The sequence below is a fragment of the Labrus mixtus genome, chromosome 9, assembly GCF_963584025.1.
Source record: "Labrus mixtus chromosome 9, fLabMix1.1, whole genome shotgun sequence".
Classification (NCBI taxonomy): domain Eukaryota; kingdom Metazoa; phylum Chordata; class Actinopteri; order Labriformes; family Labridae; genus Labrus; species Labrus mixtus.
This window is the reverse complement of record NC_083620.1, coordinates 28,125,592-28,197,680: the sequence shown is the minus strand read 5'-3', so window position 1 is coordinate 28,197,680 and position 72,089 is coordinate 28,125,592.

Here is a 72,089-nt window from a genome sequence, read left to right as displayed (position 1 = left end):
TTGTGATGTTTCTGATACGTTGGGGATACTAAGCAGGTCAGGTGTGCAGGATTTTTTCTTAACCAGCATTATTAAAATGGTATTGTTGTTGTTATAATTTTGAAAGATGTCACTGATGCTGAAAGCAAGAAGAGAGAAAGAGCGAGGAACTAAAAGAGCAAAAATTAGACCAGAGAAAATGACAGGATTGAGAGATTAGACCTGGGGGAGAGAGGAGGAGAAATGGGCACAGTGAACAGGTGTTGGATGGACAGATCGAGAGACAGAGAGAGAGAAGGAGTCGGGGGAGCGGAGAGGGAGGGGTGAGAGATAAACACAGGGAACCTAGAGAGAGAGAGAGATTGAGAATATGAATGAGCCGGATGATGGACAGCAGCTCTGACACAAACGGAGCAGAAAAAGAGGGAATACGACGAGAGGACTGAGGGAGATCTGCTGCATTAGTCATGTAACATTTTATATAATATGTAGAATAGGAAGGCCATCAACTGCTCCTCGGTGCATCATGAATTTGCATGCATTAGTCTAATTAGCTAAACTTATTTCATAACCCATAATCATGGTTCGTTTCAAGGGGAGAGAGCAGTGAGCCTCTGTGATCCGAGTCCTTCTGGTATGATCTTAGTTTTGGGCTGCACTTAAAAGATTGATTTGGTTTGTTAAATGTCAAAACATCACATTCACTTCCTGTTCTGGTTTATCCCCTGTGCCCCTTTAGCACTAAATAGCTAATTAGCTTTGTAAGAAGCTGAGGTGTTGCTCTTTTTGTGCAGCTGAGGTCAAGTTCAGTTTATACCTCAGGAGCACAAGTCTTTGGATTTACTAAATTGGTTTCAGTGCGTCTTTTTTCTTCTTCCAGGCAGCCTTGTTGAAAAGTGTGTATTAGTAGTTTTTAATGAACTCTGAAGGCCTAGAGTTCAGTTTGAATCTCCTTCGGGGTGACTTCTGCTGTTTTCTGACATGAATAATCGGGGCTCAGAAGCACAGAGAGGATGTGGATGAACGTAATGTTTACAGATGAGATTCTGCAATGACAGCAGAAGTTTCTACTACAGGAATGCAACTTTCTTATCGTTGATTTAGCTAACACTCAGCCTTACAAAGAGTCTCTGATACGTCCTTAAACACTGGAAACATCATCTTCATGTTTGAGTTTGAGGTTCACAGGAGAGTCTTTGGGGATCATGGTGCCTTTCATTTGATCTCAGATCTGAAAGTCTAACATGCCATAACTAGGTAATCCGGAAATGCTGGAAATTTCTGTTTTCAATGCAAACGAAAGGATCTTGAGTCTTTGTTGGTTTTTATTCTTCTTGCAAGTTGAAGGAACAAAGCTAGTGTCAAGACAGTCTGCAGGAAAGTTTAACGTAATCAAGGAAATATATTCTTGTTGGGCAGAAAGAAAAGCTGGAAACATCATGATTAAAAATGAGAATAAAAAATAAAAAAGATGGAGGAGCGATACAGCAGCTGGTGAGACACCGAGACGAGTGGGGAACTGGAGCCGGAGCGTGCGGTCATTAGTCAACGTCTGCAGCTAATGACGTGCGTATCTTGTCGCAGCGCTCGGAGATTAATTAAATAAATCAAATTAAGATCCCCACAATAGGTTTGGATGTAAAGGTCAGAGTCAGAGTTTGAACCTGTTCAATCAAATTACCGTCTGAGCTAATTTATTAACCTGCGTGTTGATGGCGTGTTGAGGACGGAGCAGGGGAAAACGCTGCCTCCTAAAACCGGATCTGTTTGATTATTGAGCGCCTCTCTGTTTCCATTCTGGGACGCCACTGGAGCAGATTTACATGGTTAAAAAAAAAATAATTAAAAAAAAAAAAAATGAGACAACAAGACTACCGCTCACCCAACAAGATATTTTGTCTAATAAATTAAACGGAGGGGCAGATTTTTTAACCATCATCTGGGGAAAAAATCATGAACTCAAGAACAGGGCCGTATCCGAATTGTCAAGTACATACTCAATCTGTCAGTATGCAGTACGTACTATCCGTGCTGCATACTGTTAGTATCTACTATTCAGTAGGCAGATATTTGTCCCTACTTCATCTGATTCATTCAGTATGGAAGTGACGTCATTTACGTTACCTGAACCGGCCGCATTCACCCGTTTTTTTGTTTAGTTTGTTTTTGTTTATCTTTATTCAAGAACAGTAATGCGCATATACAGTCAGGTAAACAAAAAACAATATCACAATGTAAATCAAGTAAAAAGCAGATTAAATAACTAAATAACATACAGTACATACATACAGTTATTTTCTCTTTATCTTTTACCACTTGGCTCTATTCTGAGGAAACATGGCATTTCTTTTCATTGCTATGCGGATGACAGCCAGATCTATGTCCCCCTCAAAAAGGCTGATTCGTACTCCACTAACCCACTGCAAAAATGTTTACATGACATTAAAGCTTGGATGTCGTTAAATTTTCTGAATTTTAATGAAAACAAGACAGAAGCCATGGTCTTTGGTGGCACTTCTGTGACCCTCCCCCAAGTTGATCTGGTTTCTCTGGCACAGTATCACAAGCCAGTTGTGAACAATCTGGGTGTAAAAGTGGACTCAGACCTTAAATTTGACAGCCAGATTAAAGCTGTGGTGAAGTCTAGTTTTTTCCAGTTAAGGCAGCTGGCAAAAATTAAACCAGTCCTTCAGAGACAGCAATTTGAGACAGTAATCCACGCCTTTGTGACCACTAGGCTGGACTACTGCAATGCACTGTATATGGGGGTTAGTGGGTCCTCCATTGCGCGTCTTCAACTGGTTCAAAATGCTGCTGCACGTCTTTTAACTGGCACAAGCAAGTATGAGCACATCTCACCTATTTTAGCTTCACTTCACTGGCTGCCCGTCCATTTTAGGATTCATTTTAAAATTATTTTATTTTCTTTTAAAGCCTTAAATGGACTTGCCCCTCCTTACCTTTCTGAATTGCTGCACCCCTACATGCCTAGCCGATCTCTCAGGTCAGCTGACCAGCTGCTCCTGACAGTCCCTAAAGCTAGGCTTAAGCTCAGAGGGGACCGAGCTTTTGCTATTGCTGCTCCAAGGCTTTGGAATGGGCTGCCGCTGCACATTAGGCAGGCCTCTTCTCTATCTCGTTTTAAAACTCTTCTTAAAACCTACTTCTTTTCTTTGGCTTTTACCCCCACGTAGAGTGTTGATTTTATGTGTTTTATGTGACTGTATTTGTTTTATGTGTACACATGCATATTTTTATATATTTTTATTTATTTGTTATCTCTATTTTACTCTCTTGTGCAGCACTTTGGAAACCTTGTGTTTGTTTAAACTTGTGCTATATAAATAAAGTGGATTGGATTGGATTGAAAGAACAAATGAAAGACAGTAATATAAAGACACATTTAAATAGTGTTTATTATTTAAATAGAGGGGGAAAGGTTTTATAATAATGCAGATATTTGTTTTATTTTCTGTTGTTAATTAAAAGTGATTTCAGTCGGGACTTTAACTCTTGATTAAAAATTGATTCAATTAATCCACGCTCGTTTGTTTTGATTTGAAGGCGGACGTGACGTGACGATTTACGTTTAATTACGCACTGCATTGTGGGTAAAATACAATTCATTTCCTGAAAGCATGCATCCGATCCATACTGCATGAAACCCGGAAGTTAGTATCCATACTGAAATGTTCAGTATACTGAGGTGGACCCAAAAAATGACCTCTGAATGACCACGATAGTTCAGTATACTGAAACTCCTACTGAATATTACGTACTGCATACTGAACTGTGACAATTCGGAAAGAGGGCCCAGAAGTGAGGGTGACAAGAAAACAAAGATGGCCGCCTACCAGCTAGCTTATTATACGCATCCATTTTCATATGTGAATGTGCGTTTCAAGATGTGTAATATTAGAGAGAACATCTGCTAAATGACTTTCCTGTCTTTTTTTCATTGTTGGACTCGATGGCCGAAGAGGACAATAAACATGAGAGGTAACACATTAAGCTTTTTATCAATTCTGATTTCAGGGATGGAAACTTCAGTAGACACATCACAAAGGGGGAGTGCAAAAAAAAAGACACAAGGGGAAATAAAGACAAGCTTGCAAATGCAACACAATGCTTTAGGAATAAAAACAGTTCAATCATAATCATAATCTTCATCATAATCTGAGATCCAGTTTTGAAATGTTGGATTATTAAGATGTTGTGTGTCATTTCATCATAATTAGATTTTGTATCCCGATGTTTTCCATGTGGTGCAAGCCAAGAGAGGAAAATGTGTATCAATCACAGGGTTTGTGTGATGAGTAGTTACATTTTTAAGAAGGTGCACGTCAGGCTATGTATGCTAAGACATAGCTGAGACGCTGAAGTAGAAATCTGGCTGATAGCTTCATTCACACTGCAGGCAGCAGTGACCCCAAATCAGATTTGTTTTCCTCATATCGGACTCTGATCTGATCTTTTTCACGAGAGTTTGAACGGCACCAGTCACAGGACAGCTGCTGACCTTTTTAAATGAGATTTGAAGTATCCACATGTGTTTTCTAAATCAGATACAGGTTGGATATTTTATTCTGAAAAAAACAGGTTTGAATGCTACGACTTTGACTTCCCTCTGAGTGACTAGTGACCGGTCTGCGCTGGCGGGAATCGGATGCGCTTGAAAAAAAACAAACTAACAGGGAAAACTACTTCCATTGAGGTCGTCAATTCTGTTGTACCACCCTCTAACAAATTAACCAATTGCTGATATATCTGACCAATAATATCAGAGACATATGATTTCATTATGTAATTGTTGATTTTACCTTTTTGCATTGTAGGTTGTTTCTGTCAGTGATGCATTACAATTAAAATGCTGAGCAACAACCTCTACAGGACAGCCGATCTACAAGGTGGCATTTCCCAAAGCCAAAAAGGGCGAAGCCGTCACCAAGCCCGTCAAAACAGATCCAACATACAGTAAGTTACAAATTATTTTATTTTTCAAAACACAAAAGAAACATTTTAAATACCTTTTATAAATACTTTCAGAAACAGTAAAAACTGATCATAGAAAAATGAGCAATAAACAAATTATACATGTATATATTTTTTTCAGAATATGCTGGGGACTTGATTGCACTGGTGTTTGAAGAGGTGTTCCCGGACCCCGCACCATTTCCTGAGGCGCTTCAGAGAATACCAGTCCCCAAGGATCTTGCCTCAGACTTTGACCGTCCCTCAAAAGACGAAGTAGTGGCTCGACACAAGTCCAGGTTCAGCCAAGGGGCGGGCGGAAGCCAAGATACTGTCCGGTCTGGAAACTCAAGCCGGATCCTCAGGACAACACACGACGGGATGATACTCTGCAGTTGCGTCCCAAATATCCCCAGCACCAGCTCACAAAGCTACGATAGGCCAAGTGTCTGTAAAGCCTGTATGGAGACATACAAATGTTCTCATTGTATATCACATTGTATAGTTCTCTCTCATTTCCTTTTGTTTAACCTTAGCTGCAAATAAAGAATTTACAAAAAAGGTTTTGTAACTTGTTTACTTTTATTCATATTGAAAAATAGAAATGAACTGTTTGTTTAGAATTAATTTCATTGAAGTTGTAAATTATTTTTTATATTTTACATACTCTTCTGCGGTTCTCCTTCTCAAAGGCCCGTAGTCCACTTGAAGAAAGTTGGGTATATTTTGGAGTGTATATGGGTTAAGACTGTTTGCTTCTAGCCCCGGATGTTGAGTCATGCAGGTGGAACGAACAGGCAGCTCATTCATTCTCCTGATGACCTAATGAAAAGAACAAGATACTGATTAAAATGAAATAATAATAGTCCATCAGTACAGTAATAATAGGGCAATTAATGACAGAGTAGGAATAATGATTGCATGGTACACATATTGATCTAATTTACACATGATTATCACCTGGGCTTTTGTAGAACAGGTAACTAACAGTTATATGATGAACTTGATACACTTTAATCACAGCAAGGAGGTGATTTACAATGCAGTACAAGGTGAGTGGCTTCACCATTATTCATTTCAGAATGTACAGTACTAATGTAAATTTATAGCCAACCTTTGTTAAGCCACAAGTAAAACAGATATTTTTTCATGAGGGAAACGTGTTGGTAGTTCTAGTCATTGAAATTAGAAGAGGCTAACACATTTTTCAACACAATAACATTGAATGTTTTTATGATGAAAAGACATGATGCAAACATAACATGCTTTGTGTGTGTCTGTTGCGATGTCCTGGTTGTCCGTTATAGTATTTAACTTGTAAAAATGACCTGTGGTATTTCTCTGCAGCACACGTTTTCTGCTTCTGTAGGCATTTTGCTGCAGTTTTCACACATACACCTGAAGAAAGTAAAACAATGCAAACCCAATGAGCACATATTACTAACATATTACATCTGAAAAAAGCTGAAAAATAAATACCTACCACACTGAAACTTCCTGCTCCAGCCGTCGTGGCAAAGGTTGTGATGGTTGTTCATCCTCTCCTTCGGGTTTCAGACTCGGGGTCTGACTGGTAAGGATCATTAACCGCCATTGTTGTTTGTATTTACCAGTGTTTTTGCTGCCCTCGAAGCCTGAGCTGCAGACTTCCCAATATGGTAAAAGGGGCGTGAAATTTAGCGTGCTGAGGAACTGACCAATAACGACAGAGGGGATCGGCAGACCAATCAGAGCAGACTTGGCCCACGTGGGGTCTAACAGTGTGGGCTCAACAGAGTGCAGCTGACGGACTCAGAGCGTAGAGGGAGCAAGGAGGAGCAGTACATGAAAACAGACACTTTTTTCAGACTTTAGTTATTGTGAACGTACAAAAGTAGGAACATAGATTAAATATAAGAACCCCAAAAAGGGCAGAATATGGACTCTTTAAGACGGATCGGGGCTGACAGTTGAGGAGTCGTATCATCACTGACCTGTGTTTGAAATCAAGTTAGTGACTGTGACATTCAGGATATACAAATTAAACAGAAACCGGCCAACCAATCAGAAACCAGCATGACCCCTTACAGCTCTCATCGTCTCTTATTCTCTTTACTTTCTCCTCTTTTGTCTGAGACAGTTATCTCTCACTTCTGGCCTTCTGTGTTTCCCAAAATCCCTGATCTCTCTGCGTCATTTTCAACTCAATTTAATTCCACCTCTCTCTCTCTCTCTCTCTCTCTCTCTAATAGAGTGTGAATGAGTGAGGCAGTGTAATAAAGTTTGAGAGAAGCCGGCCGGCCACGTCTCCCACCTCAACAGTCACGCTCACCTCCATAACCTGGTTACAGTGTGTGTGTGTGTGTGTGTGTGTGTGGGCACAAGCTGCCTGTTTGTGGCTCAATTACCAACACTTTAGTGTGTGTTAGAAAGTGTGAAGTGTCTATCTGCCTCAGCTCAATAATCAAACTACACACACACACACACACACACACACACACACACTGCAGCAGGCTGTACTTCATAACTGGGTTAGTGTGTGTGTGTGTGTGTGTGTGTGTGTGTTTTGTCTGGCTCCTGCCTCAACAGTCACACACACACACTCAGCTGCATAACCTGATTAGTGTCCCTGTGTTTATGTCTGTGTGTGTTTGCTCTCTCTCCACACACACACACACACACACACACACACCCTGTACATAACATGATTAATGTCTGTCTGATCTCTAATGAAACACACACACACACACACACACACACACACACACACACATAATAAACCGGAGTAGGAATCTTTTCTTCATTCATCTACGATGACTTTATTTGACAGATACGGCCGGTGTGCAGGAATTCATCACACTGACTTTGGAGCGCACACACACACACACACACACACACACACACACACACACACACACACACTTAATTTGTTCCTGTAGGAACGTCACTTCCTGGTTGATTTGTTGCCTGCTGTGTTTCATGATGTATTGGATGTGTTGTCATTCAACACAGACTCTTTTCTTTTTTTCCCCAGACTAAATTAAACAGCACCTTAAAGGGATACTTCACCTGTTGAAACATGAATCTGTGTTGACATTGGGTCATATATGTAGAAATGTGAAATACATTTTGAAGTTGGAGCCTTTTGGCCGAGAAAAGGCAGAAAGTGTCTTTTTGGCTCATGTGGATGAAAGACACCAAATCCCAGAATGCACAGCACCGCAGGCCAGTTTGCCAGAGCTCTTTTATTCTGAAAGATTCAGTATATGGACTTTACAGTTTATGTGAAAGATTCCATATATAACATGATGCTGCATCACGGAGGCTGGGGGGTCGCTGTCAACGTTTTAAAAGTGATGATAAATAAGAAAAAGTGATCACCAAGTTTCCTCCCACGCTATAACTTCTCCCTCCCCATGCACGGTGAGTTATGGAGCGTTTGGACAGAAATATCGCTCAGCTCCTCCCCTCAGAGAGCTCCGGGCGCTCGCAGACGCCGTGAATCCTCAGTCGAGAATAAATCAGCACTTATCCAACTTCATCAGCGAATCAGGCAAACACACAACAGTAACTTGGCGCTGTCGCTTGTTTGTCTTTGCCTTCAGCTCATTTCCATGGCAGCAGCAGCAGCAGCAGCAGCAGCAGCAGCAGCGATGGTGAGGCCCGTTTGTACGCTGAAAATAAAAGAAAGGCTTAGCAAATTATAGATCTGCACGCTTGTTATCATAGATGGGAGGCAGACAGCCACCATGGATACTTCAAAAAGTTACTTGGCAGATTATAGATCCTGCCACTGATGGTGATTTAAAGGAAACGCTGGGAGTTTCATGATCTGCTAATGAGGAGGATTTGATAACGTGATTGTTGATTTGCTTCAGAAAAAGTGAGATGCATGGATTGAGACGTTTAGTATCTGCTTAGTATTTAGTCATTTTTAAAGACATGCAGAATCAAACCCCACAGTCTCTCCAGCAACTGAAAAAACATCCCTAACCTGAAACGCTAAATGCACCATCACAGATCTTTTTTTAACCATGTTCCAAATAAAACCATGATCTGAACTACATGCTTCTTTCAACCCGTCACATCCTGGCTGACACTCTGAGCAGATGATTCTTATGCTGCTGATTAATTGCCAGAGCGACGCCAGCCCTGCCGCCATCTTTTACAGTGTAATGGGATTATTAGAGGGGTACAGTGATCAGTATTCAAGTCTGGCTCTTTCTTATTAACACAGAGAAGAAGAAGAAGAAAAAAAAAGGTCTAAAATACGGCTGCACTTTCTTTCATGTTTCTGTTTTTTCATGTGAAGAGGAGGCACATGGATCCATGTGGACTGATGGGAAGAGGGATGAACAAAGCCATGACACCCAGTCGTATATATAGACTTCCCTCACCTGTTCTCAATCAGGGAGAATTAGACACACACACACACACACACACACACACACACACCTGACCCTGCACTGAGATGATTGTCTCTCCTCCATGTGCAGCAGGAGAGAGTTCCCCTCATAACACTAAATCCTTCTGAACCAGAATCATGGACCTTTTCCTCAAACATACTCTCTCTGCTGTTCTTGAAGATGTAAAGAACATGAGTTTAGTTCGGCCTGCACTTCTTCTGAATTCAGACAAAATAAACAAATATTACGTCTTCAAGAACAGCAAAAAGAGGACAGTCTGAGAAAATAAGACAAAACAAAACAAGGCGTGTTTCTCCTTTTATGTAATAAAGGAAATTATGAGAGTCCATCTTTTTTACCTGTCCTGGGTTATGTTGATGTATTGGTATTGTCTGCTCAAAGTTTTCATATGATGGACAGTGTGTCTCAAGGTGCACTGAGATTTGAGGCGTTCTTATTTAAAGGGGACATATCATGATAAATCCTCTTCCACAGTGTTTGTGAACATATATCTGTGTAACCTGAGAGTCTACTGACCCACATGTGAAATAAACCCATCCAGTCCTTTGTTTGTGGTCTGCATAAGTCTTACAACACAGAGATAAATGCTCCGTTTCTAATGTGCTCTCCTTGTGATGTCACAGTGGGATTCTGGTAAAAAAAAAAATCCCCTCCCCTCCCCTGGTATCTCCACCCATGGACTCCACCCCCAGCATAGAACAAAACTTTTGAGCAGGTCCGCCATTTTTATTCTCTCTACAGAGGAGTGATGTCTACTGGGAAAACTCAGGGGGGGGGCTCGTTGCATTTAAAGAGACACACACACCAAAACGGAGCGTTCTGAGAGAGCTGGTTTATACAGGGTCACAAACCTCCTCTGGTGCTTGATTCATGTTATATTTTGAACAAAGCACAGCACAGATGTTTCATTTAGACCACAGGGGGACTGTTTGAAAAGGTGGAGGAGGGGACTGTTTGAAAAGGTGGAGGAGGGGGCTGTTTGAAAAAGTGGAGGGGGGGAGAATATGTCCTCTTTGAAGTCAATTGGGCCCGTAATGAATTGGAGGTAATAGTAGCTTTAAACTGCAGTTAACCTCAGCCATATATAAACTCTGCCACTCTGACATGTTGCAGCTCAAACCGGTTGAAGCTGATCTTCATCTTTAAAGAATCAAACAGAAATGGTGACAGCAGTGAAACACAGGATATCTGAATATCATCAAACGGGCCCTCAGCCTTTGCTCTCCGTCAGCTCGATGAGGATTACGCACCTTAAGCTTGATTTGTTGAACACCTTTGGGTGCTGATGCTATGGATGCTGAGGGGGGGTGGGGTTTGGGGATGGGGGGGCAGGTGTTGGCTTGCAGTTCAGTCGGGGCAACAAACCCCGAAGAGAACAGAGACAAGTGAAGGATTCCGACAGGTGAATAATAATGTCTGATTTGCATTCTTCACTTTGAAGCCGGCTGTCTGTCTGACGCTGCGTCCCATGTGTTCACAAGTAACACAATAAGAAAATCTGCAAGTTTTATGAAAAAATAAAATCTGATACCCCCTTGATAATGTTTGATGATAGTTATTCTAAGAGCTGTTTTCTCCTCCTGTGTGAGTAAACAGCATCGGTTTGTGTCGACAGGTTGTAAAGCTGAAGTGATTTCATGGCAGATAACTATTATTACGCCACGATGGCAGCGGTGTTGCATTAATCTTAACTCGTCGTATTTCCCTTCAAGCCAACCAGAGTGTCTTTCCTCATCTTTGATTTGTAAGGGTTGTGATGTGATGTTGCTTTGATGTTTTTACACCTGTCTGCAGAATAGAACTAAAATTGGTAGAGCAGAAATGATGATCTGTTCTGGTTTTGCATCATCAGCATTGTGAACAGAAAACAGGCTGGGGGAATAGTCAAACATTGCCAAATGATTGTTGTCATCCACTTGAATGAAAAATAAGAAGACCCTCTCCACCATCTTCATGCAGAGTTTAGACTTCTGTATGTAGGGGGGGGGGGGGGGGGGGGGGGGGGGGGGGGGTCACTAGGGACAAATCAAACAGATGTCTCAGCTCATTTATGAGTTGACACGGTTGCAGCCACATCATTGAGCTCTGTTATTTTTTATATTTGGTTAGTACACGTTGTGATATCTAAATGTTATTCACTACTAATGCTGGTGGATAGAACTGCTGCAGGTTTGCTGCATCCATGTGCTATTTTTAGCCCTGCGAGTGTGTCCATCAAGCTAGCAGAAAAAAAACATGACAGCAGCCAAGTCTGTAAAGTTTCCCAAAGTCTGACACGTTGGGATGTTTGAGGGAGGTTTGACATATTTGAATCTACCTTTCTGCTGTGAGGGAAGTCAAGGTTGTTGAACCCTTTGTTACCAGAAAATAATAATTTGTTGCTTGATTAGCATATAGAAGCTAATCAAGCGTCCCCGCATTAATCACAGTTTTCTGTAAACACACATTAGCATTAAGAGTTTCTTCTCAAAGGTCCTCGTTTTCAGCTTTCATGTGGTCAGTCTTTGAAACCTTCAGAGCAGCTTTGCATGATCTGCAACTCAAAAACCTCCTTATTAATCTGAAACTGGAGTCACTAAAAACCCTAATTTCAGCCTCTGCCTGTTTCAGCTGCTGTCTCTTTAAGATCCCCCTCCCAATGTGCCCACTTTCTTCTGATTGGCCAGCGCTTTGGAAGTCTCCAGTGGGGCCGACACTGCAGGGCTGCCAGGGGAGGGCTGCTCTCCAGAGCTGGGAGAAGAGAGTCTATATAAGAGGATTCACCATCTTAGATAGAGACTTGAAGCTGCCGTCTCATGGAATTCATGGTTTCACATCGGGGAACTATGACATGATTTGCAGAACAAGCTGTTTAGCGCCCTCTGCAGACGTATCCTGGGATTACTCCAACAACGTCATGATCAGAAACTTTGTCCACGTTTAGTCTGGGCATCCAGCATTGTTACATTTTATGTGAGTTTTAAAATGGGGATCAGCGCAATAGGTTAACTATTAGATGCTTCAATTGTGAACAAACACAAAGTGTTAAACTTTAAAATGACAGAATGTATAAATAACTTTGTGTAAAGTGAAAAGGATTATTCTGCAGTGTAGTAAAGATGGCTGAGCTGTTCATCACAGTGACAGAGGAACAAAATGATTGGGCCCATTAGAGACTTTCTGCCGGGATAATTTATACCACTGACCTTTTCTCCAGACAGACGAGATAATAATTCACACATCCAGGTTCCCTTCAGGTTAGCTTAAAGGGAAAATACCTCTGTGTTTAAACAGCAGATGTCTTCAGTCTGGGTTAGCTGCACAGGCTGTAATGGCTTCAAGGTAATCAAATTACATCCACTGAAAGTTGTTGTTTTTGTCATTGACAGACTTTTGCTGTTTTCACACTAGCAGAAATCTCCTGAAGAATTTCCCTGAGGAGCTGTATGTGTGAACACAAACAGACACATTTTTCACTCCGACTTCACCTGGAGTTTCTCCTGACAGACCCCTAGTTTTTTTTCTGCAGCAAGTCCGAGTGAGCTGATGTGAGAACGCAGCAGGATATTCTCAGGAGAATTTACCTCGAGCCAATAGGAGGGAGAGTGATGTTTATATACTGTGACTGCTGCATGGTGCATAAAGTGTCTGCATGCGTCCACTACGATCTCCGAGCATTAAACGGCTACATTGTGTTTTCTGTTCTTTCTGTTCTGGACAATGTGAGTTGTTTTAAATGTGCTTGACTTTAACGTCTGTTGCTTTTTGTGTGTGTGTGGGTACCTTTTAAAAACCTAAAGTGACCTCAGTATTCTGCCCCTGAAGGAAGTGCTAATGGTGACTCTGTTCATCACAATCCCAGAGGGACAAACTGGTCGTTCCCATTAGAGACTCTCTGCAGTGATCAGTGAGACACTGACCTTTCCTCCAGACAGACGTTCATACTTCATTAAGCTGCCTTCAGGTCCTCTTCAGGTTACTCGAAAGGTGAATTCTACCGCTTCTAACTCTGAGATATATTTTAAACGGAGAGTTTTGGAACTTCCTGGTAGATATAGCTTCAGCATGTAGCTGTGAAACCATGTTCTGAGGTTGTTATTAAAAATGTCCTACAGCATTATGGATCCAATCCCTACAAACAAATATCATTCATGTTGGGGTCAGGTGCTTTGAATAAATGTCAGAAACAGCAAACTTAAGACTTTTTCCAAGGCTAAATTACTGAAAAAAAACATTTTACAGTTTGTGATTTGTTGATCTTATGGTTAATTTTTGGGCTTTTTGTGCCTTTATTTAGAGATAGGACAGGATAGTCAGAAATCATGGAGAGAGAGAGAGAGTGGGGCATGACATGCTGGAAAGGAGCCACAGGTCGGATTCAAACCTGGGACGCCCACTCGGAGGACTTCAGCCTCTGTACATGGGGCACGCAGGCTAGCGGAGCTCCAATTTGTTTTAAACACTGTTTAATTGTCTGTTTATTCAATTCAAATTCAAAACTTCAGTCGTGTAAAAAAAAGCATCAGTGTGTGCACAGCTCACATGAACGACTGCACAGCAGAAAACACTAAACCATGCATGATAAATAGGTTTAAAGGGTAAGTTTGGGCAGGGTTTGACCTTTTAGTCCCCATGAAGCTAAAGATCCTGAAGTCTGGTAGTTTTGAAAAACAAACAGATGAAGCTACAGATGTGTTTGGCTGAACAAAAGGGTCTCTCTCTGCAGTTATACTTTCATGTAAGCTGTCAGACAGTTTGAATAAAAATGTAAGCCCATCAAATGACAGCAAACATATTCAGAAAATGAAGCATAAAGGTTTAAAATAACACAGGTTGTTTGAGGAAAAGCACAAACAGAAACTGTTGTTTTTAAAAAACCTGAGTGGAGGCAAAATAAAATGTGCATATCAAGTCTGCAGCCCCAAACTTGACTGGCAGGTTGTCATCTATTCCAGAGTCTCTCCTTTGAGGCTGCTGCTCCACCCATGTGGGCCGCCCCGTGCTGAGAATGAAGCGGCTCCATTTTTCAGCCCAAGAGTAGGAGGGGGGTTGAGATGTAGAGGAGGGTTCCCTGGGAGGAGAGTTGCGCATATATTAGAGCGTAATTAATCTGCAGGAGACAGAGGGATGAGGGAGGACAAGAGAGGGGGGGAAGAGAAACAAAGACAAACAGAGGGATAAAAGCAAACAGTGGATGGATCAGAGAGAGGAACAGAACAAAAAGGAGAGAGGAGGGGAAGCGTAACAGAGAGCAAAAGGAAGCACAAGTGTGTCTGTGTGACAGGAAAGGCTGACAGAGAGTGATAGGGGCGAGCTCAAGAAACACGGAGAGAGAGAGAGAGAGAGAGAGAGTATAATTACAGAGGTTGAGCCACAGGGCTCCTCTATGGATCATTAGCCAGCTTAAAGAGCCAGGGCTTCGGCTCTGTGCGGAGACACTCTGCAGAAAAGGTCACAACTTCTCTGGATGAATACTCTGCCGTCTGCTCGGGCTAGTTTGCTTTATTTATCTTGGCAGTTAGGAGACACTGGCCTGGAGATAAGGAGCTACTAAACTGCAATGAACAAGAACAGAATATGCAGACCAAACAGGCAGTTAAGGAGCATGTTTGGCCGCATACATTTTGCTTTCCCCACTAGGCCACAGAGGCAATAATGGGGCGCACGTACAGTAATTGGCGGTTTTACATATGACAGGACGGCAGCACGGTGAAAGGTTAACTTTAAGTGTTTTGGACTTTCACTTGCAGTGCACAAACAGCTCGGAGCACCTGTTGCCTGCAGCTCTTCTTCTTCTGCAGGAAATGCTGTGTCTGCAGTTTCAGGGTGTTTACTAAGCTCGGACGGAGCTGTGAGGGAAAGGAGTGAGGCCGCTGGTGAGCAGGAAGAAGACACACACTGAGACGTTTGAAGACTTCACATCACTTTCAAACCATTGATATTTGATTATTATGCTTTTTTTTATGCAAATACACACGCTAGTTAACGGCATCTTTAAAGGCTTTATATGTGATTTTTTTGATCCAGCAGATGTCGCCCTTGAGCACCAGCTTGAAACCAAAACAACTCGTGCTGCATTGTTGTGTTAGCATGCTAATGCTAGCGATCTTTATTATGCTCGTATCTTCACACTGCATGTAAATTTACCTGAAATGAGCGTGATCTAGAAACACAGTTAAGCAGTGAGTACAGTATGTTATTCTTCTTTTCTCTAGTCCCTCAATTAAACAACTTTTATACACGAGGGGAGGAGTCAGCCGGCCGTCCCGGCGATGTAAACAAACTGAAGATAGGACTCTGAAAACTCTGAAAACATCACAGACAGTGGGACTTAAAGGCATATAAAGCCTTTAAGGCTGGTTTCACATTAGAGACCCGGACCTAGATCCGAGTATGCGTGACCCCAAAGTCCGCTTAATTTGATAAGTGAAAACATAAACGTACTGTACTCGTACTGTACTCAGGTACTGTGCCCGAGTCCTCTTGAAGAGGTGGTCTTGGGAACCATTCATGTGTACTCCATTATGGTCCGCGGGAGATGCTCAAATAAGGAAGTGGACCGCTACATGACGTAGTAAAAACAGCTCCTGACGCTTCAAAAGAATGAAAAAATCAACTCCTGTCAATGTGACATCTGAGATTTCTGTGAACCAACTTGATTTTTACTTTTTCCTTTCATCACAAGATATTTAAAATAATTAGAAAATGGGACTAAAACTCCACCTTTGACGCACGCTTCATGATGAAGTTCTTGTGTGTTTGGGCATGGATCAGACAAAATCACATCACCTCCAGAAACTTTACACACACCACATGCTGTCGGAGCGCCTCCCATACTGTAACTCATGCTTACTTGCAGAAAACTTCAAAGCAGTGAGCACTTGGCATCGCCGTGTCAGAACTGAAATGAAGATGAGGATTTACGTCCTACGTGTGCAACACATGCTCTTTATGTATGCAACAGGGGGGCTTGGAAGGCGTCCATTAAAACAGCTTATGTTGCGATTTTTTTTCTTATGTGCAGGAAGCAACAGAGTCCATGTGAGATGAAAGAGGGGCTGTGTGTGACGGCTACATCAGCATGTCTCAGAGCAGCTGTAATGATATGGTAGCTGGCACGGGGGTTTTGCCTCTTTAAGCGGAGGATTACAGCTTTAAAGAGGCTTGTCAGGGCTCCGTATTACCCCGGCTAAAAAAAATCAGGTTTGAAGTCACAGCGGCTGCGGCTCTCGTTAGGCTAAAACAAGCTGCTCCAGAACCGTCATTACCAGCTAACGGCCAAGACAGATCTCACTACACACACTCATGTATCATTTAAGTTACTTACCATATATCGTCCTGGGCGCCCCTGAAGTCCCATGTGTTTTAGGTTTCTCTGGATTGTCGGTGTGGACGTGTCATGTCCAGCTCTGTGTCTTAGGTTATGTTTTCATTTCTACTTGTATTATTTCCTGTTTTTCGGTCACTAACCTCTCCTCTCATTTCAGATCCTTCACTTCCTGCCCGCATGTGTTTCCCCCCTCACCTTAGTATTTAGTCTGTGGCTTTCCCTTCCTTTCTGTGACAGTTCGTCTTTGACCTCTGTGTGAAGCGTACAAGTCTTTTGTTTCTCTTTGTTTTTGACGTCGACTTTGCCTGTTCCCTTTTTTGGGATTTTCTGTCTGCTTGTCAAAAGTAAAGACTGTTTTTTTTCCCTTACCGAAGACTGTGTTTTGAGTCGTACTTTTGAGTTAAATTACCAATTACCTCTCGCCCAATGACATCTGGGATCTCCTGCAGCCCCCCCCGCAACCCCAACAGGAAAAGCGGTATAGATAATGGATGGATAGATGGACTTTAGAGCTTCTCGACTCTATTATCACACTAGCTGTTACTACTATTACTACACATACCTTAGCAAAATTGTAGCTTTAAATCTATGTTAATCATTGTTGTTGTTTGTTTGTCTCTATCCTTCTCCTTTGTAGGCAGAACCCACTACAGGTCCGAGACTTTTGGGTGTGGGATGAGAACTCATTACCATCGCTGTGTGTTTGTTGAAAGTGGTCCATGGAGTAAAGTTTTGGGGGTATTTTTTACGGACGATCTCTTGCATCAACTTGACAACAAAAACCCAAGGTCACTCTCTTGATGTGGAGGCAACAACAACTTTGCCCACTGTCACAAACTTGAGACACTTTCTGTGACTGTGTGTGTTTGTCTCTGTGAACAGTGGCTCTGTAGCCCCGGTGAAGCTGAAGGCAGCGGCGGCCTCTGCAGCGCTGCTGATTGACAGCAAAGGGGATGAGAGCTGAGTGTCGGAGCAGCAGTGGGGGGCGAAAGGAGAGAGAGAGAGAGAGAGAGAGAGAGAGAGAGAGAGCATTGCTGGGAATGTGTGATCTTTCCAGTTTCACTTTCAAAGGCTTGTTATTGGCAGTGCTCAAGGTCAGGGACCCTGTTACGCGGAGACTTTGAAGTCAGAGGGAGAGCGCCGAGAGGGAAAAGGTAAAGAAAGTGAAATGTGTAAAAATAAATTAACAGCCTCGGTGTAAAATGAGTCACAAATCCATGACGACCAACACAGTGATTTGCTGGATAAAAGAGAGCCTTTTAAAAGAGCAGGTGTTGAGTAATTGGTTGACTTAATGCTGTCAATGCTCATTTAAAACGCTTTCATTAAATGTGTCTGAATGGATTAAAGTAGCCTACTGGTTTCCGGCTCCTGTTCCCGGTCAGCTAAAATCAGTGGCTACAAATTAAGCGATGAAATGATCAGACATGAAGTGTAAACACAGTTGTCACATTTTAACAATTAAATATATGAGCAGGATTATTTTTCAAGGCTTCACCAGAACATTGAAAAGTGAAGCTTTGTTCAGAAATAGTCAAACTCTGCCTGGTTACAGGTTGGAGGTCAGAATGACCGTTTGTAAAGTTTTAAAGGTCACATATCCTCCTCCTCTTCTTCAGTGTGAATAAGTCTCAGAGCTCCTCAAAACATGTGTGTGAAGTTTCTTGTTCTAAATCCACTCTGATCCTGTATTTGATCATGTCTATAAACCCCTCTATTTCAGCCCTGCTCAGAACAAGCTGTTTCTGCATCTGTACCTTTAAATATGTAAATGAGCTGTGTCTGATCACGCCCCCCTCTCTGGAAGGACTTGGGTGTACTCTGGTCTTTCTCGCTCCATGTCCTATTGTTTATGGTGAGAAGGCAGACTCAGAGGGCAGAACAAACACCTAGCTGTGGGAGTGTCACCCACCTGTGGGAGGGGCTACTGCCCTTTGTGATGTCATGAAGGGAAAATCTCTAAACGGCCTGTTTGAGCACACATTTTCTGAAAAGTGGAGCAGGCAGAAGACGGAGAGGATGGACTTTTCTCATCATTGGGGGGTTTGTAGACAGACTAGAGACACATATTAGAGTTAGAGGAACATGGTGAAGTGGATTTCACAGAATATGTGACCTTTAAAAAGTTCATGTTTGAGCATTTATAATGAAGGTTTTCGTCTAACCAGAAAATAACAAACGTTTTGTGTATGAGTGAAGAGGAAAATGAGGATTGCCTCTTCTGGAATAAACTCCTTTTAGCTCTAAACTCTTGAACTTTCCGTCTCACATTTGTCCTCAGACGACTTCTTCTTTGTCTCTCGCTGGCATAAACAGTGTGCGAGCTTTCCAGAGAATGAAGTTGACACAAGCAGCTGAGTGTGTCTGCCTCCAAGATTAAACTTGAATTGTGTTTTTTTTACTGATTCACCTCCTTCCCCTGGGAGGTGTCTATAAAAAAAAAACTTGTTCACGTCGTCTTTTGATAAACTGTGTTTTTATTGATTCTGCTGCTCTGGGGGAGATAAGAGATTACATTCCCCGGCCTTGGCTACAGGGACGCAGTAATGATGCACAGCTATTAAGGTGTGATCGTATCTCCACGCTCCATGCAATCGTTTGCAATTCATCTGATTGTAGGAAAGAAAATCTAACTTTGTGAAAGCTTTAAAGGCAACAGCTGCCATACGTCATTTTAGGCAGGAAGTGATTCCACTAAAGAGGCCGGAAAGACAGAGTTTGTGAAAATATTTAACATGTTTCCTTCACATTATTGGCTCCATTTCTCCCTCTGAGCCAATAGGAACCCATGCTGAGTGATTAAAGGGATACTTCACCCGTTGAAACATGAATCTGTATTGACATTGGGTCATATATGTAGTAGAAATGTGAAATGCGTCTCGCCGCTATATTTATATTTTTTCGCCATTATCAGCTTTCTCCATAGAGCCTGTTAGCATAGCTTCCAAGCAATATGGCGGACGTTAAGTTTCGATTCTGTGACTAAGGGCCCACCCACTGATCTGTGATTGGTCTGTAGCTTCAGTGGTCGAAAATATGAGGAACTAGCTTTGTAGTTTCAAACAGCTTTCAGTGACACAAAATGACGATTTTTGCTCCTCAGACTCAGAAATACAAAGATTTCCCATCTCAGGGGAAAATGAGGGCGGGATGCACGACCATTCAAAAATACTACCAGGTTTCTAATGATACAAAGATTAATGCAAATGGGTGAAGTATCCCTTTAAACAAAAACCTTTCAATGAAAGTCTTTAGTTAATTATAATGAATACAAAAGCTTTGGGGTTCACACCTCAGTAACATCTCAGATCAGCGCTACAACTTCCTGGTTTTTTAAACTTTGGACACCCCCCCTCCCCCACTGGAGAGAGAGAGAGAGAGAGAGAGAGAGAGAGAGAGAGAGAGACAGAGAGAGAGAGACAGAGAGAGAGAGAGAGAGAGAGAGAAAGAGAGAGAGAGAACGCGGGACATCTCATGAATCTTTGCTGATATTTCCCTTCAGGCCTGCTGTTCCCCCGCCTGGTTCCTCTCTCTGTTTACATTTGGTGGTCTGTGCGTCCTTTCAGGGGGAAATATCTGTGCGGCGGTGCTTTTTGAATCCCATCCACAAAATGTCACACGCAACGCATAATAGCAACACATCTGAGGCAAAAACAAAAACCCCACGACTGACCTTTCAGGGAGAATAATACTGCTGAAAGTCATAGAAGTATTATAAACTTATTTAACATTGCCAATAGAGACACATTAATCTGAATAAATCTGGACGCCGTGCACGGCTGGAAGGTCATCCTGTGTGCGTGTTTGTGATTTAAGGATTATCATTTGGAGGGCGTAGTAGAAGTAGTAGTAGTCGACATTTCCTCAAAAACAAACCAAACCTTCAATCACCACGTGCCCAACTCTCACCACCATAATCCCTCTCTAGAATACCAGCTGCCATTTCACAGACTTTCTTTTTTTTAAATTAGGGTGCAACAATAACAGACCTGTTTATGTGTTTGAATAAGGGCTGCAGCAGAGAGGAGAAACACCTGACCCTACCACTGCTAACACAGACACACCTCCCTTATGACCCAATTCTGAGTTTGGCCCCCCGGCCCTCACCATACACATGGTCACATGAACAGATCGACACTAATCACACGGTCAGTCACACCCTTTGGTATTTTTTTTAGAATTGATTTCAAACATCGTCTGAAAAAAGTACAGAATAACAACTTCCTGTTGAGTTTGTTGTTGGACAATAGAGCGCCACAGGAATGAGTCCTAAAACCAGGAAGTAAGTTAGCATTTGAGCGCCATGGGGTCTAACGTCTAAAAGTCAATGGGGGTTTGTGGTTAGACGCCTGAAATAAGGTCTGTGGTTAACACAAGCTGAAGAGATGTTGGTGTTTAGTTAGACCACATAAACTACGTTAGGTAATACCTCCACTTGTGAAGTTTGAAGTTTTTACTCGTCTTTAAAAAGGCGGTTGCTAACAAGTGGCTAAATGTGACTACAGCGGTCGTTGGGGACATTAAACGTCATCACGCCGGACACAGAGGGCGGGAACTCTCTCACTAGTCGGAGATGTCTCCTGTAGGTTTAATCTTTAGGTTAAGGTGAATATTATGTTAGTAAACTATTTATTAAGCTACGTGGATTAATTTATCGGAGATCGTCTGAAGCTAGTGACGTCACAATCATCCGACTGTGGTGTAGTTAGCTTGTAGCATAACGTTAGCTTTTTACTTCTGTCGGCCGCATTAACGCTTCAAACATCATAAAAATGGCGTTCATCTGTGAAGATTATCCTGCTGAACAAAACGCCTACACTTCAGAAACGTGCGTTTGCCACAGAGATTATTTTCTGCAATGATCCAAAATCCAATGAAAACATCCCATAGGAGGATTCTGGTTAGACCCCATGGTGATGCTACTTCTGGGTTGGCCTACAAAAATACGTCATATGGTTTGTTTTGTATATGCAGTTTAATGTGTGTACACTTTCATTGGACGCCTTGTTAGATAGTTACTCCTCCGCCATTATTGTTGACAAAGCTGATATCCGAAGTTCCGCACCTTCTTGATTTTAACCCCGCCCCCCTATGCCCTACTCTTTGCAGTGAAAGTGCCCTCTTGGATGCCCCTGTGGTAGATCTATCATGATGAAGTGTCTTCCAGGGTGCCCTCTGGCTCTAACTATTTCACTATAAATGTGTGGCAACTTTTTCTGCGCTGGTGCCCCACCCCACAGAGCAGGGGCCCTTTTTAATATTTACGCCCCTGGCCCTAAAACATCCTGAGTCCGCCAGTGTCCTCTGTCTGTTTGTTAAGACTGAAGACTGGAAAAAACTTTGTTCCTTTAGAGAAAAGTTATGAGTGACAGAAAGGCAAACTAGTCTAAATAAATCCACCTTATATGCCCTTTGAAGAAGTAAGTACCCAACAAAATATCTTCACAATCCCCCCAAAAAATGTCTTTTACTCTGAAGGTTTAAAACACATTGTCCTCACAAAGATAGATACACGTGAGCTCACACACACACACACACACACACACACACACACACACACACACACACACACACACACACACACACACACACACACACACACACACACACACACACAACACAGTCAAGGAGTTCACTTTCAATGCCTCAAGTGAATAGAAGTTGACTGGAGGCTGATTCTTGTACAAACGCTCCACCAGGCCTGCCTCACTGACTTATAGGAAGGATAATGAATGGAGCACAATCAGTCGGCCCTGAAACCTCCAAACACTGAATCCTTCCCCGAGTGAGAGCGGATGAAAGTGTGAAGCTTTTGATTTGGGGAACGGAAACATTTGTACATTAACTTTTTAACAGCTTATGGATCCCTTTCTGCAGCTTGACAGCCCAGAGAAAGAAAAATCAGTAAAAGTTGGTGAACTTTGAAGAAGAAGTTCTCGTACTGTGAGGTGAGGGTTGAAAATGTAAGGAATTTGGGGTGCTGGTGGCTTAGTGGTTGATGCATGCACCCCATGTGCAGAGGCCATATTCCTCCATAAGGGGGGGGGCCTGGGTTCAAATCCAACCTGTGGCTCCTTTCAAACACGTCGTTCCCCTCTCTCTCTCTCACCCTGATATCTATAGCGACTGTCCTATCTCATACCATAAACCATCCATCCATTATCTTTACCACTTTTCCTGTTCGGGGTCAGGGTCGGGGGGGCACAACTGACTGAATGCAGTCAGTGAGTCTGTGATTATCTCTCTTTTGTTTTGTATCAATATTTTTGCAAATTTCAATACATAAGAAAACTACATTGAAGAAAGGCACCAGGTTCTTAAAGGCAGGGTGGGTATTTAAAAAAAAAAAACTAGCATGATTTTGAAAGTAGCATTCCCTCTGTGCTTTGTCTGCACCCACCCCCTCCCCTCTGTGCTCTCTCTAAAGCCACGCCCCCTCACTTACATGCATGAGCGCCGTCTCATGTCTCATTCAGCGGTAAGTCAACACTAAACTTTATCATGTAAAAAAAACCAAACCTGTACCTGATGAATTTCCTTTCAGGGCCTCTTAGGACTGTGCTCATAAATGAAATTCAAACAGAGTCAGAATTACTCAGCAGTGATGTGACCCAGGCATTAAGGAATTGAACCCAATTGCAGACAAGCAGGAAGGCGTGATGATTTCAGTGATTTATTTCGAGAGAAACACTCACAGTTAAAGGCAGGTATGAGTACAGGTAGAGAAGCAGGAAGCTGATTCAGGTTGGCTCAGGTGACAGAAGTTCTAATGCAAAACTCAAGGCGAGATTGAAGCAGGACAAACTAACAGGGTGTGAGTTAAAAGTGCTGCTGAAATGTCTGCAGGACTGATGAGAAAAGTTTGAACAGGTAGGTTGAAGGGAAGGTCAGGTGACTGGAGTGAAGGGAGGGGGGGTTACTGCAGGACAAGGCGCCTCCTGAGTGGTTTGACTTACCAATTTCAGAGATGCCAATGGAAAATATGTGGAAAGACTTCTTGTGTTGTTCAGGGATAAGAAAGAAAAAAAAAAGTCAAACGGGGGTATATTCACGAGTGATGTGTGCTGAGTGGCTGTCAGTCATTGAGACGAAAATGCAATTTGTCAAGTTCCTGTTGGGTTTGAGAGTGACTGATGTGGAGAGGCATTCCTTTAGCAAAACATGTCAGAAACAAAGAAACATGAGCGCTGAGTTCAGGCATATTCCACCTGTCCCCAAAGCACCATCAACAACAGACAGGGAGCTGAGACTCAAATGTCAGAAGTGATTTAATCTATCCCGACATATTCACATCTGTTTTTTATCTTTTCCCTCAAAACTTTCAATTTTAGACTTTAAAGTTGAGACAAAACTCCATCATCATGCAGTTTTATGTCCTGGTTTGAAAACAAGAACATAAAACTGACAAAAGTCAAAGCAAAGTTTACTTGATTACTGTTTTAAGTAAGGTTTCAGGTTACTGTATATTTGTATCTAAGAGTAATGTTTAACTGTTTGTTATTGCATGGCCTTGAGGAATAGGCTTTACATTTCTACATTTCACTGAACATCTGTACGAGTGTGTGACAAATACAAATCTTGAAACTACTTAATCAAGATTTGAAGTTGAGATTCTATGGAAAAGAAACTTAAAGGAGCAGTATGTAACTCTGACACCTAGTGTTTAAAATGGGTACTGCAGTCTAAATTCTAATCATCATAGAGAGCTGTCTCTCCCCCCCTCCTCTCTAGAGTCGATGCTCACACAGGTCACCATGTGGTGGACTCTGAAGCTTCAGTGTTTATCCAGCTCTGCATGGGTCTGTAAACCTTTCTGTGTTCTAACCTCTCTCCATTTTTCAAAAAGCATCTCCAATATTGATCCTAGTTTGAGCACGTTTCTGCTCGTGGAGCTTATTAGAAACATGCAGAGGCTTTTTAGGTCGGGTACAATCACTTCTATCTGAACCACTTCTCTTGCTCGCTTCCATCGCTGCAACACCTGTTGGTTTGATAACTGCTCTCATATCTGGCAAACCAAGGGGTGTCCAAAACGGCCGTGTGGGGGGTGTCTTAAAACCGCCTACCTTCTCTGGTCCAAACAAATCCAGAGCATTCAGGAGCAGAATCTAAAGTTAGAAGGAGGACATGGTGGCTGCTGCATTGTTGTCAGAGAAGCCAGCACTTCAACATGTTTCCTTAATGTCTGATCAGATAGTAAGATCACTTTATCATTTACCTCACTACATACATCAATAATCTATACAGGCAAACCATCATATGCTCATAATGTATAAACAAAGTATGGCTTTTGAGGACAAACACATGCAGCTGGTTCAAACAAACATTTTAGTCAAAGAGACCAGCGCTGTGTACAAAAACTTTTCCAGATATCTTTATTTTCGTCCACTTCTCTAGTCGACTCTAATAAACACTCAAATGTTTTAAGAGAGTTTTATCTGTGATTCTGACAGCACATTAATTCTCATTTAGAGGGGGAAAAATTGGGAAATGAGAAGTAACAAAGGGCTTGAAAAAGGAAAGATGGTAAAAACATCAACCGGGGAGAAGAGATCAGATAAATGTCATTCATTGACTCATTTAGCTGTTGGGCTCTAATTAGACTATAAAGCAATTTTTGAAGGAGAATTCAAACAAAGCCTGACTTATGTTGTTGCCTTTTTTATTTCCACCCCTCTTATTATAGTTTGCTTTAACTTTGAGAAGTGTGATGGAGAAAGTGTTGCATAGTTTCTCCGATACCTCCCACCTGTGCTCTCCAAAGAGTACAGTCTGTTTTCTGCTTGATTGAAGAGGTAATGAAGGATGAAGAAGCTCAGCACACCAGAGAACGGTTGAGAGTAAGGAAACCTGATGCACAGCTGTGGGTACAGACCTATGAACTGCTGGAAAGGGCTCAAAGTTTATGTTCTATATGTGTTATTCAGTTCAGGACGGGGCGGAGATAAGTAGAGAATATCATTTTTTCAGGGAGGATAAAAGAGGGCAACACCTTACAACACTTAGCCATACAGATAAGATGATCCTGATCATTGCATCAACCCATCATCTCTATTTCTAACAGTAATATAAGTAATGAAGCAGTGAGGGAGCCATCATCAGACATGCTTGGTTAAATTCAGGAACTCAATAAACCAGTTCTGAAAAGTATGGTTCAGTACGGATGGACATTTATAGGCTGCGTTCAAACCACAGATTGTGTAAAAAAAAAACTTGGACACAGTCTCAGTGACAGCATTGGTTTCTGAAGAGGTGTGATGAAGCCCAGAAATGGTGGTTGCCATGTTGTTGGAAATGCTGTCTCAGTCAACCAAGCAACAAAGAGGTTGAGCTGGGGTGGGCCTTAAGCCTCCTAGCTAACAGCTACGACTTCCTGTCTCTCAGTAAAATCTGCTACACTCCTAATTATGCAAGAGTACTGTATTAGCCTTGATAAAATAAAAATGGACAATTTATTCAAAAACTCATCCCTGTAAAGCATGAACCAATAAAAACATTAGCTATTCAGACCAAATCTGATTTTTTTAAACAGGCTGTAAAATGTCTCTTTCTGGTGTAAAGACTGACATTTTAAAATGGGACCTAATGGAGATTCTCTTGCTTTTAGAGCCAGCCTCAAGTGGACACTTGAGGAACTGCAGTTATTAGTAATTCCTTATTATCTTAATTTTTCAACACAGTAGTTTACAACCTGAGTCTATCATTGAAACATGTGGCGTTGTAGCATGCTAACATGTCCAGAATGACAAAGGAAGTGAAATATTTTGCATGTTCACTTTCTATTCAGGATCTGAAGATGCGAACATTGTTACCCGAAAACAAAAAGTAAAGGCAAGGCTGTTGGGATGAGCCATAGTTTAGCAGATAGTCAAGAATCTGGACCATATTGAGATATTTCTGTGTGGACCAAAAGTGGCAAACTGGCAGCTATCCTTGCCATCATTACATTCATTCCTCTATGGAGAATAAAACTGGTCCCAGTAACGAGCCCTGAGGCACTCCAGGAAACTGTTCCATTGAAGCAAACATCTTGTGTTGACAAATATACGTAAACCTGCTTCAAAGCTTGTGTCAGCAGAACAATATTTCTCATATGCTTTTAATTAGCAGATGTAAGAGCACCAGCGTGGAAACAACAGGCAGTCTTGGGTGTTGCAGAGGTTGTTCTGACACGGTGTATCCAGTGCTGACTAAATGTTACAGCAGCAGTCAGACGTCTTCTCTGTGGTCAGACTTCATCAGAAGTGGCTGGTGGTAATTTCACACCCTGTAAACAGGAAAAGCCTGCAGCAGGGAGAACACTGGGAGGCTATTCCCTCAAACCCAGCAACAGCAAGAACATGCCTCACTACAGTTGTTTATACACATTTATATATATTTTGGAATGGTTTAAAAAGTGTGAATAAGCAGTCCTGTTTGTAAAGTCACTGGAGGAGAGGTGAGCTGACGAATCACCCCACACAAATTATTTTTCTGAGAATACATGTAAATCAAGCCATGTGCACAATCTGTAAACAAAACCTGTGCAGGTAGTTTAACAAGTTACCCAATCAAACTTTCAGGATGAATATTTTTATCTCCTTGTGAGGTTGCAGAGGGAGCATCTGCCTTTCTACACCAGCTCAACACTTGAATTCTCTTACAGCCACTTTATCCCGTTGAACCTTTTAGTGTCATGGGTGAATGATGATGAAACAGGACTTCACTGTGCCTTTCACGACTTTTACTTTTTGACATGTTTATCATCGAATGAGAAGAGTCGGGGGAGCGGGCTGTGACTGACTCCAAGGTTATCAGATTCAGATTTAGATTCAAGTCTCTATCGTCATTGCCCAAAGCAACAAAACAGTGAGGCGTCTCCCTAAGCAGCAGAAGATAAAAAACAGTATCAGAAACGAGATAAATGCGACTAAAATGAACAGAAAATATGATAAAATAGGCATCAAATGTAAAATAATCAAGTTGGAGTCATTGGGAATTCATAATTTATCATTTATTCTCATGAAAGTTGCCAGACAAGCATGCTGAGACGAGAGACAACGGTTTCATTCCAAGTCACATTTACCAAATCTCATGAGACTTACGTTGAGTACGGCAACAATTTAGGGTCACAGCAGGGTAACAGTGCAGCTGTCTTCAAAGGAATTTCAAATACTAAATACGAACAAAAAAGAAGAGAAGACGAATTTAAAGGTTTAAAAATAGCAGCAACTATATAGGGGGAAATGTACCTTCCATCCATAGGCTTCTTGATTTTAAGCAGCCCAGCTTTAAGACTGATGCGGTGGTAATGAATCTATAGGCTCTCCCAGTTTATCAAGTGTCAGATCACATCATGTCAGAGGCCAAGCAGGAAATGTTAAAATGAAATCCAAACCCAAAGATCAGAGTTGTATGTAAAAAAAACAAATGAAATGGAGGGTAAAGTTCAGTAAAATGAAAAGGTGGAGCAGAGAAGGTAAGAGTAGGGGGAAGATAGATCTGCTGGAGAACAGATTTACTGTGACCCCTTTTGTGATAAAAAAACACAGATATAGAGGGAGTCATCGCTCTGGACCATAAAGAGAGAGTGGATGGAGGCAGCGGTGAGTAAAAAAACCAGAGCGGGCAGAGGACAGGGCTCGGAGGAGGTGGGCAGCACGTCTACATAAACTCGTGATTAATAGCTTAATTATCTTCTGTTATCCAATTAATGAGCGCTAATGAAATCCTGTAGACAGAGCAGCGTCTGCACTGACATGACACTGTTAAAGAGAAAATCACTGTGGCCTTGTTTGCTCATTTTTCATCTGGACATTTGGATGCAAACAGATACACACACACACACTAACACACACACAGTACGTGTGATCTGTCTCTGCGTCTCATGGACACATTAACACTCTCTGGCATACACTTATAACATACTGCCTGTTCATTAGTGCTCGGTAAGGTGACAATTAGCCGACATTAAAGAGAGACAGAGAGGCTCATGGATATAAAATCACCTGCAATCCAAGTGAACTGACCTCCTTTATGGAATAATGAGGGCTGCTCTCTCCACAAAGAAACACATGTCTATTAGCGCATCACAAAAAGGAGAGTTATTAGGATGATTAGAGCACATTAGTGACTAATCTCTAATGTCCAGATGAGTAGTTTTGAACATTCACACATCTGACTATTAGCACAGAGGTGAGAGAGAAGGACAAAGAGAGTCAGATCTGTGTGGTTAAGAGTCACAGGAGGATCTTATTCAGCAGTGTTGACATGAATAACAAGGAGGTCTTTATGCAGGTAAATGACAATAATGGATAAGATATAGGGGGAAAACCACTTTGCATCCATCATGTCAATTCAGGGACAATTCCAAATCTCTGACTGCAAACTTAGTGAAAAAACTGCTTTTTATGTGTATTTCTTTTCACATCCAAACAAGAAATGGAATGAGAAAAAAATCATTAATTCATGACTTATTGATGTAAATAAAACATTTTCTATTTTTGTGATCACATACATAAAATGTGTATTTGATTCAGTATGTTCATACGCTCTTGGCAAGCTGCCCACGGCCAGTAGAATATTTAAAGGAGAATTATGTGAAGCCTGAAGACGGTCTCCACTAATACCTTTGTAAGTAAAAGAAAAGTTCTGTCAGACGGCAGCTGCTTCAGGAAAGTAATGAAGTTTACTCAAGTGTTTGTATGGTGGATGACAAACGCATCTATAAAATCCATACTGCTTTTTATTACAGGCACAAAATGTGTAGAGGGAGCAGATTGAGAAATATTTAACCCAACTGGAAAAAACAATTCAAATATATAAATAAGGATCAGACAGTCCAGCCAAACTTAACGTCCCAACCATGCCAGCAACCTCCGGTGTTGGATTTGGACAAAGCAAAAGTGTATACTTCAGTCCAGCTCCAAATCCCAAAGATTCTCCATTTACCCCCTTTTAAAATTATAAATATTTGCTGCAGAAATAAATATGTGTACAGTCTTTGTCAATATAAGCATTTGTATCGTTTCTTGGTACAGTCTGTATCTATTAAGATTTTATGAAGCTAGGAGTTATTAGTTTTAATATATTTGTATAATTATGGAGTGGCTGAATTGGCTGACAGGATGGTAGCATTGTAACTGGTTGACAGGTAACTTAAGGCCACTGCTTCAACTCTTGCTAACCGAAAGTTAGGTAGAGTCAGCACTTTCAATATGGGGACCACCATTGTTCTTCTTCAAAAAACCTCCACAGAAACCAACAGGCGACGCCACTGAGACTTCATATGTTTTATACCGTCTTTGGTCCACACCCAAAATGAGAAGCCATTGCCGATTTGCCTCTTATGACTCAGGCATGTAGCCCAAGTTAACGTCAATGAGATGTAACAGACTGTTACATTACAACTTGACAGTAAAAGCAGCCCATGCAGCTGTGTGCCCAGTTACGTCAGAAGGATGTAAAAATCTCCCTAACATGTTCTGGGTATCTTTTTGGTTGGATACACCCAGTGTCGTTATGTGAGGCCATCCAGGAGCGATCAAAATCAGACGACTGAACTACCTCGATTGATTCCCTTTTAAATCAGAAGGGGAACAGCTCTATACTTTGTGTTTCTGAAAAGTGGGGATGAGGGTCTTCACATAACTCATCTTTGAATCCAGGTATGTCTTCAGGCCTTCTTTAACACAACACTCAGGTTCAGTGTCCACACTCTTTGCTTTCCCTGGATTGCACGCTTCATCTCCCTTCAACCAGAAATACAATTTAAACATACCAGAACCCTTTTTAGTCACGGCAACGACTTACAACCAGCTGATGATGGGAGCAATCTGTTTTACTGTAAGAACCATGGCCTCAGACGTGGAGGTATATGCCCTCATCCTGGCCGTGTCACACTTGACTGCATGCAAATCACCAAAGTGTGCACCAGAGATCAAGTAGCACATTGTCAGCAAAATGCAGGAATGCAACCCTGAGGCCAACATACTACAGTACCCAGTTTAGGGCAGCAAACAAACAGGATACAGGAGAAAGTGTACATCCTGAAAGAAAGCAAATATGCCACAAAACAACCTATAGTGAATTTATTTTTGAACGTGTAAGTACCGACATTGAACTGGAATATTCTGCTGCTGTGCAAGTAACAATCTCCATTGTTATAAATTATTTGTATAATTGTTTTTTGAGGACAGTTTCCCCGCTGGTCATTGTTGGGCCTGTCCATGTTAACATCCATTGTGAATGGTATCCATTTTTAAAACTCTAAAAGCCGATCAACCTTTCAGGAGAGCGGGATCCACATATGTGATGTGATGATGTCCCATTGGGAAGGTCAGGGTCAGGTCCTTCCGTCTCTGTCTCTCTCATCATTGGCTGCCCTCCACATGCTCTTTACTACGTACATTTAATCTCTCTCTGACTCATATTACAGCCTTCAGCTGAAGCATTTTCAAAGAGTACGGTCCTATGAAACCACTTTCAGTATCGCTCATTGTCCCTCAGCATCTCTTTGTCCTCTTTTATAGTTTTCAAAAGATTGTTTGTAGACTACAGTTAAGGCATGGTGAGTATATATCCAGAAGGATCTCATTTTGTTTTGTTCTCCCTGCTCTCCTTCCAAAGCCTCTTCACCAGAGAGTCTCAACAATTTGAAAATTCGAGCCCATGTGGAATTTGGTGATCGTTATTTTTATGATGCCTATTTATATCCATTTAAAGCAACATTAAAAAAGAGACTGCTGTTCCTCTTATCTCATGGAGCATTTTAGCATTCTTCAGCTCAATGTTTTCTTTTATGGCCTGATCCTTTATTGTTTCGGTTCAGTCCCAGTGCTCTCCCGAGCATCGTTTTTTCCAGCAGCAGCGGGTGCATTTTCAGCTAAAAAAGGCTCTGTCATGACGAACTCACTGAAAACCTGCACAACACAACAATGCAGAGAGGGGAAATAAGCTACAAGCTGAATAAGTAAATACAAAAAAAAGAGAAGCATTTAGAGCCCCAAAAAGTAAGACATTTCTCCCAGGAGCTGATGGAGACCAAAGTGGAGTTAATCCATGAGTCAAATCCTGATTAAAACTCATTATTTCCCAATGACCCTGAGCAAAGCTGGGCCAACTGGTCAACATCAACTAGCTGCAACTTTAATCCAAAACTTCCATCGTGTTCCTGCCACCATATGATGGAGAATGTTTGAGAATAATCAAAGATTTTGTTTAATTCACAGGAATAAACTAAATAATCTCAGGAACTAACATGTGCGAGCAATTTAGACCTTATATTCAAAGCTTTCAGTCACATGACTTAAAGAACTCAGGGAAGTGGCGGCCAACGCCGATCACTCTGTGGAGTTGCAGACTTGATCATTTACCATCTCTTCAAAACGACATATTTGAATTCATCTGGCAACTGATGGAAAATTGAGATATTAAGATAAACTTCAAGTTCTGGGCATTTGCAAACCTTAAACAGCACCCGGGGAACGCATTCCAATCACTAAAAACAGCAAAGTCCTCGCCAGCACGATGTTTACATGTGTCTACTCCACAGCCAGGATGAAAGTCTACAAAAGTACGGTCAGCTTTATCTCTTTTAGAATATTTGACTCTGACCAGTTATACATGGCGATAGTCTGCTATCCCTCTTAAACCGTTGTTAAGAAGAACAAACCAGACGGTTGCTATGGGATACGGGTCTAATGAGAGACTCTGGAGGAGTGACAGTAATCTTATCAATACCTGGAAATTCAAAAGATGCAGTGCGTCGAAACATTAGTCCTTTGCACCTTCATACAAATGTTCCTTTAGTGATCCGTGTGCTCCGGTACTTTCTTTGGATTCTGCCTGAGAGAAGATGATTATTTTTGATGTCTAATGTCCTTCTCTGAGCGCGCCGACCTCCATCTGTGGAGAGGTTGAAGTGCAAGAGGTTCCTTCTACCAGGAAAGAAATGTTTTTAATTTGATGCCGGCCTGTTTACTGAGGGGAAAAGATAAATGGAGAGGATAACAGCGGAGGGAAGGAGGTTAAAAAATGCAAAAAAAAACTGTTCGCTGTGACAGAGAAATCTGGCACATTAAAGGGATACTTCACCGGTTGAACATGCGTCATATATATGTAGTAGAAATGGGAAATGCATTTTGAAGCTGGTGCCTTCTTGACCGAGAAAAGGCAGAAAGTTTATTTTTGGCTTGTGTGGATGAAAGACAACAACTCCCAGAATGCACTGCACCACACTTATCTTATCCCACTGATCTAGAGAACACCGCCTACCAAGCTAGCTACTACCAGACTGAGGCGAAATTCATTTCACACACCAATTCTGGTGACGAGTTATGGGCGGGTTGAAAACATGAGGAACTATCGATGTAGTTTCACCCCCGCTATCCAGAGCAGCCTCCGATGATGCAAAATGACGATTACGGAGGATCCTTTTCAGACAAGAAATACGAAGCTTTCCCCTCTCAGGATTGCACGACCATTCAAAAATACTACCAGGTTTCTAATGATACAAAGATTAATGCAAATGGGTGAAGTAACCCTTTAAGTCAGGGTTGGGCAACTGGCGGCCCCGGGGCCACATGCGGCCCCCATCAAACCTCAACGTGGCCTTCAGGTCAATTTTTTTAAATCAATTCATTGGAAACATGAAGAAAACATGAAAAAATCTGCCATGAAATCATGAAAACCAGAAATATGTCCATAATAATATCTGATAACTGGTATATGTTGAGTTAAATTTGAGACATAATTGACTGTAATCGTTTTTGTATTCTACAATTTGGCCCCCTGGCAGTGAGAGTTAAATGAATGTGGCCCTTGCTGTGACCAAAGTTGCCCCTCCCTGCTTTAAGTAAACACATTGGGTAAGTATTCTACGGGTTACGGCGGTGTTTAAAGACTGCTGAATGGATTCTGACGATGACACGGCAGAAAAAAGTCAATGGGGGTGCCGCGCTGATTCAGTTCACCTTGTTCAGTTTTAATGTGAGTAATGAAAGCTCGTTCAGCTCGTCCCAGTCGAGTCGTCCAGAGTCCTGCTCACCCTGTTTTGGTTTCCTTCTGCGTTCTTCAACAACCTGCTCACTATACATCATCCCTCACCATCCGACCTAATGGGAAGATACAACATATCTATCTATGGTGGATGTTATATGGTCTGTGTCCGCTGTCAAATCTCATCTATGTAATTAGTGCCTGCTGGCGATATTTCTGCTCTTCTTCACTCATTCATCCTCTCTCACTCTCCCTTCATTATCTGAGCCGCTCTCTCCTTTCTCCCTCCTTATACACTACCAAGCAAAAATAAAAAAATAAATAAAAACAGGGCTGTGAGCGTGGGCGTCGATCGCTGCTTCATGCTGCTGCTCAGCTGACAGGCAGGAGAGGAGGAAGAGAGGAGGAAGAGGAGGAGGAAGAAAGGAGGGGAGAGTGTGACAGAAGGACAGAGAGAGAGAAGAGAGAGAGTAGGAGGGAAAGAGAGTGTTTTGTGTCTGCAGCTGCTCAGCTGACAGAGAGGACGGTGAACAGAACAGAATGTGCTCTCTCTCTCTCTCTCTCTCTCTCTCTCTCTCTCTGTGTGTGTGAGTTAATACGGCATGTGTGCTGCAGCTTGTGTGTTCTTTGCATGCTGCTTAACGTGTGCACAAGCTCCTTAATGCATTTGCATGGCTGTGTGAGAAACAAAGAATCCACACAGAGAAATGAGATGGAGGTAGCACTGACCTAAATACTAAAATCTGGTTTCACACAGAAGAAATGAGACTCCTTAGCCCAATGAGATGCAGCAGCAGCAGCAGCACAGCTACTTAGCTAACTAGGAGAGGGTTAATGACTCAAGAGAATACAGCCAGATACAGAATAATGAATTATGTACAACGATGTCAGATAGTTTAAAAACAATGGCATGTTCTATCACTTGGAAACCGTTTGTCTCTGAGAGGAGATCTAACATGAGTTTGCAGGGAGGGAGGTCGGCCAAGGACACTGCAGTAACATCTGATGAACATTAACTCAGCAGTACAGTTTAGGAGTGCAGGCCTGGCAGCAGATTATTGGAAAAGAGGGGGGAGGGGGGGGGGGGGCTTTCAATTTGGATGCAGGTGCAATAAATTGGTGCTTTGATTTGGTCTACCAGTCTAATCTAGGCCTATCACTTCTCTTACCTCTGTTCTTAAGCCTTACTAATCAGCACAGACATGCGGCTGCACAAACCAGTTTACAAAAAACTAAATATGCTCAAACTTTAAGCTAACTTTAAAAGGACTTAAAGGTTTTATATGTGATTTTTTGATCCAGCAGATGTCGCCCTTGAGCACCAGCATGAAACCAAAACAACTCGCGCTGCATTGTTGTGTTAGCATGCAAACGCTAGCGATCTTTATTATGCTCGTATCTTCACACTGCATGTAAATTTACCTGAAATGAGCGTGATCTAGAAACACAGTTAAGCAGTGAGTACAGTATGTTATTCTTCTTTTCTCTAGTCCCTCAATTAAACAACTTTTATACACGAGGGGAGGAGTCAGCCGGCCGTCCTGGCGATGTAAACAAAGTGAAGATAGGACTCTGAAAACTCTGAAAACATCACAGACAGTGGGACTCGGGTGTTACACCCATTGTAGACAGTCATGACTCACAGAGTTATTTTCAGAGGATATACTTGATTTATATTATATTTAAGTGTGAAAAATCACAGATAAAGACTTTAAGCTAACTTTAAAAGGACTTAACAGGTGGGGCGCTGATAGACTATAGAGGTTAGGTTGCATCCCATGTACGGAGGCTGTGGTCTTCCTGGAGGTTGGCCCGGGGTCCCACATGTCATTCCCCCCTCTGTCTCCCAATTTCCTACTTTATCCATTGTCCTATCTAAATAAAAAAGCCCCAAAAAAATAAAAAAAATAAAAAAAGACTTAACATTTACACAATGAGCCGAAGAGTACGTCTGACAGGGCAGAAATTCAGTGCAATAGTAACCTCAATAAAGCACAATTTTCCTTTTCTTCAATATCAGGACAAGATGCATCATGGGAAACAGAGGACCTTCAGGTGTGGCACTGACAGTGTTTGTAACGTATTGAAACAGTCAAACATATTTGAAATGCTGCTGCTGGCATGTAAGACAGATATGCAGATTTTCAGCTGCAGAAACATTTGTTTGTGGACTAAAACAAAATCCTTCTTTCAGTGAGAATGTACAAACTGGTTAAATCTACATGAAAACGTTTTGTCCCAAACGAGACTGGATGATGAAATAGACTAAGGGAGCAAGTTTCCCCAGGGCTCGATACCCTCCGAGAGAGCCAGCTTCACAGTATGTCACATGTTTTTGTGTTTTCATCGTTTATAAATCTGTGTGGAAACTGGAAACCACAGGAGATTTGCTCTCACTGCGGCGGGTGTCGTATTATTAGCTGAACAAATTTGTAAGTCTCACAGGGACTCGCAAATGAACATGCATATAGCTGGATAATACAGTGTTGATTAGTGAAATGTGTCAAAACTAACAGGACACGTATTCATCTAACTCTAACAGCTTTCATGGTGGAAAATCTGGAACAAAGTGCTCGTCTCGTCGTGCCAGCTGGTGTGATAATATTTCATACTTTATTGATCCTGCTAGGGGAAACTCAGGTTTACACTCTGTTATATTATAAACATGCTTCACACACACATGCACAAACAGGATCGTATGGACATGCACTAATGGAGAGATGTCAGAGTGAGGCGGGCTTTCCGCTTGACAAATGGGAAAAAGACCTCAACATCCACACTGACAATCAATCCTGGAACAAAATCTGCAATAACGTTTTCATCATGTCCAACAACACTAACATACAGCTAATACAATACAAAATCATCCACAGAACACATCACACGCAACACAAGATGCACATCATGGGACTAGCTGAATCAGACATTTGCACTCACTGCACATCCAACACATCCGATGACCACCTCCACGCATTTTGGCTCTGTCCACCAATACTTAACTTCTGGAAAGAAATCATCATCACACTATCCCGACTCATGGCCACAACATTCCACTATCCCCCTCTGATTGCATTCTTGGCAATCTGGATGAACTTAACACAAACTCAAAAGAAATCATAATACCCCTACTTGTAGCCCTAGCCCTATAGAAAACAATACTGCTAAACTGGAAAAGTAGGAAAAAGATCAGCACATCACAATGGTTAGACCTCCTTACACAACAGATATCAATGGAACAACAATCAAACAAGAACAACAGAACGGGTCGGTTCACTTTGTTGTGTCCTTTGTGTTTCATGTAAAACACACACAGCAAGAGAACAACCGTTTATTCTGGATGTGCGTCAACAGCATCTTTGTGTTTGACTCAACTGTGGCTGTGGCTCGCTAAACTGGAAGGTCGAGGGTTTGATCCCCAGCTCCTGCAGCCACATGTCCGATGTGACCTTTAACCCCAAGTTGCTCCTGCTGCTTCCGGGGCGTGTGCATATGTGTATGAATGGGATTAGTTTTACTGATGGACTCTTTACATAGCAACCTCTACCATGAGGGTGTGAATGTGATTCAAGATTTGTATTTGTCACATGCTCATACAGATGTGCAGTGAAATGTAACGACTGTTCCGCAAGGCCATGCAATAAACACTCAAATTACTAATACACATAAATACAGTAATATAGAAATGTAATGTAAATTAAACCACAGGATATTTGAATATACAAAATATAGAATAATGTAAACAGTGTAAAGTGTCAGGGTGTCAATGTGCAGATGGGAATGTGTGGTGTGTGTGCATCATGTAGTCACAGTTCTGTTTTTTATATGTAGGTGTGACCTGCGGTGTAAAAGAGCTTTGAGAAGTCAGAAGACTAGAAAAGTGCTTTACAAGCTCAAGTCCATTTACCAGTACTTAGTTTTGTAAAACCTTAATCTATTTACAAAGGTGCAAAATGTTTCTGGTAAGAGAAAGAACAGCCCGAACATGTCACTGGTTCATATTCCAGTATTGTAATTACCATTCAGACCTCCTTACTACTATTATAGTTTAAACAGGGCACTTCATCTTCATCCTGCCTCCTCCTCCTCTCACCCTCTGTTGTCACCTTGCTGTGCAGCAGGTGTGAATGTGAAGCAGAGCGGGCGCTGAACGAGAGCAGCCTGCTCAGCAAAAAATCTTCCAGAGATAAATGAAGTACAGAAAAATGGGACAAACAAAGAGGTGAGCAGGAACTGTTCCAATCACAGCGTCTCACATACTATTCATGAGCTCGTATCCTCGCTAGGAAAGTAACAGAGAGCCTGACTCCTCAGCACATTCTTCTTCATTTCAGCGACCGCTTCAGAACGCTGTGCCGCGTACAAAAGAACAGGGAATGACCTGATGGTGATTTCCTTCACATTTATTAACAGATATCTGAAATATTAATGACTCAACTGCCATTACAAAAAAGAAATTAGGAAAAACAAATGTTGAAGTCGCAAACAAAAGGCACAAATACAGCAAAGAGAAAATGTTATGCAAGGCATTCGCACAAACTCTGTAACCTCAGGACTCAGAAAAACGATTTCTATAATAAATAACAACAATAAATTATACGGTTTTATTTGATGCACTTTCAATGCAAAGTAAATAAATGCTGCAGGGTGCAAACATAATGAATCCAAACAAATGGAAATAGGCAAACCTTATGGTGAGTGTGTGTGTGTGTGTGTGTGTGTGTGTGTGTGTGTGTGTGTGTGTGTATGAGCAAGTGTGTGCTTGTGGATTATATCAATATGAGCTGATTTTCTGTGCATGTGCAAAAAATCTATGTTTGAGTACAGGTTAATGGGTCCCTAGGTGTGTGTGTGTGTGTGTGTGTGTGTGTGTGTGTGTGTGTGTGTGTGTGTGTGTGTGTGTGTGTGTGTGTGTGTGTGTGTGTGTGTGTCTGCAGTGCCATGCTGGGGTCTGCCTATTTACAAAACCCACTTTATGTGCAGATTTATAGGAGCCCATGATTTTCTTATTTATGAGGAGCATCATTTCCTTAAGAGCGTGTGATGGTGTGCGTGTGTGTGTGTGTGTGTGTGTGTGTGTGTGTGTGTGTGTGTGTGTGTGTGTGTGTTCTACATGTATATAGAATTCATCTTTTACATTTCAGCAGTCCTCCCTGTATTTAATGCTGGTCTGTACAGTCATTTGGCTTTTGTTTTCAATACAAGGTTTTTCAACCTGGGTTTCTTTTTTGAGAGAGAAGCAGGGACTACTCTTGAGCCTCTTAGGGGCCCCTGGGCCAAAATTCTCAGGGGTCCCCTCAAAGGGCGACTCTGACTCCGGGTTGCATAAACTCCACTCAGTCATGGCTTGCAGAGCTGGACACACTGGGCTTCATGTCTAGCATCATTCATTATCATATTTAATGCTCATTATCTGCTTCACCTACCACTGATATACTTTCTTATTTCACTCACACACAGATAAGTGTAATGCAGCTGATTCTTAGCAGCGCAATGAGGGTGAGGTCTGTCATATGGGGCCCCCTTTGGGAGGTTTCCTACTGTCAAACTTTGCACATTTTCAGCCACTGCTGTTCTTCAAGTTTGCCATCTCTAATGCAGAAAAACATCTCATTCTCTAATAGTCTGCTTTTTGTCACTTCATAAGTTTTTGATGTGTGAAATCTCCGCTGAGCCCTCTAGAGGTGAGACACCTACTGCACTTTAAATCAGAAATCTTAGATACTGTTTGTTTTGTTTTCAGCCTCTAGAGTTTAACACCAAAGTACAAACAAAGATTTTGACTTTTTTTCACCTGCAGTTGGAGTCGACAATCACACCTTTCAAGAAACAATTGGCGCGTTGCCAAATGTGTGAAAGTCTGCAAGATCTCTTTTTTTAGTCTTCAGATAACTGCTTTGTCACTTTTGATTGAGTTACCTCCGAGTGTTTCACAGTGAGTCATGAGCTCCCAACAGACCACAGAGCTTTCCATATAAGCTCCTGTAAACCAACACTCAAGCTTTCCCTCCGATGAAAATTAACATTTTACCACGGTTGCTGTTTTTCCAAATGTCAGCAGCACAGCAGATAACACATCAAAGGTTTCCTCCCACAAATCCATTTCCATTTGTTCAGCCAAAAACACGACTGCTCCGTCAATGTTCCAGTCACCGTGGATGCCAAATGCCACTTGTTAAACAATGCACCCACCGGCCATGCAACCCACAAATCATTACTACAAATAGCCTGGATCAAAGGGTGCTGCTGGAGCTCCATGGTAAATGATCCCCACTAAAAGACCTAATTAATTCTAGACCTGATAAATAACCAACACTTATTTTTCCTGGTCAATATGTGTCATGGAGGCCCGGGAGAACACTTGTGTTACAACTTATTATTGCAGAAATGACTCCACTAAGTTGATCCAAAATGGCGTAAACTGCAGTGGTTACCGAGTATATTTGGCTTCTTTGAAGGTTGATCGGTTTGAAGTTTTAAGGTCTCCTTTTGTGCAGTACTCACATGCCATTAAGCTGGGTTTTAAGTGGTTATCTATGGCAGGGGTTCTCAAACTTTTTCAGACCATGGACCCCTTTCAGTTGAGAATTTTTTCCAAGGACCCCCTTATTATCATGTTGTTGATAAGCTATTAATACGATGTAATAATGTACTATATTGTACTTTGCAATGATAGAATTAGGCTACATTTATACTTTCCAAGTAATTCATTTGATAAACTTTGAGAAAATGTTGGCTCCGAGGTGTTTGTTGTTGTTGTTGTTGTTGTTGTTTTTTAACGTGCACTATGAAGTGACAGACATGTCACGATTATATCAGAATTGATTTAATGGCACAAAACTAAAGTGGGCGGGAGTATTGGACAAAATAGCGGATTATATTGGTGCAAGAGGTCCCAGTTTGTAGATATGCTTTTTCAATGATATAGCACACTTTTACAATTGTTTGTAAATTATTCCGCGGACCCCCAAGCTATGGTTCGCGGACCCCACTTTGAGAATCACTCATCTATGGTACGGATTTACATCTGACTTTCCTTCCATGGCAGAGCGATATGATTACCAGCAGCTGGTTGAACGGCTGGAAATTTTAGGCAAAACCAGGACGAAGACACCTGATACTTCAACTGATTAAATCAGGCTGCTAAGCTTGTTATTAGGTAGGACATCATTTTTCCAACATCCACACTAAAATGGTGTTTCTAAAGGAAAATGATGCACTGAACATGCATGTGCTGGTGTTATCAGACACACACAAACCATGGACTGGTTCTCTAACAAAGACACGGCAATCAATAAATCAATCCGTATTTGTACAGCGCCGAGACGCTTTACAAAGAGCAGGTAAAGACCTTACGCATTGTTAGGTTACAAAATGTGATGGGGCAGATGGGACAAGATGCAGGAAGGATTTCTCCTTTGTATTCCTCACATTCCTGTTGTCCACACTTCCTTGCCGCTGAGGTGGAGGTCGGAGCAGGCCGCGCATGAATGAGTGTGGTGGAATTTCTGTAGTTATTTAGATTATAATGTACAGACATCATTAGGTTTATTCAGTGTTCTCTAATGTCAGTCAGACTCAGAGACTTGTTGTCTGCTCCAGTGTAATTGAGGTCACAGTTTAGTCTAGGTGGGTCAATGTGACATGAGCCTGATAATGATAATGTCTTTTAGGATATAGGCGATGCCTTTCGAAGAGTTCTGCAGATGTGATTGAGCAAGACACGAGTACAGAAGTGTGATGTTGATCCATGCCTCCTCGAGTATTCATCTGATGTATAAACTTTCATCAACGTAAGCCATCTGAGTCAACTGAGTCTTATTGTGTGAAGTCAAGTCTTAGTAATTTCTTCAACAATGAGGACGGCGGTAGTTGTGGGGAGGACACAGTCCGATGGTGGTTGCTGTGCATCGGGGACGTCGGGGTGGTAGCCCTTCTTTGAAGGCTCATAACACCGCAGGACATGGCAGTTGTTTTGAAATAGCATGCCACCTGCACAGGACGGCAGTAACAGTAAAAGTGTGGATGAAACCTAAACTTCAAAACTAAACATTTTACTTTGTAGAATTTTTCCCCCTCAGGAATCCTCACATGAGTACATCTCCCCATGAGGTCTAATTCTATTTCAAGAGGGTCCTGAATTCAGATCAAGGGTACAGCTGAGACTGGAGAGTCTGATTAGTCCTCCAACAGGACGATCGAAACATTCAGCTCCAGCCCGTGGTTATACTTAATGAAGTGAGCAGACTGGAACAGACCAGAGCTTTGCGACTTTATTAGTTCGGGTGACAACTCACCTACGCATGACGGGCACATGTATCTTTATTTCGCTCCTACACATTCAAAGAATAAATTAAAGCTCTAATGGGAAGAGGCGTTCCCTGACCTTCCTCTGCAGGCTGATTTGTCTTTGACGGCGTCCTTCAGGAAAAGTTTCTGGATTGTTTTGATTCAAGCTTTTCTTCAAGCTCTGCATTTCATCTGCTCTACGTCTCGTTCTCTGCTTTCCAACAGCAGAGAGAAACCAGGGCAGCATTGCATAATAAGTAGTATGGGACTGCTGTCCTGGTTTCGTTATATTGCGGGAATGTTTATTTTGGCGGAATCAGCACCCAGGTGGAATTTCTAATGGGGAAGCTGAGCTCAGTGTTTCCCAAATTATCAACCCTAGTGGTTCCCAAAATACAGCTCTGTGGCCCCTCCTGGGACCTGCAGAGTCCATGGGAGTTCCCAAACAATGGAAATTTTCACATCTTCATAGCTTGTGAATGCATCAAGTCAGCACAAACATTCTGCATTTCTAGGTCGTCCTCATGTGTCCCGAGCTCTTCCTTCCATGTGGGGAGGAGGATATTATACTGCCCTGATTTTAATCTCACTAAATACAAACATTGGAGAGATCTTTGTGTGTCTCCTGAGATATTTAAAAAGAAGGGGACGTGATTCACATTGATGCTTCTCCTTTGCCAAAGAGTGTCTCTTGATTGGTTTTAAAGCTCCAAAAAATAGTGAAAAAAACTCTGGCAATTAAGAATGAGATACAGAGAAAATATGTTTTTTTGGCCAGCATGTTAATGAGTTTCTGACCATCTTATGCCATGGGGTGTTACTTTGGAACAAAGACTCTTTGCACTGGATTATCAACTCTACTCTGACATAAATTCTATCCTTTATGAAGCTAATTCTCTTGTGAAAGTGTCTGCAGTCGATCTAGACATGGAAGCAGCAGGGAAACAAAGTGGGCAGTAATCCAGTTTGCAGACTGAGCATCTACGTCTAATGCCTTCACACTGTTGATACAATAGATCTGCTTTATTACAGTATCCCAGAGAAGACATTTGCTGTGTCTGATCTCAGTCTTTTTTACAGATTTAAATTTGTTCCAGCAGGTGGAAAACTTCCTCAGTCCTCAAACGTCTCCTTGCCCTCTGGGTCTCTTCAGCGTCTGTGTGAGATGACCTTTCTGCTAACTCCAATGCAAACCAATCCATGACAGTGTTAAGCCTGGCTCACACTGTGCGATTTTTCACCGATTGTATAAAAGTCAGGACACTGAAGGACTGAATCATTTACGACGCCCGGCCAGACCATGCAATTGACGTGCTTTCACTGTACGACCCGATTGTCGGACACGGCCGGAGAGCTGCACACTGTACGAGTGAAATCAGGACGGAGCGTTGACAATTGTTAATAAAGTTTCATTTGAAAACTCCAACGGACGGCGGTTGGTGAAAGAGAAGGAAGTGGAAGTTGATACAATCGTAGAAATATGGATAGAAGTTTCAGAAAAGTGCTGCTCTGATGATCTGTACCGAAAACAAAAAAATAAATAAAAAGCCGGGTTGCGTCCTGCCGCTGGTCGCCATGACTACAGTCCTCCCTTGTCTCTTGTGATTACATTGTAGTCACACACAACTTCTGCCGGACCCTTTCATGACGTAAATCATGAAAATTTTAAATTCCAAATATGAAACATGTTTGAAATAAATCGTGGCGTCCCTGACGATCGCTGGGCGGATCGGGGACGTTAAGATTGGATCTTTGTACCGCTCACACTACAAGATCATCTGAGCAGATAATCGGGTCCGAGCAGCCTCGAGTCGGGAGCCACCCTGCGATTGTCGGGAAGAAAGAATCGGAGCTCAAATCGGCCCGATTATCCTGCAGTGTGAGCCAGGCTTTAGATGACCTCAGCTGTGGACAAGCTGAATATTCTTCTTAGCCACCTGACGTTAAGATGCACCACTTCTCTATTGTCTTATTAGGACTAAAATTATTCCTGTTTTCTTTTGCATCAAAATGTATTCCAGCCAAAAGAAACTCATGCCATAATGTGACATAACTGCTATCACACGATATACATGCTGTTGTGTTTGGAGGAGTTAAACTCCCCCCCTGGTAGACACACACCATGCAGCGGCGACAGCCTGGGCTTCTCTAATGCAGGTGTCGGAGGAGCTTGTTCTATAGCAGACAGAGTACAGCTGCAAAACTGTGCTGATGTCTGCTCCACTCTCCCACTCCGCTGAGTGTTGCTCCAGATATGACAGCTCCACACAATGTCTCATTCACAAAGAAACCTCAAAACACAGCAGAAAAACCTGCCCGTACTTCTGGTGCTTTTACATCGCACACTGCGTTTGGTTTGTGTGTGAGAGAGCTAATGAAAGAGGAAATGAGACTTTGTAAAGGGCAGTTCATCTCTGAAGCCCCTTTGATAGTTCACCCATTAACTCGCCTCTAATGGTACCGCTAGCAGCATAGCTAACTGAGATCCACAGAAAACAAAAGCTACAATTAGCAGCAGGTGCAATGTCTTCCCTATTTCCCACCTGACGCAGTTGTCATTTTAACGCCCAACCCTCATGTTGTTTAAATTAACGTTTGCCTCCGTTAGCTCCCAGAGGTTTGTTTGTCTTGAAATGAGGTGTCGTCAGGCTCAAAGCTAGCATGTTCCCATCCTGAGGACGCAGAAAACGACTGCACCTTAGATCACTAAAAACCGGGTCTGAAGTCTTTGGCACAGTATGTTCCTTATATTTAGAGGACGAGTTGAAAAGGTGGACAGACATCAGCGAGTTCCCAACGTACTTCAACTGAGCTTTTTCCGCACAAACAGGATGCACAACAACGCACGTCGTCAGCAGTTTTATGTTTAAATAGCAATGCGCCGGTCTGCAGGTGCACCTGACTCTTAACAGGAATACGAGCAGTCTGATATGTCAAAAATACACCCTAACAGGTATGTATAATCAAGCGACTCAATCCAACCGCTTTGGGCCCTGCACCATGCTTAGAACCCAGATTGTTTGCCGAAAAACCGAAGTCAGACATGGCCAGACTCGCTTTGCGCCTTAAGCTTGAGACAGCACGCTTCACGCTGTCAAAATAGGACTCTATTTAATGGATTCCTGACAAAGACAGCAGCATAAAGTTCTACAAAAATACCCCAAAAAAGACCATTAAAAACAAAACATTACTTCAAGCAACATATCTGCAATGTTCAGCAGTAAGACGTGCATGCAGTAATCAAATATTCCTTAATCCTGGTTTTAAAGTCGCCCTGTATCTCAGACCAAGGTGATGTCAATCATTAACAGATCTTTGACCAAAGACAGAGCGAGTTCGTCGAATGACATCGAGGCTGAAGCTCGATTGATGTCTGTCTTTGTGTTTCTCACTTGTGCGTTAGCTGTTGATTCTTATGGTTCGGCTTTTTGCAGCCATCTGACCTCTTTTTTTCACCCTTCACGGTTTATTAAAAAAGACTCATGTTGAACGTTTTTTTTGCCACATTATGTGAGATGTGCTGCTGGCAGTTCAAAAGCTTCAACCTGCTAAAGTGCATGTCAAGAATCATGAAGACAGGTACAGCTCGGAAAGAAGGAATCCTCAGTTGACCTGCAGGCTATGTCCACATCTTTGAAACTCTGTTGGTAAAACCTATATCTGATCTTAAGTCTGTCATCAAGGTCTGTGTGCTCGGCCCATTTTCAAACTGCTTTTAAAAGCAGTTCTTAATGACTGGAGACAAAAGACAACCAGATGTTCTTCTAAAAGAAAAAAATACAACAGCTGCAAACAGTGTCTGAGTGTGTTCTGTTACATTGGCTTAGCAAATCATTTAAACTGCAAACGCAACACGCAGAGTCTATTATCAGTGCTGCAGTCACAGCAACTGACACATCTGATCAGTGAGCAGCCCTAAAGAACACTCATCTGAATAATCACAGTGTGCACGGCCCACTGGGTGACACTGGATCAGCACTAATAGCACTGCCTGTCGTCTAGACTTAACACACACACACATACTGGGTGTCCTCCTCACTCTATCAATTTTAGTTTACTAATGTGCTTTAAAAGCTTCAAATCATTGTTCTAAAAGTACAAACAGCACATAACATAATGTGACCATGACAGCATGACATCAAGAACAGTACATGCATGCGATAATTAAAAATAAACTCTAATGGCACTAACGTCTTCTGAGTAAATGTTCCAGTCTTCTTGCAGTTTGTGACTTGTTACAGAGTGTTTGTGTTTGCAGTTTTAGGTCGCACTTTGTCAAATTAACTCTTTTTTAATAAAACTATAGTTCTAAATTGGCAGATTATTGACTGGTAGATCGTACAGGTTGCACTGGGATGTCACAGTATGAATAGAAATCAAGTATATCCTCTGAAAATAACTCTGTGAGTCATGACTGTCTACAATGGGTGTAACACCCGAGTCCCACTGTCTGTGATGTTTTCAGAGTTTTCAGAGTCCTATCTTCACTTTGTTTACATCGCCCGGACGGCCGGCTGACTCCTCCCCTCGCGTATAAAAGTTGTTTAATTGAGGGACTAGAGAAAAGAAGAATAACATACTGTACTCACTGCTTAACTGTGTTTCTAGATCACGCTCATTTCAGGTAAATTTACATGCAGTGTGAAGATACGAGCGTAATAAAGATCGCTAGCATTAGCATGCTAACACAACAATGCAGCGTGAGTTGTTTTGGTTTCATGCTGGTGCTCAAAAAATTGAATATAAAGCCTTTAAAGGAAGATTCTTCTGTTACACCGCGCCTACAGTTTGTTTCGTCTCGAGGACTCCAGTCTCTGTACATGGGGCGCCCAAACTGACCAAAGCCCTTTATCAGAAAACTTCCACCTACATGACCCGTTCACCTGATTGGCTAGAAAGTCCCTCGAGCTTGAGCTTGTATTTTAGGTATGGTGGTTTTGGTTTGGTCCAAGTGAAAAGCGTCTAGCACTAGATCGCCTCCTCTTACCCGTTGATCCACCAAAAACAAACAAAAACTGTAAAAAAGAAGAAGGTACTCCCTGACAACGTTAATTTAATCAGAATCGTCTCATTTGCATTCCAGACTCTTCAACTGCATTTAGATTATCGCCGAAATGGCTGATGCCTGTAATCAGAGTTTGACACGGTGTCTCTGAGACCTGAAGGCTGTGAGCTTGTTTGCCCCCTGAACCCCCTCCCCCACTCTGACTAAATTTAAACAGGAACATCTGAAGTGTGAACCCAATGTGAGTCAGATATGATGTCTCTCTTTTCATGCTGAAGCTGCAGTGAATTAATGAGAATTAGGTCACACAGGAATTTATAACGGTGCGGGGTGCAGAACTAAATTATATCAAGACTTTGCCAGAATGATACAGGGAGTTCCCTGCCAACAAAGTTGGCAAGATGGTGGCTCAAAGGATGTTTGTTTCCCAAAATAGTTGATGTCTAGATTCCATTTGGGGTAGAGAAGAGTGAGTGATGGTAGTCCCTTGTAGAAAAGTTAGATTCTCATGCCAACTCAAACAAAATGTCCAAAAAGTCTAAACACACACCTGGCAAGGTGAGGAACACGGCAAAGGCTGTGAGTCAATCACCCAGAATCTGACATGTTGGAGCAAAAGTTAGCCTTCTTTAGGCATCCCGCAAGTTCTCAAATATTGTCAAGCAACTCTAAAGTTGCTCCAACAGTTTGATCAACCGTCTGAAAGTCCAGGCAGGTGTCATGATGAGGATCTGGATCAGATTTCCATGTCGTTTTGGGAAGAGGATCCTCAGTCTACATATTCTGCCTGCTGCTTGTGTGAGGTTTCTCAGGGTTCAATCCTGGGCCCATTTAAATATTCAATCTACATAATACTTGCAAAAATATAATGAGTATAATATTAAAGAACTGTTTGTTTTGAACTATTATTATCATAAACAAGCAGACTTGTTTTAACTGATGCATGGTTAATAAGCACACAGCTAACCAGCCTTATGAACCATGACCTTGTGAAGCCAGCATCAACATCAACGACAAGATACATCGTTGAGAGGAAAGATTGTATGACACTGATTCTATCTGACCTTTTCTGCTAAAAATGATTCTTTGAGTTATGTTTCTAGCTTTACAGGGCCTTCAGCAAATCTAAACTCATCTGCTTTCCTGAAGTTTTCCAGTTGTGGTTGTTTTTTGGCGCCGTCGTCTGCCTGAAGCTCTGAGCTCTCATGTCGTAGATGAGATGTCAAATGTCTTGTTTCAACTCTTATAAAAGTTTGACTTGTTTTATTACTCATAGGCTGTGTCTGAACCCACATACTTTTTATTTATTTTTTATTTTAAATTCATTTAACCAGGAGAACCTCATTGAGATTAAGAATCTCATTAAGAGTGTCCTGGCCAAGAGGGGCAGCAGCACAACAAAAAGTTACAGACATAAAACACAGTTTAACATGTCTTGAGTCTCAGAGCTGAAAGTCATTAGTCAAAGCATCTACAACCTGAAGAACATCCTGCATACACAAAGGCGCCAGGTTAGCATGGCCATCGGGCCACCGTAAAATCCTGTGTTTAAAACACACTTTTAATACCTGTATTTTCATCTAAAAAGTTGGCTGCATCGTTTACACAGGTGAAACCAATATACCATTTTAAAATGCTTGGGGCGCTGGTGGTGTGGTGGTTGGTTCACCCACCCCATGTGCGGGTGCTGTGGTCCTCTGGGCGAGCGACATCTCGTTCCCCTCCCTGTGCGACTTCCCAAAAATGAATCCTTAAAAAAAAAAAAGGCGTCATTACCGCAAGTTCAGCCGCGACCATCACACATTTCAGACGACCTGAAGCGATTGAAAGGTTTTTTCTTCTCTCCCTTTGCACCACCAGGGATCCTTAAAATTGTTATCATAGGGCCACATTAAACATTGATGTTTTCATTCATCTTTATAGAGGAGTAATGTGATCAGGGAATTATTATTTCTCCACTAATTACATAATTGTACCACTCAATTATCTCCACGCAGAGACTAAAATCAATTTTTGGCTCCTATTGGGTGCCACTTGATCTGATCAAAGGGCGTTAAATATTCTCTGTTTCAGTCTCCATTAAGTGCTACAAAGTGAAGTATGTTGCCTTTAACTTGAAAGTTGAATTGCAAGTATCAGTGCAGCATATTAAAAAGAGGCTGACTTTGCCTGCAGGATTAAAAAATGTCTTAATCTCTGTCTCTTCTTTTTTTTCTTTTTGGAACTAAGTCTCTCTTGTTCTTTCTCTGTTTGCTAAATTAATGCAGCACCAGAGCATCTGATTTTCAACCCAACATGACTCATCTCCTTCCATGTTTCCCCCTCTAATAAACAGATGAGATCTGGGTCACGGAGGAATTTTAAACAGGACTGCGTTCCGAAACAAAATTAAGTCAGTAAAAGTGACGCCTGTGATTAGCTAGAGGGCCCCTCATAGCTGGAAGATGAGCCAGAGTCAGGGGAAAAAATACTTCAAATACTACGATGCTGACGGATGAATGCAGGAGTATTTAAAGAGGGTCAGAGGTTCTTCATCCCTGGCTCACTGAATGTGTATGGCCCTCCAATGTATGCAATGCAGTTTTCTTTAGCTTTTATTAAAGGGGACATATTATGAAAAATCCACTTGTACAGTGTTTCTGAACATATATCTGGGTAACCTGAGTGTCTACTGACCCACAACATGTGAAATAAACCCATCCAGTCCTTTGTTTGTGGTCTGCATAAGTCTTACAACAGAGAGGAAAATGCTCTGTTTCAAATTTGCTCTCCTTGTGATGTCACAGTGGGATTCTGGTAAAAAAAAAAAGAATCCCCTCCCCTCCCCTGATATCTCCACCCATGGACTCCACCCCCAGCATAGAACAAAACTTTTACGCACGTCCACCATTTCTATTCTCGCGAACAGAGGAGTGATGTCTACTGGGAAAACTCAGGGGCGGGGCTCATTGCATTTAAAGAGACACACACACCAAAACGGAGCGTTTTGAGAGAGCTGGTTTATTCAGGGTCACAAACCTCCTCTGGTGCTTGATCCATGTTATATTTTGACCAAAGCACAGCACAGATGTTTCATTTAGACCACAGGAGGACTGTTTGAAAAGGTGGATAATATGTCCTCTTTAATGTGCACCAAAGGGTATTCTACACTGGTTTCATATTTCAGTTTTCTCCTATAATTACTGTTTCTCGGGTTTCCAAACAAATACCGACTTTAACTGGATTACTTGTAAAATGTAGCAAAAGAATCGGGACGATCCTCAGCCAAATTCTACAGGTATCAACACATTTTTTTCCCATTATTTGTGGATGGATTTATGGACATTAAATTACTACAGACATGGAGAAAATGATAATCCCAGAAAGTGCTGGTCACACTGAATCGCTGCATAATGTGTATCATGTCTGCATGTTAAGATTTGACTGAGTTCGGACTCAAAAACGGAACGCAATTATTCATGCAAATAGCAGAAAACACGCTCAGAGGGTTTTACCTTATTTGCCTTCCTGAGCTTCTCGATTCAACAGCTGCAGTAAGTGTTAGCTGTGATGACTGCGGTGAAAAAGCAACAGGCTGAAGCACAACTATAAACAAGTTCCAGTTGATTTTTTAGGACATGGGCATCCATCTGTTTTCAATCAGATATCACTTGATCCAATGTGACAGGCAGACTGGAGACCAGCAGGCATAAGAGTGATGTTTAAAAATGTTTGACAAATAAAAAAGTAAAAAACTTACTTTGTCAAAAGAAGAGAAAAGAAAACTCCAGGGCAGCTGCTGAGATGTGCAGTTTGTAGAACAAGTCAGTAACATGGTTTTCTAAAACTAGCACTTCCTGTATGAAACGTTTTGAGTACTCGTTTGTGATTTTTGGCTGAATACTCGACCATGGAGATAACTTGATAAAAGGCCTTTCCCAGAGAATAAAAGCAACACAAATTTGTTTCCTAACTCACTTTTTTCCTGTACAGAAGACCATATGGCAGCTGCTTACTGAAGATCAAAAACTGATTAAAAAAATGATATACAGCATCTTATTGGAATTTCTTCTTCCTCTCTGATTTCTGCTCTCCAACAGTATGAGGAGGTGGCTGAAAAGAAGTTCCAGATATGAGACAAATCAGTCAATCTGACAGATGGATGATATATTACAAGTCCTAGAGTGGTACCAAGCAGGTGAAACTTCTGACCTGAGCTGCAAGTCCAAAGCCTGTAGAGTAAAATTTGTATTAAACAACAATAATAACAGCAGAGACTTAAAGCAACAGGTCAGCAACAACAGGGCGAGGGACTCGTGTTCTTTCTTGGTTTGTTGCTGCCATTTATTGCAGATTTCCGAACATTTTGGATCACAAGATTCTTGCTGAGATTGTTATTGCAAAAACAGAATTATTAATGTCCTGTGTGTGTTTACAGAGTTTGAAGAAAAGACAAGGGTCCCAGGGAAAAGTCTTTTAATGGTGCTATCACTAGCATGCTGTGAAACTCACATTAAAGACCCCAGAAAAGGAGGAAGGTATCCCTAAAGCCTGTTTTAGACAGAACAAGTGACCTTTTGAGGAACTATGTGCATTTAGACCACAGGATCTAAATTTAGTTCTGGGGTAATTGATACACCCCCTAAAAAAGACCCTGATTGGGGGGCAGTACTCTCCAAAAGGTCTCGGTGACCTTAGGGTGCAGGGTCTGCAGCGCTGAACGTCTCTGGTTTGTCAGGCACTTGCAGTGTTTTAGCATTTAGCCCACTGTTTAAATTTTCATCTTGCCTTGACACTGCTCTTCAAGGTGTGTTTCGAGATGGACTCAGAGAGCTTCTCTGCCATTTTGGGCGTTCTGAATCTTTGTTGCCATTAGCGCTCGTCTCCTTTCCTGTGTTTATTCTACAATTCTACAATTCACTTAGCAGACGCTTTTCTCCAAAGCGACGTACATCAGAGAGTAAGAACAACACAAGCAAGGATCTAGAAAAAAAGGAACAATGTCAGTAAGAGCAAACGATCAGCTTTGAGTCTGATTGGACGCACAGGTGCTGACAGGAAGTGACCAGAGGCAAAGCACAACATTGAGGGCAGTTCTTGAGAGCTCTAATCAGTATAGAAACCATCTTATAAGTCGTCGTTATCAAACAAAAACCATCGTCATTACCATCATCATCATCAATAATATGGAGACCATCATCATTTAGTTAGTAGGTATTCATGTAAGAGCTGGGTCTTTAGCTTTTTCTTAAAGGTGCAGAGGGACTCTGCAGATCACATGGAGTTTGGAAGTTCATTCCACCACCGGGGGGCGACAGAGGAGAAGAGTCTAGTCAGAGACTTAGGACCCTGTTGTGAAGGTTGGATCAGACGCCTTTCACTGGCAGAGCGTGTTTATTCAAAGAATCAACTTCCAAAATCAAAAACAATCTGAACCTCCTCCATGCTAACAGGCTAACTATAACTTGTGCCGCACAAATGATGAGGATGGCCTTATGTAAGCCTTCATCTTCTTCTTACTAACACCTGCTGGACTGAGGACCTTTGGTAGAGAAAGTGGCTCATGAGGCTTGACTTTGTGGGTCCTTAGAGCTGTTTTAAAAAATACTTTAACTGCTCTTGAACAGGAAGAATCACAGTTTACAACGCAGTAGCACCTGCGTAGAAACAGTAAGACATGTTGACCAAAAGCCTCGACACCAATGCCACATGTACCATCCAGTTATGTATTGACCCTGACTTCACTACTGTTTCAGAGATAAATGGACACTGGAAGCTAAGCCAAGTTTCTTCAAATTCAAATGCATCACGCATGAATACACTTCAAACACTGCAGATTAAAAAAAGGCTCCTCCGACACTCAGGATACAAATCTCCCTCATCTGTATTCTATCTGGTAAACATGTTGTACCTTTAGCACTTCTTTTACCTTTTTCAAATGCCTGGAGACAAACCTTCATCCCGTGATTTCCCCCGAGGTGCTGAAGGACAGAGAGTCTAGCCAAAAGCCGATGTAAACACAGCGTTGTCTTAATAAACCTCGTCCCGGCAGACTCCTGCTTCGTGGAGGGAAGGGAGCAGGGGGACGAGAGCAGAGGAGAGAAAGATAATGAAGAGACAAGAGAGTGCAGATAGAGAAGAAACAAGTGCAGATTGTGTTGAGTCCCATGATGTATTTGTGGCAATGATGCAGAAACATAATTAATTATCAGTTTATTTAATGAGATCTCAGCTCTCTGGCTTGTTAGAACATCAGCTGCTGTCATCTGTTCCTCGCTGCTACAGGAAAGATGCCAAATAAAGCTGCGTCTTACGGGATGTGTGGAATCAGACTGCATGTGATCCAAGCTCTAAAAAAGGTTTGTGAACTGTGTCTGCACATCTACATTCTTTAAAATGTAAACATACTTGACGCAGATATTTGAGTCCAAGACAAATCTCCCCAAGGTAAGTTTCTAAAAAACATTCTGAAAATGATTTTGTTTTCTTGCAGAAAATGCCATACTGAATTTTAAGAAGTTTCAAAAGATAGTTTTTTTTTTTGCACTTTTTTTTGCTTGTTATCAAATATTGTCTGCATAGCAAATTATTAAGTGTAGTGTCATGCCTACATTTTGCAAACAGAGACAGATTCTGGCATGATTTTTGGGCCACACAACTGATTTTGAAGTCATGCTGAATTTCAGCGCCAGTACTCGACCTTTGCAGTGCAGTGTGCAGGGGAAGGGGAGGGGGGGGGGGGCACGAGGGCTGGGAACTACGGTGGCCAACAGCGGACACCCCACAGCAACAGCTGAAGCCATTCACATTTGGAGAAATGTGCAAATAAAAAAAATGCATATATAAGACCACGGTCCAATAGGGGCTGATTTCGCTGAGTGGTGCAAACGCTCCTTTTTAGAAATCCATGTATCTACAACCAAGGAGATGGTCGTTGATTTTAGGAGGACGCCATCACCTGTTACCTCAAACTACAATTCATGGGCTGCTGAGGTGGTGAAACAGCTGAAATATTTGGGGACAATAATTGAGGATGATCTCACATTTGAAGCCAGATTTATATATTGAAAGCTTTGCAGTCTCCAGGTCTACATGGGGACTGGACTTTCTCCTTTCCTCTAGGTGTCTTGTTTTGGTTTTCAGCATTTTTAACAGAGTCATTAGCTTGTCTATTTACTCACTTTTAAATGTATTTATATTGTATTTCTTATCTGCCTTGGTAACTTTCTTTGTTGTGGCTACTACTGATCATGTAACTGGTTGTAAATCTTTAAAGGAGGTAGTTTGTTTCTCTATATTTTAAATAGTTTTCTGAATACATGTGATTTGAATAATGCAGTGTTTATGTATTTGCAGCTCGTTTTATGTTAATGCTGTTGTTTTGCACATTTGAAGATGCATCGTTTTTTATTACTCTGCACGTTTTGTCCTATAATCCATCCATCTTTGTCATGTACTATGGTGGCCTTCCAAAGGGGGGAGGGGCAGCGTTTGTGAACGTCTGGACTTTAGAGACATTTTTACAAAAGATCAGATATTACAGCAACACAGGCCGAGTGCTCTGACTTCATTAAACACTCAGATAGTGTCTGACGTGATGTCTCACAGATGTGTAATGAGACTTCACAGATTCATTTTTACATTTTCAACCTGCTGTTTATTAGCTTCATTCACCAAATTCTCTCAAGTGCTCATTTTTTGATGAAGGACCACGGGGGACGGCGTTAACGCGGTCAGAATATCTCCACCGTTAAAACTCTGGACAGTTCTGTTAATTACGTTACTCTCTCCATCATGGGAGCCTCCGTGATGAAAGAGGTCAGAGACCGAGGGCGATGCCTCGCGGTGACCGTGTTGCGATGGTAACAGCGATGAAGAGGAAAAAGAATGAAAGGCGATGGAGAAATGAAGAGAAGGGCGGATAAAATGGAGGCTTCACTGACAGTAAGAGGAACCATGACACAGGTGTTTAGATAACAGATAAAGCTACAAACAGGCAGGGGATGCTTTTACCTGCCAAAAAGAGCTGGTTAGACGGATCACACAGGAAGCAGGCTCCACTGATTCATTCATCTGAAAATGGATTTCAAACTGCGGCGTCTGTGCCAAAGGCTCACACACACTCAATAAGTAGACACACTTTTTCTGGGAGAGTTTCCCGGCTCTGTTTTGGAACTAAAAGTGAGAAACTTAACTCTAAAAGAGGACATTTTAGTCCAACTATAACAGTCCGTCTTTTAAGCCAATAATAGATTTTTTATAGTGACACATCCAAAAGAAATGCTGAAGTCTATTTTAATTCTAAAAAGATAAACTGGTGGTTGTAAATAAAGTCTGTGAAGTGTTCAGATTCAAGTGAGAGAAACACTCATGTCCAGTTTACTGCTGCTTGACTATTTATAGATCAGACTGATTCAGATCCAGATTTTTTATTGTCCCACAAGAGGAGAACAACAGGAGCGAACAGAAGACAAGAAACACAAGGACAACATAAAAAAACAACAGAAGAAAACATAAACCAAAACAAATTTAAATAGCTTTCTTAATTTCAGCCCATACTTCGTTTTTTGTACTTCGATTAGCATGACCCCTGACCTCCTGAACACGGACGATTCACAACCCCTTTGGGAAAAAGAAGCCCGACCTTCTGCAGGATTAAACTGATTGTAAAGAGACAGGGGCTGCAGCAAAAATAATCTGTTGTCGGAGGAATTCCATACTGCCAGTCTACATGACGTCAGACTGACTGACAGGGTCGTTTTGCACTCTGGAACCATTTTTCTAAACTTTGTGTTTTCAGGTGAACCCTGAACGCTGTAGGAAAAAGAAAAAAGAAACAAATGTTACAGTCTTTGGCTCTTGGATTGTCGGTCTTGTGGTAACTTCAGGATTAACACTGGGTTTGTCAGGATGACGCAGGTGGTTCACTTCTTACCGGGCTTGACAACCAGGATAACTTAACCCTTAACATACCCTTTTTTTTATTTTTTTATTTTTTATTTTAATTGTGTACTGTGTTCACTTTTTGTTTGCAATCTTTGCTCTTTGCTGCTGTAACAATGTAAATTTCTCCGTTGTGGGATAAATAAAGGATTATCTTATTTTATCTCATATTACAGTGTGGTTATGATGGATGTTATAAGCTTTACTTCAAACAGTGAGCGATCTGTCTGTCTGCCATATTCATTCATTTCTGACGTAAATATCAACATGTTTTTGTGCAGCTGCTTTGACTGTTAGCATCTGTCTTCCCACCTTTGCAGGCAGGAAACCAGAAACTGAACTATTGGGTGTGTGTGTGTTATCGAAAGTGATTTTTCATTTTAAGCTCATCTGTGTGTGTGTGTGTGTGTGTGTGTGTGTGTGTGTGTGTGTGTGTGTATATGTGTGTGTGTGTGTGTGTGTGTGTGTGTGTGTGTGTGTGTGTGTGTGTGTGTGTGTGTGTATATGTGTGTGTGTGTGTGTGTGTGTGTGTGTGTGTGTGTCTGTGTGTGTGTGTGTATATATGTGTGTGTATATGGTTATCTTTCCCCAGCAGAAACCTTGACTTCTGACAGGGAATCGAACTGCCGGTTCGTCTCTGCTTTGCTGCTCATCACATCATCAAGCCTGACAGCTGATGTCAAAGCTGCCCCCCCCCTCCTCACCCTCCCTCCCCTCTCCGCCCCTCGAGGTCCCCCCCCCCCGCTCAAACACACTCTTATTACTTCCTCTATTACATTTTCCCCTTCCAGCACTCTCCTTGTTGTGGATTTCTCAAAACAGTGTTTTTTATTTTCACAGAGTCTGAGAGAGAAGATCGGATATTTCAAGCGTTTACTTTGATGATATATTTTTATTCTGTTTGGCTCCGCTGACTCTTGGATCAGCTCTCATTACACTCAAGCGTTCTCAGTCATCTCTGTCTCAGTACAAAAATGTGGTTTCTGCTCGGGCTTTGGGGTTGGATCTCCTCAGGTGAAGACCTCTAATACAAAGATAATGAAACACTTCCACTCTCATTAAAAGGTCCCTGAAGGTTTTTATTTCTCCCTGCTCTGAGTTTGGACTTGAAACAGGAACACGCACAGCAAGTTGGATCTCATATCAGCTGCACCAGGGATGATAGTAGAGGTGAGCATCTCAATCACCCACTACAAACATGTAGAAAAAATGTACACAAGCACGTGTGGCGTTGGATTCAAACTCACAGAGAAACTAAAGTGTCTCATATCGGGTTTTCACACTTGCAGAAACCTCCTGAAAAACTCCTAAAAAGTTCCCAGAGGAGCTCTATATGTGAACGCAAACAGCAGAACTTTTCACTCAGGCTTCACCCGGAGTTTCTCCTGCCAGACCCAGAGTATTTTATCTGCAACAAGTCCAGGTGAGCTGATGTGAGAACGCTGCAGGATATTCTCCGGAGAATTCAGCTAGAGCCAATAGGAGGGGGAGTGATGTTGATATTCTGTGACTGCTGCACGGTGCATAGAGTGTAGCATTTAGTTCTGTGCTGACTTGTTACCATGAGGAAACACACAAACATATTCATTAAAAAGGTTTCATTTATGGCTAGCTGAAGCTCTCTGACTCTACACATCTGGGTATTAAAAAACGGATATCACGCTGCGTGTGAGTGATAGATTCCACCCACGACTCCGAGCTGAACGCCTCACTCAGTGATGAGCAGAGACACGTTCTCTTGTTTGTCAATGTGTGACCACTCTTGTGACAGAAGCGTTAACAACTCCAGATGTTGAGTGAACACAACAGCTGCTGGATCAAGGACACCTGTTTGGGTAGGAAGACGCATCTCTGCTCGATAGCCTTCAATTCAAGTTGACCTCGACTCTCTCTCTCTCTCTCTCTCTCTCTCTCTCTCTCTATTCATGGTTTTTCATCGCTGCTCTTACTTGTTTTAATCTCATGTTTCATTTGGTGCTTTACTGGATGATTGTAATTCTCGGACGCTCTTCGTCTTTCATTGGGATTTTATTTCATGGTTATTGTTCATCTGTGTCGTACAGAACTTTGGGAAGGTGATGCACCGGCAGCAATTTAGAGTTTGAACCTACAGACTGTAAATATTAATGTTTGAAGCCTGAGTGACGTCACCCATCTGTTCCTGCAGGGGGCGCTGGAGGCTCATCGGCAGCAGCCGCCATGTTGGAAATGCTGTCTCAGTCTAACTTTCAGTCGACCTAACGACAGGCTGAGAGCTGGAGCTGAGGCGGGTTTTAAACTTCTTGATGAACTGTTACATCCCGCCCACCTGTCAATCATGTCAGATACGCGCCTAACGATGGAAAACATGTATCGTTTTAAAAATCAAAACAGAGCTGTTTGAAAAATATTCACCCCCCCGTACAGCGTGTGCCCATAATGACAATAACCAATCAGACCTATTCTGTTTTATGTACCAGGCTGTACACATGTTTATTTATGCTGAAATAACATATTTATTGGCTTCATTGGAACAAAAAATCAAAAACAGGAACAACATTGGATCTATCAGTCATAATATCTCTTCACTGATTGGCCTGCCTTCATCACAGCCCTTATCAGAAGAGAACAGAACAATAATTAGCCTTACAGACGAGTCCAGGTGAATTCAACATGAGTAACCGTGTACAGGTGTTGTTCACAATGCTGACTCATAAACAACCTTCATGCTGTGTCTTAAATACCTGTGACAACATTTAGCAGTTAGCTTATGTAGCAGATTCCACTTTCACTCATTTCTCCTGCAAGCCCCCCCCCCCCCCCCCCCCCCCCTTAGTTATGTTTCTGCAGAAAGTCTGAGTGTGGGAAATTCTCTAGAAATGTCCAGGAGTGCATTATGGGAAAAAAAGGGGCTTGAGAGGAAGGATGCTACACAAACAGACGTTAGCATTGTTTATGCTAAGTCACTGGAGCTCCACATTTTCTGCAGTGACGTCTATAACAGCCTATAGAAGCCCCTGCTTTACCTCACGCTTTAACATTGGATCGATAAAGCCGTTTCACCGAGGACCTACGAGATCTTCTTCTCTCTGTGCCTGTGCAAAGGCGCCTCCTTTTTAAAAAAGCAGAAATAAAATTGTGGAGGAGGACGCTGCGCTTTGCCAACCTAATCACATTTGTCATCCAGTATCTCTCTCCTGACTTTTCTTCATTTCTTTCCTGTCTTTTATCCTCAGTTATAAACTGATCCAAGAGCAACCCCAGGGCGCTGTCTCCTCGTGTGTGTGTGTGTGTGTGTGTGTGTGTGTGTGTGTGTGTGTGTTAATATACCCAAGATAATGTCACCAGGCGGTGCAGATATATATTAAGAAGTGTGTGTGAGTGCATGCATATATATATCCATGCAGCATATTGCAGTCATCTATCTTGTGTATGTTCCAGCGATTATGATCCAACGGACCACTAGAGACGGAGAGGAGGGGGGGGGGGGCACCGAAGGGCTTGAAATAAAACCAACATTATTCTGAGAGTAAGAGCCGGAGAATCAGTGATGAGTGAGGAGAGAACGGCGAGCGAGGTGTAAGAGAGGAAGGCAGATGGTGTGAGGGAGAGAGAGCGAGGAGAAGAAGAAGAGCTCAGCTTCTCTCCTCTTGAATTACAAGCCCCCTCTCCTACATCTTCTTCTGCTCCTCTCTGTAATAAATTCAAGTCTTGACATTAAAATATGAATCACTTCCTGCGTCTGGCTCAGCCGTTATTATTATTCTCTCTCTACTTCTCCCAAAAAAACTCTCTGCATCTGTGAGCTGCATATTCAGGAAATGCTTCATGCAGGATGTAACTCACTTAGATTGTGTTAAATATTCAAAAGCAGGGGCGCTGTTTTTTTTTTTTTGTTCTACAGCTGCAGCGCTGAATTAATTATTTAAATTCTCCTCATATTGTAGTTAATTTTAAAGATATTTAGAGACAACAACATTAGGAGGAAATAATCGTGTTTAGGTTAGGCTAGACCAGTACCTTTCTGGATCAGAGGAGAGCTGCAAAAGTGACATGGTAAAACCAGTTCTTCAGGCATTGGCTCTTCTAATGGGGGTCGGACTTTTCTATCAAAATTTTGAATAAATCAAACTTGAATGATTTCAGACAAAAGGTCATTTTAAATTAACAGTCCACCATAATAAAGGTTTAAAAAGTCGATATTTAGCCTGTGATTACGACAGACGTTGAACAAGTAGCACATTTCACAAGCCATGGCTACTTTTTCCACTTTCCTTAAAGTTCTTTTTCTTTTGTAGACCGACAACCAATCAGTGTTCGTTGGCTCTCTCTAGTTACCCCAAAAGCAAAACTTTCTCTCAAAACAACTTTCAAGGATATGTTTAAGAGAGACCCAAGCTGTGGTGAGACGGCCATACTGAGAGACCAGATCAATATTTCATCACAGTCAGTCTAGTCTGCTTTGCTCTGATGTTTTTTAGCCTCAGAGAAGAAACGCCGCCCCTCCTGCACACTGACAGGCCTGACAGACGTTTATTAGGCATCATCATTTCTAAAACAAAATCTGAATATATGTTGCTCTCCTCCCTCCCGGTACTTGTTTAGATATCCAATAAAGTCGAGTCTCTACGATGAGCACAACCAACATCCAGTTTTATTCGGGCATATTCTCGCACTTGTTCTTGTACGGTGAATCTTTCAATTAAACATCTTACGCCAAGGTCACTCCAGCAAAACCAGCGCCTCATTGTTGCTAGGTTACAAAAGTGAACTTCTGCTTCCCTCGTTTTGTTAAAGTTTGAGAATAAGTTGAGATCATTCCGGCCCCAAGACCTCTAATCATTCGCTTCACCTGATAAAACTGCAAGACTCTGAGCGCCGGCGCCAATATGGACGCCTCCAAGAGTACCTTTGTTTTGTTTGCTTATGCCAGACGATAACAACACACGATGTGATGCATGTAGCAGCCATGTTGGATTTTAACTCGGTTTACTGAATGTTCTCCAAGTGATCAAGTCAGATCCCGACCTCAGGGTTCCTAATGACGTATCAGACCGGCAACGCGAAATTTCCGACTTCCCGGGATCAAATGGAACGCAGCATAATGGTGATATTTTAAGTCCCGCCTCCACTTGATTGTGATTGGTTGGTTAGGAGGAAGTTACATCGACGAGCGTGGCAAGGTTCACAAAGTAAAAAAAAAAATTAAAACTTAGAGTGCCGCACACTACCTGAACATAAAAACCATTGCTTGACTTTCATCTCATTTATTTTGTCCATTTTATTTATTTTTATTTATTTATTTTTGTTTATTTGTTCTCGCTTTAGTTGTCATTCTTATTATATATTCTTATATTCTTGTTTTATTTTGTTCAACTTATCACCAATAAAAACAAAAAACAAAAGAAGAAAAGGTAAGAGTGCTGAGAGTGCACGCTGTCGCCGAGGTCAGGTCTCTGAATACTGAAAAACGCTGAACTACATCGGTTTGGTATTGGAAACGAGCGCTGCCAGGACAAAAAGCGCTGAATGTGGAAACACGACCTTATGGACCAAAATGGCAAGAAACTTAATTTATGCATAAACATAACCTTCAAATAAACCAGAAATGTGATTGTGAAGGTAATTTAGGTAGAATCAAAGCGATACTTGCTCATGTTAATACATTTTCTATGCATGAAACTAGTCCGTTCATTTGATATTGTAAACATGATGTAACATGAAGCAGACACAATCAGCCCACACAATGCTCTGGTCTTGTTTCTGAAGATATACAGGATAATGTTTTAATACTTACATCCTGACATGAACTTTCTCTCAAGCTATTAAAGTTAATGCTCTTGCACTTTTTTTTACACTGACTCCCAGCATGCTCGGCGCCTCAGAGCACTGTGAAGCGTGTTTATGTAAAAGCCTTGTCTGTTTGCGGACCCTCATCCTTCTCTTCCTCGCAGCCACACGTCTCGCCCGGGATGAACCCTGCCTTCTTCTTCTTCTTCTTCTTCTCCTCTGCTGCTGCCTGAGCCCCGCCGCCGCTGCTGTAAGAGAGAGCGCCGTGTCTCTGGTGGGTTTTTCTCGATGAAAGCAGAGTCAGTATGCCGGCTGTGTTTGGGCCCCTGGCTCAAACAGTCTAAGAATCCTGATCTCCCAGAGTTCAAAAAGAGAGAATAAAGAACAATACAGAGAGAGAGAGAGAGAGAATGTGGAGTGTTTCTTCAAAAATACTCAGCGAACTTCAATCGGCAAATATTCGCATGAAAGTAAAACGATTATGAAACAGCGTTCACCGGCTGATGAAGAGACATGTGAGGACACTTTGAGACAGCACAAAAACCAGAAATAGCTCAACTCAGTGATCACACGTTCCCGCTCGAAGGAAAGACAAAGCAGAGCTCTCAGTGACAACACTTAACAGAGACAGCAAAGAGTTCTAAAGAGTTATTTTGCAACTTGTGATGAGAGTGTCTCAGTGAAGTCACTGGAGTTAAAAGAACTTGGGAAAGTGTTTCCTGTACACTCAGAGCTGTAATTGCTCCGAGGAGTTTGCTCAGTTTTTAATTTTTTTTTTAAGGGAATGCTAACGCTACTCAGAAATCGTCTCAGTCATTGTCGCTACTTGGCCCTGCTCATTAAAAGGCCAGGCAGGCACATGCTTGGAGCCCCAGGCCAGTAGGATGGTTCTAAATGTGTAACATTTGCAATGACTGTAAGAAACCTCCCTGAAGGGAAATCTGACTTTGTACAGCTAAGCGTAGCAAGCATTAACTCTCTGATCCAGGTCTACACTCCCTCCCGCCCACTACGCTCTGCCAATGAAAGGCGTCTGATCCAACCTTCACAACAGGGTCCTAAGACGCTGACTAGACTCTTCTCCTCTGTCGCCCCCCGGTGGTGGAATGAACTTCCAAACTCCATGTGATCTGCAGAGTCCCTCTGCACCTTTAAGAAACAGCTAAAGACCCAGCTCTTTCATGAATACCTACTAACTTAATGATGATGGTCTCCATATTATTGATGATGATGATGGTAATGACGATGGTTTTTGTTTGATAACGACGACTTATAAGATGGTTTCTATACTGATTAGAGCTCTCAAGAACTGCCCTCAATGTTGTGCTTTGCCTCTGGTCACTTCCTGTCAGCACCTGTGTGTCCAATCAGACTCAAAGCTGATCGTTTGCTCTTACTGACATTGTTCCCTTTTTTATAGATCCTTGCTTGTGTTGTTCTTACTCTCTGATGTACGTCGCTTTGGATAAAAGCGTCTGATAAGTGAATTGTAGAACTGTTGTATTGTTACTATTGTAAGTAAATGACTGAATACTGCTAGTCCAGCCTTAACTACGGGGGACAGACACTTGAATAACTTCTGCTAGCGTTACATTACAATATGATGTTTGTTCTTTAAAGTTTAACATTACTTAATTAGAGGTATTTTCTGTTCCGCTGGCCGTAACCGAGTCGAGTGCACACCAACGGGAGTCAAAGTTGCAGGGGGCCCCTCTGAATGTTTGCCTTGGGCCCCAACAGTCTCTAGAGTCGCCACTGTTTAATGCTACAAAATAAAACATGATCATACGCAGAGGTTGGAAGTCGAAGAGTACACATTTATTGTCACTCTACATATCTGGACTTTGTTTATCTGTGAGGAGACTTTGTCGACATAATGACCATAACAGACCTTTCTCTACATCTTTCTACTTTCTCTTGTGCTCTCAGTTATGTTGGCAGCAGAAGTAGTTGCATTTTGATTGTGGGGGACATTTGGTAGGGTAGGTGGTCTCTGCATTGTCACTATCTGGTAGCTTGCATAAATAGAGTCTGGGTCTGTTGAAGGGGGCAATGCTTTTTGGGCTGTGATGGCCACAGTATGGTAGGTAAGATCTCTAGTATCTCCATACTGGCTCTGGGACGCCAGTGCTCACCGTCCGGCCGTCCTGAGGTGTTGTGGGACTAATGCGACAAAAAACAGTGAAGACAACTCCAGTGATGTCCTGGCTGTGGCTGCCCATCCATCTGGGGGCAAGATGTGGCCATGCAGTAGGGTAGATGGTATCAACGTTGTCACCTGGTAGCTCGCATAAACCCAGCCTGGGTCTGTTGAAGGTGACAAATAGCCAAAGGAGAGGTTATGTTATTTATCAGCATAGGGCATGACGACATTGTTGGGATGAGGGGGTTCACCAGTACCTTCAAATACCAGAGCAAAGAAGGTCAGTCAGGGTTAATCTCTGATATTAGTATTTGCACAGCGGTTGCAATTTAATATTGGATTTTCATGTAGCATTTCTCCTCTCCTGAATGCAGAAGTATTCCTTTTGTGTGTGTCTCTTCTCTGAGATGCCTTTTAAACTTAAATATGAAAAAATCCATTCGACCCAATTTAATCCTGCCCCTGAACCACAACAATGAAGCCCCAGTCGTCATTACCGGGGCTGTTAGGGAGCCAGCAGTGTTCTGGTTACTCTGGGCGGCTTCCAGCGGCCAACAATGCTGGGCAGCAGGTGTGAATGTTTGGCTTGCGTTAATGTGAAGTACTGTGCTGGGCTGGAAAAAATGCTTCTGGAAATGAAAATGCAAGATGGGGCCTAACACGCACCAGTAGAGACAAAGTGTGCGCTGCGAGCCAGATGCGTGCGGATCCAAAATAGGACGGACTTCATTGGACATTTAAAGAGCAGCATACTTTTAAAACACAGCATGCAAACACTCACATGTGGATTTTGATAGGCCCTGTGGGACTGTGTGTGTTGGGGAGTCACACAATCTATTTATTTATTGAATTAGGACGGAGCACATTAATCATATCAGCATTGCAAATATTGCCAGAATTAGCACGATAGCTACATTTTATCTGCAGTCCTAAAGCAAGTAGGCAACTTAAAAAACATGTAACAAATACAAGACAGCACACAGGAAGGCTGATGTAACATGCTGAAAAAGCAGACATTTCTTTTCTGTCATTTTGTTGTATCAGTGTGTCTAGTTAAACTAATTTAATTTCCAGAAGAATTTAAGTTCATTTATATTTCTAAGATCATTAGTAAAAGAAAACAAAGTTATAAACAGTAAAAACTGTGTTTTATCTACCTTTTAAGATTAAGACACTGGCCCTTTAAGAGAGGCTCAGTGAAGAAGACACAGAGGTGTGTGTAGGCTGAAAAACGAAGCTTGTGTAAAGCTGTGGGTCTTTCTTTAATAAAAGTTCTGACTGGTTCATTTTAAGGGTGCAACACTGACACTTTTACAAACGTCGTTGCATACCCAAATGAAATGGCAATGTTTGTTGTAGTCATTGAATGTGACGTCTACATCCCCATCCTTAAGCCCTTCAGTGGTGGGCCAAAAGTAAACATAGACACAGGAAGCAACTTTAGATTTAGGATGATTTATTTAGTGTTTGGTGAAGACTGCACGGCCCATGTGAAGTGTGTGTGTGTGTGTGTGTGTGTGTGTGTGTGTGTGTTCCTTTGAGTCCCAGCCTGAGCTCCGCCCGCTGTAAGACCCTGAACTCGTGGTGAACCCCACCTCCCCTCCCTCGGGGGGGCCTGATAATGTCCTTGCATCTGATTCCAAGTGGAGCAGATTTTTATCTCTTACACATTCTGGCACCTCTGCAGTCCTGAGATTCACAAAGCGAGTCTTTGGTCTGTCAAATCCGCTGCACACAAGATGATGATTTTTCTGTGATATTTATGGTGCTGAGCTTGACTCAGTCTCTATCCCTAAATGTCTCGGTCTTGTCTCGGTCGGGTATGTCTTTGTCTCGGTTAGTATGATCTTGACTACAACACTAAGTTTTTTTAAATACACAATCCTCAGAATTAGAGAAACATTTTTTTTAACCTGGTGCAGATTCATCCTCAGACTTCGGTATAACTTTAGATTGCAACCTCTCCATTGACTAAATTGTAATTTTAAGATGTACCACTGCCTTTCCAAGAAAATTGTGTTCAAGCTGAACTAACCAGCAACGACCCCCTCTGACCTGCAGAACAAAAAATGACAAGCTGTGTCCCAATTAAGAGACTGTGTTCTTCATTTGAAGATGATTACATCACAACCGTGCATTGAACGCCGTCCCATTTCTAAGGCTCTTCCAAATAAGCTCCATAAATGGGTCCTCCCTTCTCCAGTCAATACATCACGTTGCATGGGGTCAGCCCTATGTTCCCACAGGGTAGGGTTAGGGTTAGGGTAAGTTACGCTAACCCTAACTGATACAAATTTATGAAAAAGGAAATGTGGGAACATAGAGCTGTGGGAACATGGGCACGCTCCCGTCTATCAACTCAGTCAAAGAGCTTCCAAAAATAGTGAAAAAACAAAAAGGGGCCTTGAAACTTCCAACCATATTTAGAATAATAAGTTTGGTTACATGGTGTTGGTTCTGTTAGCTAGCTATGTTGGAGCTGTTGATGTTGCCCGGGGCGACAGGGTCAGTTCTTAGAAACCAACGGCTAAGTGCATGATGAAGTCTGGGTCCTTCAAAGGACGCTTCCTCTGAAATAAGAAAGAGCTGCAGTTTTTCTAAATGAAGACGGGCAGCTTTGAAGAGAGCCATGTTTGTTGTTTCTCTTGGATGTTGAAACCCTTCAGTAACGATGTCCGACTGGTTTTATCACCAATCTGAGAGTGCCTGAAACAAGCACTCATAGTGTGTGTTCTTTGATTTGGCACATTTGACCCCGAGGGGTTAAGCCACAGACGTTGACATTGCGGCCCAGTGCAGCGGCTTTTAAAGGTTAAAATGCACAAAATACCCTTTTATCTTTTACTTACCTTTATGCTGAACTTACACTCTTTTTTTAAATAAACAGTTTTGTTAGAGATAACCACTCGAGATGCATTAACTAAATAAGAGAATCACATGATTGTTATGCATTAGTCTCCAACACTAACGCGGACCTAAGTGCGAGCAGCTGCCAGACTTCAGCTGGTCTGAGTGGTACTTAAAGGCACTCAGTAAAGGGTGTGATGTTCCAGCGTAAATGGACTCAGACAGATAGCAGGCGGTGTAAAGTTGTTTTAATGGCTCCAGGGAGAAAAAAGAAAAGAGGCCGGTCACTGCTGTTTTCTCCCAACACTCCACCTCCTTGCTGTCTCCTCCACCGGTTGTGTCATTATCAGCTCACACTCTCAGGACATTCAATACCTCACTGCCATCACTCGACCTCCTCCTCCTCTCTCTAAAACCTCAACGTCATCCTCCTGCTTTCTCCAAACTGTCTCCAAAAACAACAACAACAACAGTTTCTGGTCCCCATGTGGTGACAACGTGACCGGCCTCTCATCGTTCTTTTTTTTAATTCACCAAAACGTGCACACACACTCACACAATAAAAGAGATACAAACAAAGAGGGGAACTGTGGTACGATACAGTTTTGCAATCAGATTTAGACAAAAACAAACAAACAAACAAAACAAAAGGGAAAGGGTCAGTAAATAAAATGAATGAATTAGAAAGAGGGACAAAAATAAGTAAATGAGCAAACAGGACAAAGACAAACATGGAGACAGTATAGTAACACATTATGTAAAATAAAACTGGTGGGATAGGTTGTACACATGGTGATGATTTTTGATGTTGTTTTTGTTTTGCTTTTCACTTTGTATGGGTGCTAACATGACGATTGCCAAATACAGACTGTTTGTAAATTATATTAAAATTGTTTTGCTGATTTCCTCTCTCCTCATCGTTTACCTGCCTGGTTCTACTGTGGCATCAAAATGGTGGTGAGAATTGTGTCATCGTTGTTTTCATCATCCTGTCCCCCCTCCTCCCCCTCCTCCCCCTCCTCCTCCTCCTCCTCCTCCTCCTCCTCCTCCTCCTCCTCCTCCTCCTCCTCCTCCTCCTCGTCCTCCTCTCCCTCCTCCTCCTCCTCCTTCTCGTCTCATGACCTTTTTTTATTTTCTCCTCGTCTCCCCTTCTCTTATGAATCATTTGTCCTTCGTCTAAGTTCACATCAAAGTTTCAAAACTGACATGCAGAATTTAAAACCGTTGTGTCTGTCGTCTTTACTCATAATTCATCATCAGTCATTTTAAAAAAAAGCAGAGGTGGGCGCATTTAATCAAAAATGAAACCCTGTTAACTTTTAATCTGTTAACAAAGACGTTAACTTTGATTCAGTTTATCAGATCATTCTGTTAATTCAGTTAATAATTGACTACAGTCAAAATAAATGTAAAAGAAAAACAAACAAGTTCTTAAGAGGCCATCATGGCGAGGCGGCTGTGGCTGTGGCTAACGTCCACCTTGATTAATTTGATAAATTAACAACGATAATCAAATGTAAACGGACGTGTGCCCATAAACTGTCTCACCTCCTCAACCTTTTTGTTGTCCTGTTTATTGCTTAAGCTATTGCAAAAAAAGTTCCACACTGTTCATTATTCTCCTATTTGTTTTTCTTCTTCTGTACGACCATGTCTCTTTCTTCATCCTGCCTCTCATCATCATCGGTGTGAGATCCCAGTTGATCGTTAAACAACCTTTGTCATAAATGTGCCGACCGTGTTGGACAGCTGCTAAAAGCTTGTCCTTGATCGGGGTCAGGTCCTCAGTGGATCGCAGCTTTAGAAACAGTTTAATGGAGAAGTGAAGTCTGTAAGAGGAAACGTTAGTACTTTAGTTCTCTGGTGATGAGAGAAGAAAGTTTCCTGAATGATCTTCAAAGACTCTCTATAAATGAGTACTGAGAACTGATCTTTTAGAAACTAGTCTCTTCACTTAATCAGCACCTTAACATCAATATTTCAACAATTTAACATTTCACGGTTTACCTATATTCAATGTGCCAAAGAAAACCGTTCTTACCGACTGTTTGTTGTATCTATAGGTCATCAGGGGTTAAAAACACAAATTTTATCAAAAATCTATAAGAAGCTCATTCCCAAAGATGGAGGGAGGCCCAGAAGGTTTTGCACGATGTAAACCCATTCAGAGTTATTGTTCCTGTCCTCTTGCATGTCCAGCTCGGGTTGGCAGTTTGGACCAACGGATGACTTAAACAATGCAGGAATTTAACTCAGAAGATGGAGGATGAAAAATGATGTCAAAGTGAGGAACTGATGGTCCATGTGTCATCCTTCATTTGATCATAAACTGGGCCCTGTTGTTCAAAAGTAATCCAACTGGATCACTTTTTGGCAAAGCTACACATCTACAATACTTGTTGGTCTGAAATATACTTTTTAAGTTTTGATCATTTTGTTTGTTTGGTGGAAATAATGAATGGAAAAACGAAAGACTGAAGGTTATCCTTGTTTCTACACACACAAAAAAAAACTGCTGTTCCAATGTGTTAAAGGTCCAAAAATGTATGCATGAAGTCTATTCTGTCCCTTTCAGTGCACCGTAGTTATGTCATGGCAGTGTCTCCCTGTAGTCACAGTGATGGATGAGAACCACCCGGCCTTTAAATAAAAAATAAAAAAACCTCTTAGACAGCTCGATGACGAGTAAAAACTAATATCCAAAAACATCAACATCAAACATTTCGCTGTTTTCTTTTTCTTATCGATCAGTAACAAGGTTCTTAGTTAAAGTTGTAACCTTCAATCTACCAGACATCCTTCATTTTATTTCAAAATAAAAGCAGATTTGTATTAAAACGGTAAAAGTAAAGTACCTTTCAAAATAAAAGCATGACAAAAACTGTTTTGAAATATAAAAAAACAACGGGATTTAAATCATGCATATTGCGATTAACCGTGATCGTCTGACAGCCCTAAGTCATCTTCATTTAATGACGAGCTCTAAACATGATTGTTGGTGTGGAAAGTGTTGACAAAGAGAATCTGTTTCCTGAGGAATACAGCAGCCTGATCAGTTTTTGATCCCTCCAGCCCAGAGGAGGAGACCAGTGTACACACCGGGGGCGTCTGGTAATGGATGAGATGAAGAGTGCAGCCCAAGAGATGGAATCAAGCCCAGTCTGATGGAGCTCAGACTGACGGACACTGACTGGGTTTGGGAGTGTGCATGTATCACTGTGTGTTTGCATGACTAAGCTAATCCCCCTGTGCAGAGATCGCTGAAGTGTCTTGGCTTTTGGTTGAACACGGCTGCAGAGCACAGGCTGCTGCAGTGTGACATCTCCATCCAGAATCTAGCTCCCAGCTGCTCCGCGTGGAGCCAAAGCCGTCTCTCTCCCAATGTGCTCCTCCCAGCTGTACCAATCAGGGCCAAAGTCATCACAATCCAATATGGGGCCTTCTGGAGGCATGCATCTGACGCCAAACATATCAAAACACAACTTGTCCTCTCGGCTCGACCATCTTAAGAGACACTTTAAAATCCAGTGATTACCCTCCAGCCGTCTGTCTCTGCACGCCAACAAACGCACATTCTTCTCAGCACAGCGCTCATAAAGGGTAAAGTAGTGAAACAAAGTCATTACCCTGCAGTCATTCCATCCACAATGCATGAAAATACCGTCTCAGTCGTGCCATTTAAAGCAAAACTGTTTATTTCAGTAATTACGAAGCAACCATTTCATCCAAAGCCAAAGGCAGCGCTTGGCTTACGTTCACCTCTCTTCTCCACCGTTTGAACACAAAGACACTTTTGTTGATTGTTTAGGTATCACCTGAAGCCAAAGACATCACAGGGCTGCATTTCTATATGTATATACTGCTTCTCTAATGTGTTTTTATCACTCGTTCCTCTTACTATTTGTTCTCTTATTTTTTTGTGTAATACAGATTTTAATGTCTGCAGGAAGCCGAGTTGGACCCTCTGGATGTTTGCATATGCATCTCTGCACATCATAGTTCCATGAGGGGGAGTTTAATGCAGAGCCGACAAATCGAATAACGAGTAAATAAATGTGTTACAGTATAGAGTTTGAGTTTGTCTCCGATGGTAAAGAGATGCTGGAGATGCATCTGAGGGAGTTTGTGATGTGTGTTCTCAATCCTGCAAGCACAAGTCCAATCTTGTGTTCTGTTTGTTTTTATTGGGCTAAGTTGTTCAGAGCTGTGGGTTTTCTTTGCACTCAGGACCATGAAGTACATCTAATGTAAAGTGCTGTGTCCATACTGAGAGTTTACTAGTGTCTGTTGTCTTTCTAGTCTTCCTCTGAAGCTTTATAGTTTTAGTTTAGTTTTATTATTGTGTCATACATACATCCATATGCCCAGCCCGCATGGGTTTACATGACACCATAAATTAAAAATGTTGCCGGATCAGAGTGCACAAGGTAAGCTATATTCATTCTCAAGAAACAAAAAGAGAAAGCAAGAAGTCAAACTGATTAAACAGAATATCCTGTCTTCTTTTCCAAGCTTTTGAAACAGAATTATCAAGTTTAAACACATCAAACTTAAACAGCCGTTCCAGTTTCTGCACATCTGTCCGCCTCAATATTTCTGATTTTACTTCATGAAACAATAATTCTCTTAAATCTTCATATTTTGTACAATGCAAAAGAAAAAGGGACTCCGTTTCAACTTTGTCCCAATCATACATTTTTGAATAGACCAACTTCAATGGCCAGAGGGAGAATACCAGATCTTAACTGTGCGACCAAGGATCTTTGGCTTCTAGATAAACGACACGTTATATATAACTCGGCCATAAAATAATTTTTGATCTGTACATATGTCCTTAGTTTTGGCTTAGATGGTAATCCTGCAAAAAATGACATTCTGATAGCTCTGGTGTGTTGAATTTGTAAAGGTCCATATGGTCCATTAAAGGGAAAAATGAAGTCCAAAGAAACAATTCTAAACACACAAAAAACCCAGAATCAGAATCAGAATCGTTTTTTATTGCCAAGTACATTTGCACATACAAGGAATTTAAACTGTTCTTGTGGAGGTTTTGGTCTTGATAGTCCGCAGCCTCTTGCCAGATTGGAGAGTCTCGAACAGTCCATGTCCGGGGTGAGAGGGGTCGGCCACAATCTTACCTGCACGCCTCAGGGTCCTGGAGGTGTACAGGTCGTGGAGAGATGGTAGATTTCAGCCAATCACCTTCACTGCAGAGCGGATGATACGCTGCAGCCTGCACTTGGGACCCATCGACCAATTGTTGCATTCTTGAAGATGAAGCTGGTAACTGTGTCTCATCTTTCATTCTCTGTTACAAGCCCAGTTTGCTTAAACAAAATACCAGTTATCTTTCCATAGACAATTAACTCGACCGAAAAAAAGGAAGTTCTGTTTCCTGTCCAGATCCAACGGTAGTCAACGAGAGTCCCAGTTCAAAGGAAAACCTGCCCATCATTTGTCCAGTATGTTTCTAAT